General features: G+C 33.3%; 3 protein-coding genes across 3 annotated transcripts; 2 read left to right on the top strand and 1 right to left on the bottom strand.

Moving 5' to 3' along the window:
- Window positions 1-519: 519 nt before the first annotated feature.
- Window positions 520-3,423, bottom strand: LOC123922425. Its single transcript, XM_045975143.1, has 2 exons — window positions 3,236-3,423; window positions 520-975 (listed from the first exon to the last, which is right to left on the bottom strand). Exons 1-2 carry the CDS (start codon window positions 3,306-3,308, stop codon window positions 758-760), a joined length of 291 nt encoding a protein of 96 aa, XP_045831099.1. The 5' UTR covers window positions 3,309-3,423; the 3' UTR covers window positions 520-757.
- Window positions 3,424-5,270: 1,847 nt separating this feature from the next.
- LOC123922417 (probable pterin-4-alpha-carbinolamine dehydratase, chloroplastic) lies at window positions 5,271-8,854 on the top strand. The gene is made up of 3 exons (XM_045975139.1): window positions 5,271-5,738; window positions 7,598-7,790; window positions 8,525-8,854. Exons 1-3 carry the CDS (start codon window positions 5,391-5,393, stop codon window positions 8,614-8,616), a joined length of 633 nt encoding a protein of 210 aa, XP_045831095.1. The 5' UTR covers window positions 5,271-5,390; the 3' UTR covers window positions 8,617-8,854.
- A 1,860-nt stretch (window positions 8,855-10,714) lies between these two features.
- LOC123902683 (superoxide dismutase [Fe], chloroplastic-like) lies at window positions 10,715-14,300 on the top strand. Its single transcript, XM_045952466.1, has 8 exons — window positions 10,715-10,947; window positions 11,781-11,855; window positions 12,656-12,844; window positions 12,925-13,096; window positions 13,192-13,313; window positions 13,608-13,634; window positions 13,741-13,764; window positions 13,874-14,300. Exons 1-8 carry the CDS (start codon window positions 10,837-10,839, stop codon window positions 14,075-14,077), a joined length of 924 nt encoding a protein of 307 aa, XP_045808422.1. The 5' UTR covers window positions 10,715-10,836; the 3' UTR covers window positions 14,078-14,300.
- The last annotated feature ends 46,648 nt before the right edge of the window (window positions 14,301-60,948 follow it).

Genomic DNA, 60,948 nt, shown 5'->3' with positions numbered 1-60,948 from the left:
TGCCAACTCAGCAAGCTGATGTGTGCCCAAAAAAATGTCACGTCAGCTTTTTTGTTAAGTTAACTGCCAAACTTAACAGCAGAGACTAAACTGACTAACAGAATGCAGATTCAGGGACTATTTAATAATTTTTCCTCAATGAGGGACCAAAATGACAGCGAGTTACACATTGAGAGACCAAAATGACTATTTTTCCTAAACATATTTGAACTTAATTACTGACATTAATTTTATGTGCCTGCTTAGGAAAACTTATGAATACGACCTGTGACAATTTTCGTAAGGTTTTTTCGACTTATTTTCATAAGTTCTTCAATATAGCTTATGAAAATAGCTCGGAGGATATAAAAAAAAACAATTCATATTTATTTTATCTTTTTCTATAAAAATAGCTTATATAAGCTTATACATAATCGCTTATAATGATAAGTTGATTATCCAAACATGCTTATTATACCAAGCAAAAAATGTGAGTTTATTGCAAATTAGTAACAGTGTACTTTTATCAAATCATTGATGAACAGCCTGAAAAAAGAACATTCGAATTCTATACTTCATATTGACATGAAAATGCCCAAGCACAAGTATTTGGCAGTACTGAGAAATTGATTATTACCAGAGATATATGGAAAATCCATATGGAAAATTAAACATGAACAAAGTTCAAAATAATACGACAACAATCACCAAAACCAATATTCTAGTCTAGGATCCCCAAATCCACATCATTATTGTTGCAAATGGAGTATAATATGAATCAGCCAGATGCTGTCTTCTTTTGCTGGAAAATGACTGCATAGACGGGAACTGCAACACCAATGCTGAAAGCAGTGAACACAGCGAGAGACATTTTCAACCCCTGATGCTTCATCTTGTCCAAGTTGTACATGTGATATGCATGCATATATTCTGGCTCGCTATGGCCATGTCCGCCTCCCATCCTCTTCACGCCAGTTGAATGAAAACCTCTGCTCACTGTCATAACATAACAATGTATTCTAGTTATAAACTTGAAAACTGATGGAAACAATTACTTTGCTAGACATCTTAAAATAGGAGACATATATCTAGTGAGAATAACTTTTTTATGTCAGAGCAAAAGAGGTTCCTGTTATCGATTGGATTTAAATAGGCGGAGAATTTTAATAACGTCACGCGCCAATAATTTCTCTGCCAAATCTAGAACTGTGTAATTGTTTACCGCTCAATGTTTTCCAGACAATGCCACCCTATCGATATGGCAATGTTGTTTTGAACCCTCACAACTGTAGTTGGAGAGGAACCCTGTTTGCTCACTTAATGGGGATTTAATAAATACAAGTCAAAGTGCCGCCAAAAATGACGATACCACCACAATCAACTATGCCCCCAACGAAAATGCCAAGCATATAACTCTCTCGCACGTTCTCATCTTTGGTTTAATTTATTTGAAAGAAAATAAAATCCTAGAATTTTAGCTTATATAACCCTCCACCATTGATTCATCTTTCTCTCACTCTCTGACTTCTACCCTTTCAGGAATTTCATGCTGCATCAATTAAATATGTGTTTATGTTATGTTGTTTACAAAACAAAATACAATAATTATTATTTATAAATACTTGAAACTGAAGGTTGATTTTTGCAAACTATCCAAGGATGGGGGGTTCGGTATGTTTATGGGATTGCGAGAGGTATTTTGAACATTTTGATCCAAGGTTGGGTCTTGAGAAGTATGCAAAGATGGTGATCATTTGGGTATTTTGATCCATATTGGGAATGAAAACAATAGGTAAAAAAATTGTGAAGATGAAAGTTTCACGAGGCTACTAAAATGACCTTTTAATCTAAGCCATTAATTGTTAATCCAATGACCAACAAGAATCCCTCTAACTCTCACTTAGAAAGTCATTCCCACTAAATATGTCCTTTGTAATAGGAAAAACTAGAGATCAATGAATATTATAAATTATGCTCTAGTATAACACCAAATACAAAACTAATTAAATTATGCTCTAGTATAACACCAAATACAAAACTAATGAAGCCTTATCTAACTATTGGTAAGTTGACAACCATATCCGAAAATCAGTGAGAGAAAAGAGATATGCATATGCTCAAATGTCAGACAACGAAAGCAAAAAAATGAAACTCAAATTGTAACATTTAAAATACAGTGAAAACATGGGCAGCAACTGAACTAAGAAACAGTAGGCAAAACCAAAATCGGTGTTAACTTGGAAAACATGCACCAACAATATGAAAAACCTAACTCAAACTCACAACAGTAAGTAAAACCTTCATATCCGTTTGATACCTTTTTTTCCCACACCAAACACACTAAAACAAAAGGCCTATAAAGTCGGTGTTGAATTGAAACTAAGAACCTAAGTTTTACAATAAAAACAGCTGGAAAGGAAGTACAGCAATTCACAATAACAAAAGGAAGTACCCATACCCTTTTCATGAATTAAGATTAAAAACTACTATCCCTAGACATCAAATTTGGTTTTAATTACGATAGACAACCGTAATTGCAGTTGCAAATATCAATATTTTAGATGTATCTGCTGGCTGCAGCCGCATTATGATCGAAATTGCAATTATACCAGCCACGGGCTACATAACACATATATCTGCAATTGTCAATAATTTCATGAATCGCAATATAACCGCAACCACAACTGAATCGCAATTTAAAACAGCATTAGATTTAAGACCTCAGACAACACATTTGTTTTAAGTTATGATTCAAAACCCTAAATGCAGCTGCAAGATCACAATTTTAAACGTATCTACAGCCACATCATAATCGAAATTGCAATTACATCGGCCACATACTACATAACACATTTATCTACAATTGTCCATAATTTCAAGGAAGTATCACAATATAACCACAACCACGACCAAATGGCAATTTAAAACATCATCAGATTTAACTCTGCCATTCCATTTATTAACAAATCAAATTTCTTCAACATTTCCACCACTTATTTAAAAGAATAAAAATTATGAATACAAATCATTTACCCCAAATAATCAACTTTGAATTCACATTCATAAAAAAAACTAAAAACTAACAGAAAACAAAAAACCTAATAAAATTGAAAAAAAATAATATTAAAATAGAAAATCTTCGACTTACAGAATCCGCCTTAACCCTAATCGAATTCAACACGAAAGAAACTATAAGAAACGACGCCGTTTAATAAGATTGAAGTGATGTGAAAGAGAGAAAAGGAATGGATTTGACCTGATTTAGAGATGGAGGATTCAGAAGAAGCGATTAGCTTCGCAGCAGATCTGAGTCCATTGTTCAATGCCATTGCTGATGCAAATTCGATTCGATTTCGTCGGCTTCTGAATTTTTTGTATGTTTCTCTCTTCTCAAAATGAAAACTATTTCTTTCGTTTGATGAAAAGTAAACAACCCTAGCTTCGCCTTAATTTAATTATTTATAATTAAAAATAAAATTATCTCTATTTTTTTATTACAAAAAAAGGAAAAAGCTTGAAAAAAATTTCTGAATAAAATAATTGAAGTAAATATTGAATTAATGTAAAAGACATTAAATAACTTTGAATTTAATTTATACACATTATCAGTTTGGTGTAACGTTATTTTAGAGATGACTCCAATAATATACTATGTGACGTGTTTTAAAATAACTTGACTACTTCATCGTCCCATTTTATAAGATCTCATTTGATTAAATGCACTATTTATATACTTGTTTTGACCATATTTTTCTAAAAATATATAAAGTTAAATATCATCATATAAGATATTGTTTGATTTGTTTCAATGAATATTTTCAAAATATCAAATTTTTATAATTTTTACTGATAGACAATTAAAAATATTCGTAATCAAAATTATGTATTGGTATACGTGCAGTGACCAATGAGTTCTTATATTTTGGGATAGAGGGAGTACATGTTTTTGGTAAAAAAATGTAAATATAAAGATGTCCTTTATGCCAGAGCGAGTTAAGCTGACCTAACTCATTTGACAACTCTCCATGCTAGAACAAATTCGAGATTAATATATTGGGTTTTTTTTCTTCACCATGCACAAAGTGAAATAGAGGACTAAAGTCCGAAGAAAGGAAACTAAAATACTAAGCGGCTATTTTTAGGCATGCAAGCCCCAGATATATCACTAAAGAGCAATCTATGGAGTTTACTATGCGTAGACTCCACATTAGTACAAATTAAGGAGTCTAAAGAGAGACTATAATTAGATAACCAATCAACACAACAATTGCATTCTCTCTAAGTATGAAGAACTTGGACCTGTGAATTCAAAGCCAAAAGATTACGTATGTGACGTATCAAAGTGAGAACTGACCTGCTATATTGCAATTATTTGTAACCATATTATTAACACATATTAAAAAGAATTTTAAAGTCACTTTCCACAATCAAATGAGAAAATCGCTCCCGCCAAGTCATCTTCAACCCGAGGTAAAAGCCTCACATTTCAGCTTGGAGGGCGTCACACTCCAATCTTCTTAATATAGCCTTTGATTCATCTTCCTTCCGAATTGCGAATAAGACCACCACAACCTACAAGCTGTCCGCATCTCTTGCAAGCACCGTCACTATTTAGTTTTATCCAACCATCAGGAGGCGAATCCACCCTACATAGATTGTTTCCTTGAGATGCGGATCACGATGAAAATGTTGGGAAACAAATGTGTCCTTCCCTCGTGTAAAATTTTGGATATGTCACATTAGATCTTATTTGATCTAATAATCTTATTGATCTAAAAATAAAAACAAATTTATGTATGGTAAAAAACTTAATTATTCCACTTGTGCATTATGACTTCACCTATAAATATCACACATAAGAAGAAAAAAAAGGAGGCTTTAACTTAAACCCTACCGGTTCATCATAAAGTTAGGTTTTTTTTTCTTCTTTTCTTTAAGACTCGATATCCGATTTAAACTTTCATCCCAAATTTCACCGCCCACTTGGTAGGTGTCCATTTAGCGCTAATTTTTTTCTATGTATAGACTGCTCCAACACAAAAAATAACAAATTTTAAAAAGAGCAAACTTTAAAGACCAAATCCTACACCGATCACCGTCTGGCCAACCATGTGTGTTACCATACAATTTTATTTATTTTTTTTACAATAGGGCTACCATACAGTTAGTTAATTAGTTATTAGTTTTTTCTTACAATAATTAATTAGTTATTTATGAAAACAAACATAAAACAAAGAGTGAAATTAAAATTTCCTCCACCACTACTAGTACTATCACTATAGGCTATTGTTGACCACCAAACAAAACCAATCCATACAACACAAAACCCCCCATACAACTTAACAATCTATCCAACCCAACAAACAAACACAAAAGAAGTAGCATACACTTTCCACTACTTCATAAAATCAATGGCTACAACCAAGCTTGTATTATTATTCCCTCTAGTACAGTTAAACTCCACCACCAAAATCAACCCTTCATTCAATTTTCTGCAGCAACATAGTACTACTAGAAATGGGTTCTCCCCACTTCGTTCATTGGCCAATGATTTCTTGGGGGATTTTGGAGCAAGAGACCCTTTCCCAGCTGAGTTAGAAAGTAAATTTGGTGAGAAAGTTTTGGGTACTTATAACACTGAACACAAAATTCTTATCCCCAATATCTCTGCTCTTTCTCTTTCTCAGCAGGATTGTCTTCCTATTTCACCTTTACAGTCTCCTCTTTCTCAAGATGATGCTAATCAGCTTATAAGAAAGGTAGCTAACAATAATCTCTCTCTAATCAACTATAGACACACTGATACGTAGACACCGGTAATAATTTGAAAAATGAATGATTGAATGTAACTAAATGTGTCGGAGTTGCACACTTACTTACATGTGTGAGACACTAGACATGTCTTTGATTTTGGTTAAGTTTTGATTAAGTTATAGTAATAATTTGAAATATGAATAATTGAATGTAACTAAACGTGTTAGAGTTGCACACTTATGTGTCAGACACTAGACATGTCTTTGATTTGATATGTTGGTGCAATTTAAGTGCAAATATTTTGGCTAAGTTTTGATTAATTTATACTCCGACACAATTATGTAGGTTTACAATTATGTATAAAAAAGCTAAATTAGCGAACTTAGGTGAAGACAAATTATGATGGAGAAACTAATTTCAATTTATATTAGGAAGAAACATGTTTTCATGAGAAGGATTAATAATAATGTATATTAGAATTATAAATGAGCTATAGATATTATATTTCAGTAATATTGACCATTTCTTTGTACAGTTGTATGTGGAGAGTGAGGTGTGTTGAAGTTCACATGTTTGATGATTAAAAATTATTCTCTGCCCATGGTAATCTATGATGCTCAAGTGTTTAAAACTTGAGGGTATGTTTAATTTGAACTTACTCGCGGTTTTTCACATTTTAGCTTTTGAAAATGTAGGTTGTTTATGGATCTTTCATATACGAAAAGGCTTAGGTTCACCTTAATGTTTTCTAAAGTTAAGAACATGTTCCAAGAAATACACAAAATATTGAACTCAGGGGATGCAGTAATTTACTCTGGTGTTATGTCATATATTTATGAATGAAGAAGTGTGAATCAGGTTTTGATTTACTATGAGAATATGCTGCACATATATAATTACATTCTACAAGTTGAAAGATAGGCTTTGTCTAACATGCATGTCTTGCACCATGCATAAGTTGCATAATAGCTTTAGGATTTAATGATTTTTAATTCAATGGCCAAGATTTAGTCTTGATTATTTTTATTTATTCAAAATATAAAATCTAAGAGTTAAAAGGAGGGTATCGTGCAAGACATGAGTAGCTATTGCATGTTAGAAGCCGCCTGAAAGATAATATATCAGGAGCTTAAAACCACCAAGGTTGCTTGAGCTGGTAAAAGGATCACAGCACTTGGCATATACTAAGTTATAAAGTTTAGGTCCCTGAAGGATTAGTCCAGTAGTATGGATTGAGACACTGATACTCTGATAGAGTACAATGTACGAGGTCTAAGATTCGATCAATGCTGATAATGATTCCCCCTCTTTGTTACAAATTAACCGCTAACATTTGTCTATAAAAAAAGGTATAAGGCGTAGGTTCAATTCTCGCTGTGAGCAATCCCTTTGTAAGTAATCTGTGAGTACACTTGTAAGCGCCTTCCAAATCCACGAATTTGGTTGGAATGGATTCACTTCCTTTCATCCAAAACTTTATTTTACCAAAGAGAAAATGCCAAGCTTAAAATCTACCACAACACATACCTCCTGAATTTGTGCCTCAGATGCACATTTGAATCTTTGATTATCAGTTTTGGTTGTTTATTAACTTGAAAAGTAACCTTTTTATAATTGCAAAAATATTGCTTTCAGGCTGTGTATCCATAGTTAAACCTGTATTTTTATCGTGGTGTATAATTGTTCCGAATATTTCTTTTTACTCTTAGCGATTTCATATAAAGTCTGTTCGATGAAGGATACTCCTGCTTTTCTCACATAATTTGTTGGTTGTGTAGATAATTTCACTTGATAGTAAGCTATAACTAAAAGAAGCTATTTATCTTGTCTAGCTTCTGAAACAATTTGCTCTTCGTTTTTGTAGGTTTTGGGTTGGAGAATTGTGAATGAGGACGGTGTACTTAAAATTCGATGCTTGTGGAAATTGAGAGATTTTAAATGCGGAGTTGAACTCATTAACAGGATCTCTAAGGTTGTAGAGTCTGCAGGGCATTTCCCCAATATTCACATAGAACAACCAAATCAAGTCAGAGCAGAACTATGGACGGCATCAATCGGTAGGCCTTAAACCAGTACTCTTCTTATGTACTCCTTTCTTTCATTCTTAATTGTGATCTTTTAGAAAGGGTTTGTTACCGTTTATTTATCGTTTTCAAATTTCAAGACAACATTAACTATTTTTATAATTATACTCTTACTATCATTATTAGTTAACTTACGTCATACTCCCTCCTTTCTTACATTCAATTATTAATGAACCATATTATGAACCAGATACATTAATAAAGAGAGTGTAACTGCATAAATAGAGCGCAACTGCACAAATAGTGACTGAGACAATGGATAATTGAAAATTTGTTGATCAGCAAACTATTTCTTGATTTGTGCAAAATAACCTACTTTCTTTTATACACAACCTTAAAAAACACTGTTTAACGTTAAAAGACGCCTGTATAACCAACATTATGTTGGTTTGAGTGGAGCTTGACTTGAATCCTTAAGTAAGGTCTCAAGTTCAAACCTTGCGGATGGAAAAACCCAGTTGGGAGGGAAGTCTAGGTTTCCAGTGGAGATTAGTCATCTCTGTAGCACCGACACTTCTGATCGAAGGCGTGTCGACAATGTCAATGTCTAACACGACACCGACACATATGATTACATTCAATCATGTTACGTTTTCAAATTATTACTGGTGTCGACGTGTCATAGCTCGTTTCATTGGTTGCTATTCTAGATCCTAAATATAGATTCTCATCGTACAGCATGATGACAAGGGTTCCTAATTTTGCAGGTGGATTAAGTATGAATGATTTCATTGTAGCTGCAAAGATTGATCAAATAAAGACATCAGATCTTGTCCCAAGGAAAAGAGTTTGGGCTTAAAGCTCCATGAGCTCCATAAAACATTTTGCTATCAAATTTTCTTCAACACAGAATTACCAATAATTTTAGTGTTCTACTTCTTCCTTTTGAAGTTTGTATACATGTTTGATGCTTTTTATTATTTTGTTTGATAAGTGTAATGATTCTCAGTGTCAGAAAAATATTGTGGCCAAACACTTTTGAGTTTGAGGGTTCAACCAAGAGTTATACATTATGATTTTTTTTATTTGTGTGAAAATGGTTCGTGTTTCTGAATATACTAACACTACCTTAATATGCAAGATCACTTTCATTTATGTGCTGATGATTTTAGAGGTGTTGCTGCAGCTCGTTTAGCGTCCTTGCAATAATTTTACATTTATGTGTTTATATTACACCTACTTTTACATGAACTAAGAGGATGTTTGGATAAACAAGTTATAAAAATAGGTTATATTTTCTCTCATGTTTTTTTATGTGTTCTTAATCTCAGCCTTAAACACTTTTCTCTAGTTTTTTATTTGATATGTAATTTTTATTCAATGGTCTAGGTTGACTATTTCTCTCATGTCAATGAATCCATTTCCCACACAAAATTTGAGCTTGAAGATGAAATCATGGAGTTGTGAGTGCGAGTTTCTCGTGGTGGCCGGTGATTATTAGGGATGACAACGGGCGCCCATGGGTGCGGGTTTGACAATTACCAAACCCACACCCGAAATCATCACCCAAACCCAAAGGTTGTTCGGGTGGCAAAACAACACCCACGCCCACACCCATTGGGTTCGGGTTTTTTCCACCCAAACCCAAATCCGCAACACATTTGAAAATAATTTACAAATTTAAGAAATTAAATTCCAACATAGACTTTGAATTAAATTACAACTAAAATTAAGGTCTTCCAAGAAAATTCAAACATAGACTTTCAAGAAATTACAACATAGACTTTCAAGAAATTAAATTACAACTAAAATGAAGGTCTTCCAAGGAAATTGAGGGAGACTATGACGGTAATTAGGTAATTATAAAATATTTCGGGTGGGTGTATGAGTTTCGGGTGTGGGTTTGACTGATACCAAACCCACACCCATATTATCGGGTGTCACCCAAACCCAGTCAAATCGAATTTCGCCCGTTGACTTGAGTTTGGGTTCGGGTGGATCTCTCGGGTTTGGGTTTTTTTGCCATCCCTAGTGATTATCACTTCATTTACCAAAAAATAAAATACAACCAAATGTTAACCTATTTGATAATGTGTAGAATATGCGGTTTGTTATAATATAGCTTATTTTAGAAAAAAAATCATTTTTTTTTATGAAAATAATCACTTTTAATTGTGTTGTATCTGTTTGTTATAGATTTTTAAAATAATCCAAAACTAAAAATAATCAGAAAACAGCTAAAAATGATAAGCTACTAAGAATAACTTATAAAATAATAGATTTTTTTTAGAGGAGAAAGAAAATAAATGTTAAAAGAAAAAAAGTTATTTGTAATTAAAAAAATCACTTTAATAAGTTGTATTCAAACAAACTAAATATTATTTTATTTACATCAAAGTAAATTACTTTTCTAATAATCTCTAAAAACTAATCTCTAAATTATTTTACATCAAAATTACTATTTTTAAACTAATCTCTAAATTATTTTACATCAAAATTACTATTTTTTTAATCTGTAACAAACAGACATCTAAATTAATACTAAAATAAATTAAGAAGGAGGAGATAGATAGAGTATGAGTACTCTAAGCATGAGATATACTCCATATCATTTTGTGTAACTTTTTGGTTCTCAGGATAATGAACCCGACTAATATTGAGTTCCATCATGTAAATAAAATCTGGTCTAAAGTTGTAATGGTTTAATGACATAATAGTAGTGTACTAATTTTTTTTTTTTACCATAGCAAGTAGTCTAATGGCTAAAAAATTTCATCATTCTCAAATATACTACCGTAAAAAGTTGGTCCATAAATAAAAAATTAAGAGCAAATATATTAATTTTTGTTGATGAAATTTTGATTTATATCTAGGACTATGATATACTATTTAAAATTGTTTTAAAAATATAAAAGAAAAGTGTTTAAATAACGCAACAAAAAATGGAAATAAAAACTCCCAGCTACACACTCAAGTACAGTAATGATGTGCGGAAGGTGATAACATTGTTAGCTACACAGTATAAATAATACTTTGAACCTCCGCTCCGCTCACTGTCACTCCCAAGTAGAAGAAAAGAATGTTATCAGCTTCCGCTTTTGTTCCCACCTCCCACTCCAATGGTTGTTTTGCAGGGTTCCTAAATCTTCCTTCTTCTTCTGCTTCTACATTCCAATTTTCTAAAAAACAGGTTTTTGCTTCTCCATCTCAATTTCCCTCATTTCTACTCTCTGTCTTATTTGCTGTATGTATCTCAATTTTCTTTTAACAAATTCTGTTTTTTTTTTTTGTTTTACAAATTAAAATCATTAAAACCAAAATTGCTTATTATTATAATATCATTTGCCAGTTGTTGTTATAGGTAGTGTGTACTTTTTGTTTGACCTTAGGTTGATTCATGATAATTAGTAGATTGTTGAAACTCATCTGGTTTAAGCTAAGGATTATAGGAGTGGGAGGTTCAGGGTTCAACCTTCATTATTATGCCACTACCTGCGGGGCGGGGTGAGTTGGGTAGCTCAACTAGTTTAAGCTAAGGGTTAAAAGAGTGGGAGGTCGAGGGTTCAACCTTCATTATTATGCACTACGTGCAGGGTGAGTTGGGGGGTAGCTCAACTGATTTAAGCTAAGGGTTAAAAGAGTGGGAGGTCCGGGGTTCAACCTTCATTATTATGCACTAGCTGCGGGGTGAGTTGGGAAGCTCAATTGGTTTAAGCTAAGGGTGTTTAAAAAAAATACTAATCTAACAACTAATTACTAACTTTGGCTATTTGTTTTCAAAAAAAAAAAAAAAACTTTGGCTATTTAAAAAAATGAAAACTAAAAAATTCTGCACAACCTGCATTCATAAAGGATGTTATAAAATTGATATTAATATGAATGGTGGAGGAGAACGATGATGATTCGTTTTTCATTTTTACAACATCAACGTTAATCTAGCAACATATGTGACCTAGCCACTTGTTGTATCATATTATACTTTTCACTTTGTTTTACAAGTTTGCCTACTGAATGAAATTGCAGGGAAGTTGGATAAGGAAAGCCGGGGACACTGAAATCACTGCAAAGTTTGAGCTGAAGCCACCGCCATATCCGCTGGTAACATCTATATTCTGCCCAACACTCTGTTACAATTAGTTGATCTATGCTTCTTATGAAACATGCCCATGGAACTCGGTTACAGTTAGTTGACCTATGCTTCTTAGAGAAAGTTAGAAATTAAAGTATTGAAGAACTCAAGCATCTTAGTTTGTTAGAGTTATTATGAAGACAAAGCCTTGTAAATTAAAAAACATGTGTCATTGTTAAAACATACATGAGGTAACTAAGAGTTGTATACAGTTATACTATATTTTGGAGCTGCTTATTGCAGATGGGCATTGTCTGCAGCATGTCTCATATTTTTCCCAACTTGTGTTGAACTTAAATACTTGCCCAATTTTATTTTACACGGCTAGTGCCCTGAAGTCTTGATCTGAGCCATCTTAATAGCTTTGAAGTGGTTTGTGATTATAATGAGCAGTGTTGTCAAATAGTGGCTATAGCAATGATTTGAACAAATAGCAATTGTTCTGAGATATGCTATTCTGTATGAAGTGTTGTCAAATAGCTGCCATTGTCATCAGACATTATCACATTGTATCAGGGAATTGTGTGCAAGGAGTGATCTGTTGTTTGAGAGTAGATTGCTTGCTTCTGGTTTACCTCAATCATTAATTACTCTGGCCATTTACATTATTTTTATGCATCATATCTATTACACTGATCTGATTAAACAAGAATGAATCATAATCATTTAGTTAGTGAAATGACCTAAACATGTATCATCCACATGCTGTTATTTTGGCGTTCGACTGATAATACATAAATAACCAATATTCAATAATGAAAATTCTCAGGATGCTTTGGAGCCAATTATGAGCCAGGAAACATTTGAGTACCATTGGGGAAAGCACCACCGAGCTTATGTAGATAACTTGAACAAGCAAATTGAAGGAACAGATCTAGATGGGAAGTCACTGGAGGAAACCATAATTATGGCATACAATAATGGCGACATTCTTCCAGCTTTCAACAATGCAGCACAGGCATGTGCATACTTATAACCATAGAAGTCTAATTCATGTTTCTGAACCACAGCTTAGTAATCTTGTTCAATTTATTTCAGGTATGGAACCATGATTTCTTCTGGGAGTCCATGAAACCTGGTGGTGGTGGAAAACCATCTGGGGAACTTCTAAAACTGATTGAAAGAGACTTTGGTTCCTTTGAAAAATTCGTTGATCAGTTCAAGCTTGTTGCTTCAACACAATTTGGTTCAGGATGGGCATGGCTTGCATGTGAGTAAATTACCTTTTCAACCATATACTTATTTTTTGGCGTTCATTTTTTTCTTTGGTATATTTAACCTTTTCTTGTTGTCTATGAAATACAGATAAAGAAAGCAGGCTTGATGTTGGAAACGCGGTAAATCCTCTTGCAACTGAGGAAGATAAAAAGCTAGTTGTGCTGAAGAGTCCTAATGCTGTGAACCCCCTTGTTTGGAACCATCATCATGTAAGTATTAAGGACTAGTTATATTGTTACACAATTAATAAACTCAATTCGATACAAAAATAAACTCAATTGATACTAATGTCTAGTGTGCATCTATTTTGGAAATAAATTTCATTTTGAATCCCGATTCATTATGAATAATCCAAATAAGATTTCACAATTAATCATCATCATTATTATTTCACTTGTTTTCACTTGATGTCATAATATTATTTGTAATGTAACTTACAACTCAAATAAGATTTGATTTGCGATTTGGTAAATTTCTGATGACATTCCATATCGATTTTGCAGCCACTCCTTACCATTGATGTATGGGAGGTATATTAATCAAACTTTTCTGTTAGTGATTCAATGACTTTAAAATTATTATTTCATCGATACCAAATTACTGACTTTGTGATATGTACATTTCACTCTTATACAGCATGCTTACTACCTTGACTATCAGGTGAGATTTACTTCACACAATTGTACAGCGATCACATATCTGTTGGTTCTGTTTAACTTTAATCAACAAATATATAAATATAACTAAGACTATGCTATTATCTTTGCAGAACCGGCGCCTTGATTATATATCAGTTTTCATCGATAAGCTCGTGTCTTGGGATGCTGTCAGCTCAAGGCTTGAGAAAGCTAAGGCTGTAATTGCAGAGAGGGAGAGAGAGGATGATAGGAAAAGAAGAGGAGAAGGGAAATCAACTACCGGCAAAGAAGCTACGCCTACTCCTGAGATACTAGCAGATATTGATACTAACTAGGATACAGAAAGCGTGAGTTCGTTCTTTGGTCTAGAGTAGAGAGTTCAAAATGGCCTATATTTTGCAACAGTTAGGTGTGTATAAGATTTTGATGTTACCAGGAAAAATTTAAAAGTTGTATTTCCTTTTATTTATGCTGCTAACTCATACAGGTTTAGTGGCTTCAAGCTTCAAATTTTGCTCTCTATGGTCATTATATTTAATGAACGATTCAAATTTCATACCTGCAATGCAAGTCTTATATAAACTAGGGTCTTTAACCCCTTTTCAATTTCATACAGGTTTATGTGACATTAATGTTATATACTTAAATTCTCGTTTGCACTATATCTACTCAGCGTACAAACATTCTTGGAAGGAACCAATATCTATGTGGCGACATCCATTCTATCATAGAACTTATTATGGATGTGGCCACCTAGATTTTAAATCATAAGTGTTTTACACACGAACACAACATTAGTTTATTCCAAGAAAGTTTACACCTTAGCAAAGACATGTAGTACAAACTAGAACTTAAGCATATAACACTAGTGCGAAAATTAATAGAGAGACTAAATATATTTATATAGATTGTTTGATACATACCTTTATTTAAACATAGCAGAAATGAAATTAGCAGAAATGAAATGAATAGAGAAAAATAAATAAATTAACATCATACATTTCTGAAATTCCTGGCACACAGTGGACAGGTGTTGCTCAAGGTGTGGCAACACTTGTCTGTTGTAGACAGATGTTGTTACTAGTGCGCCAACACTTGTCTATAAACAGAGCAAATAACATAAAACAATACAAACAGTAAAGTAAATAACACACGAGAGTTGTTAACCCAGTTCAGCCTAAAGCCTACTCTGGGGGATACCAATCCAGGAATGAAGTCCACTATCAGCAGTATTACTTCGAAGCTAAACTCACCCGTTTACAACTTCTCACTTAATCACTACCCAATGACCCTTCTACCTAGGAACTCCTAGATATGAGACCCCGTCCCAATTCCCACCTTAGCAACACAGACAGCGCTGCTATTCAACTCAGACGATTACAACGGTTGGAGACACACTCCTAAAAACTAGGATTCACTCTTGCTTAAAAGCTTGCGAGTAAACCACACAACACAATAGAACAATCTCCGTACTTCAAAGCTTAGGAGAAGTTCACAGTTACAACTCAATAACACTCAGGTCCTAAGCTTGCATCAATGAGACACAAGATAGGCTCACAATTAACACTCTAAAATCCCTAAAAACACACGCTTTGTAATACACGATTTTAGATGCTTGAAACCATATGCTTGCCTTCGTATTTATAGTAGTAGAACGACTTGGGCTTCAAGACAAAATTAGGGCTTCTAGAATTGCGGCAGCAGTGATATATTTTTGAAAACAATAGTTATATTTTTGAAACCGCAAAAATATATTTTCCAAAAATATAATTCTTTTGGAAAATAAAACTAGGGTTTAGCTGCCTCATGAAACACATTAAACACGTGCGCCTTCTTCTGTAAGAAACCTTGACATAATTCTTCAAACAGATCTTCAAAAGATTGAGTAGAAAATAATAACATCCAGCTGGCGCGCGCAGAACAGAGTCAGGTGTTGTTCCAAAGTGTCACAACATTTGTCACAACACTTGGGGTCAGCACACTTGTCTCAACACTTGGCTAAAATATGTTTTTGCAAAATGTAGCCAATATACAAAAACCCAACAATCTCCCCCTTTGGCAAATTTTGGCTAAAACAATATTAGACCAGTATATAGAGAGATACCGTATTACATTTCCTTCGAGTCAACATGATCACACAACTAGGAAAGAAAGTAACACACAATAAAAACTACTTCCAAGATAGTCAAGTAGCATCAGAGGCAATGCAACAGCGGAATAAAACATCTAGCCTCATGGAACAACACAAGGGAGAAATAAACTCCCATAGTAGATGCTAAGAAGTAGGAGAAATAAACTCCTAATAGTTTAAGGCGCATCCATTCATCATAAGAACAACAGGGAAAAATAAATTCCCATAAGCATCTGAGAAAAATAAATTCTCAGTCATAATGGATAGTGGACTCAATAGTCAGGTGCCATAACACTTGGCACAACATTTGTCATTAAACATATTCAGGCGATCAAGAGATAATATCACTCACACTCCCCCTGAATTCATGCATACACACATCAGATAGAGAAAGAATATTCACTACTCCCCCTCAGTACATGCATATTACTCACACTCCCCCTCAATACGAGCATACGAACAATTCATGCAAAAACAGTCAACAGTCACCAGATGTGAGAACATCTGACCACACACTTGGCACACACACACACTACTCCCCCTTTTTAGCCACAATTTAGACAAACATTATGAATAGGGAATCATAGTGTACCAGAGCATAGAGAATATCAGTGTGCAGTTATTACAGACCATAGAGCACACATAGGTGCTAGAAATTCAGGGCCTTGCCCAAAAAGGAACAACAAAAGAAACACCAAAAGTACATCAGAAACAAATATAAGGAAAACATCAGAAATTATATTGAAGAACTTTCATCAGAGTCCTCCATCACATCCTCAGAACCATCCTCAGACTCACTAGCCTCTTTTCCTTCTTGTCCATTTGGCTCACCCTCAGCCATCTCAGCAGCTTCCTCAGCCTTGAGTGCCTCAATCACACGGTCTATTTTCAGCTTCCTGGCCTCAAGAGCTCTGCTGGTCTCAGTCAAGTCTGCAATCATTTGCTTCCTTGAAAGTACACCACCCTGGACAGATGTGCCAACACCTGCTGCAGCATTTGTCCCATCCAGCAGTCTCTGCTCAATAACCAACACCCCTTTCCTTTTACAAGGAACATCAGTACTTCTCAAAATATCTGGGTGTTGCTCAAGAATGATATTGCATAGCAGAGTAGGGAGAGCAACTGGCTTCTCAACAGCATAAGTCAGGGCATGGCTTAAAGTTTCTTGAAAGAAATAAGATCCATAATCAAACTTGGCCTTGGTACCCACAGCATAGATGAACCTACCCAATCCTTTTGCCACATCTCCTGAGTGAGTTGTAGGCACCCAATTATGGGCAGCAATCCTATTTAAAACAGCATAAAATGGAGAGAGGGAAGTTGCAGACAACTTAGCCTTGCTTGGCCATGCTTTAATTCTTCCTCCAGTGAGGACTTTACAGACCTCATTATCTGTGGCTTTTAGAGGAGCCACTTCATCAGAACTTCTTTGCAGATATTGATTAATCACAATTGGTGAGAAATTCACACACTTTCCACGAACAAACACTTGCCTGTATTCAGGACTTGCTGGGTCATTACAGTCTGCAGCCACATTGATCAAGAATTCCTTGACAAGCCTGTCATAGCACTTGTCCAACCCAACCACAGTTTTCATCAAACCTGCATACTCAAGAGCTTCTACAACACTAGGACATTCAAGAATATCAGCTTTCAAATTTCTTTCCAGAGCTAACCTTCTATGATACACAAACTTCCACCTTGCAGACCCATTTTCCAGATGAAATGAAATATTGTCTAAAGGAGCATAGGGAACTGTTTGAGGGATCTTTTTCCTTCCTATACTCTTCCTAGATGTGCTACCAGATGCAGCAACATCTGTCTCAGGTTCAAAGTCAGAATCACTAGTTGGAGTTTCATTTTCATTAACAATTATTACCTCAGGAGTTTCATTCACAACTTTATCAGAACCAGCTTCTTTATCAGTATCCTTAGGTGGGGGACTCTCATCAGACTCAGAATAGTCCACAAGGTTCTCTTGTGCCAAAGATGTGGTAACATCTGGCACCACATTTGGCGCAGCGCCATGTGTTGCAACATTCGGCGCAACATGAGTCTCAGGAGCAGTTTTCTTAATGGACTCATTAGCAACAGGATTATTGGTCTCAGTAGAAGCACCAATATTAGCATCATCAGCAACAGGGGAGTTAGGAACACTTTTCCCCAAATTTTCAGACACAGTAGGTTTCTCTAAACCTAGGTTTTCAACAGAATTTGGAGCATCAGAGTTTTGATTAAGTGAGTTCTTACCAGATGTGTCAACTTTAACCTCTGCAGCTTTTACGACAGGAGTAGCAACACCATTCGATGGAAGTGGATCAACATGCAGTTCAGACATTGTAAAACTTCTTCTTGATTCAGACTTCGATTTCTTGCTCTTACGCTTTGAAACTTTAATCGAAGCGGAGGGAGATGAAGGATTTGTACTTGTTCGAGATGATTTATCCTTCTTTGCAACAGATTTTCTCCTCATCGTTGGACTTGTGGAAGGTATGGTGGTTAGAGGAACAGCATCGATTACCACATTTTGTAGTGATGGAGTAGCATCTGACTTTGTTGGTGAGGATTTGGCAGAGTTAGACATGATTTGGAATTGAGATTTTCTGAGAAATGTAAAGATTGGAGAAATGTTGATGAGGAAGTTGGAGAGGTTTTTAGCGTGAGAGAGAAGATGGATGAAAAGTAATGATTGTGGTTGATAGAAGTTATGGGAAGTTGAATGAAAACTTCCTTGATTAGCGTGTAACTTTAAGTGAAGAGAGGTAGTTACACGCATTACATGCTGTAACTGCTATTTGTCTTCAAAAAGGCAAATTCCAAGTTTGCCTCTTAAATTTTCAAATTGACTTGCATCCAACGCTTTAGTAAAAATGTCTGCTAGTTGTTCTTCCGATGCAATGTGCTCAAGTGTAACAATTTTTTCTTCTACAAGCTCTCTTATAAAATGATGACGTATATCAATATGCTTAGTCCTACTATGTTGAATAGGATTTTTAGAAATGTTTATAGCACTAAGATTGTCACAATAGAGTGTCATGACATCTTGCTCCACACTATACTCCTTCAACATTTGTCTCATCCATAACAATTGAGAACAACTACTTCCAGCTGCTATATATTCTGCCTCAGCTGTTGATAGAGACACGCTATTTTGCTTCTTACTAAACCAAGATACTAGGTTGTTTCCCAAGAAGAAACATGCACCAGAGGTGCTCTTTCTATCATCAGCACTTCCAGCCCAATCTGCATCACAATATCCAATTAAGGTAGAATCATTACCATGAGAGTATAGAATTCCATAGCCACATGTGCCATTGACATATTTGAAGATCCTCTTTACTTGAGTCAGATGACTCATCTTGGGTTCAGATTGGTATCTAGCACAAACTCCAACTGCAAACATGATATCAGGCCTGCTAGCTGTGAGATATAGTAAGCTCCCAATCATACTTCTATAGAGACTTTGATCCACATCAACCCCTTTCTCATCTTTGGTAAGTTTCAAGTGTGTAGGTGCAGGTGTCCTTTTGTGACTACCACCTTCCATACCAAATTTCTTCACAATGTTTCTTGCATATTTTTCTTGAGAGATAAATATGGTGTCTTCCATTTGTTTGACCTGAAGACCTAAAAAATAAGTTAGCTCACCTACAAGACTCATTTCAAATTCAGATTGCATTTGATGCACAAAGTGTTCCACCATTTGTCGCGACATTCCACCAAATACAATATCATCCACATATATCTGAGCTATCATTAGCTTCCCTTTCTCTTCTCTTACAAACAAGGTTTTATCATTTCCACCCTTCTTGTATCCATGGCTGACAAGAAATTCAGTCAACCTTTCATACCATGCTCTAGGGGCTTGTTTCAATCCATAAAGTGCTTTCTTTAGTTTGTAAACATGGTTAGGAAAGCTTGGATCTACAAACCCTTTTGGTTGCTCAACATATACCTCTTCATTTAGATAGCCATTTAGGAATGCACTTTTTACATCCATTTGATATAGCTTGAATTTCAAAATGCATGCCACAGCCAAGAGTAATCTTATGGATTCCAAGCGAGCAACTGGAGCAAAAGTCTCATCAAAATCTACTCCTTCTATCTGGGTGTATCCTTGTGCTACAAGTCTGGCTTTATTTCTAGTAATATCACCATTTTCATCAGTTTTGTTCTTGTACACCCACTTTGTACCAATAACATTTATACCACCTGGTCTAGGCACTAGATCCCATACCTCACTTCTTTTGAACTGAGTTAGTTCCTCCTGCATAGCATTGATCCAGTATTCATCAGTCAAAGCTTCTTTAACATTCTTTGGTTCAATCTTTGATATGAAACATGAATTGGAGATTGCTTCTTTTGATCTTCTTGTTGCAATTCCTTGATTTGGATTTCCAATGACAAGTTCCAGAGGATGATTCTTCTGTGTTCTAGTAGATGGTCCCTTGTTTGGTCTAGGAACCTCTGTAGTAGACTCAGAATGTTGATCAGGTTCAGGTTCAGTTTGATCATCATCAGGTGTTGGGACAGGTGTTATGACATCTGTCTCTTCAGCTGGATCTGCACTTGTTGTATCACTGTCATCAACAACAACATTAATTGATTCCATCATAGTTCTTGTTCTGGAGTTAAAAACCCTGTACGCTCTGCTGTTGGTTGAGTAACCTAAAAATATCCCCTCATCACTTTTGGGATCCAATTTTCTCCTAGGTTCTCTATCTGCTAAAATATAACATTTTGACCCAAACACATGGAAGTACTTCACAGTAGGCTTCCTATTCTTCCATAGTTCATACAATGTTGTAGCAGTACCTTTCCTCAATGTTACTCTATTGTGAATGTAACATGCTGTATTCATGGCTTCAGCCCAGAACTTGTAAGGAACATTTTTGGCATGCAACATTACTCTAGCAGATTCCTGTAAGGTTCTATTCTTTCTTTCAACCACACCATTTTGTTGAGGTGTAATTGGTGAAGAGAATTCATGAATTATTCCTTCAGCAGCACAAAAATCAGCAAATTTAGAGTTTTCAAATTCCTTACCATGGTCACTTCTGATTCTTACAATACCACAGTCTTTCTCTTTTTGAAGTTGTACACACAGATTTTTGAATTCTTCAAAAGTCTCAGATTTTTCCCTAATGAAATTCACCCAAGTATACCTAGAGAAGTCATCAACAATAACAAGAACATATTTCTTACCTCCAAGACTCTCAACTTGTATGGGCCCCATCAGATCCATATGTAGTAACTCAAGAACTCTAGAGGTGGACAAGTGTTGCAACTTTTGGTGCGACACTTTGGTTTGCTTCCCAATCTGACATTCACCACAGATATTGCCTTCCTGTATCTGTAAGATTGGTAGTCCTCTGACAGCTTCTTCTGATATGACTCTCTTCATGCTCTTCAGGTTAAGGTGTCCTAATTTTTGATGCCACAGCTTAACCTCTTCATTTTTAGTTAAGAGACATGTAGATACATTACCTTCTTCAAAAGGGATCCACAAGTAGCAGTTGTCTTTTGATCTAACACCCCTCATAAGGATGTCTCCTTCATTATTGCTGACCAGACATTCATTTTTTGTAAAGTTGACTTTCATGCCTTGATCACATAGTTGGCTTATACTGATTAGATTGGCAGTTAGTCCTTTTACAAGGAGAACATTTTCAAGTTTTGGTAGACCATGGTCAATAAGTCTTCCAATACCTTTGATTTCCCCCTTTGCTCCATCTCCAAATGTCACAAAACTTGTGGCATAAGATTTTACTTCCTTTAAATATTTTTCAACACCAGTCATGTGTCTGGAACAGCCACTATCAAAGTACCAATCTTCTTTTGATGATGCTCTGAGAGATGTATGGGCAATCAGACTTTTCCCACTGCTTTCAGCTGTATACTCCTTGGTATTGGTTGCATCATCTTTTTGCTTCCATTCCATCTTTGTTTTAGTGATGGATTGATCAGATTCTTGTGGAATTTCACTTGGATAACCATATAGTTTGTAGCAATAAGGCCTTATGTGCCCCTTCCTTCCACAGTGATGACATCTCCATGAATGGTACCTGCTTCTTGGTCTAGGTATAAACCTAGGTCTCTGCCATCTTTGCTGATGTGGTGCCACATGTGGCAACACTTGTCTCTGCTGTCTAGGAGACAGGTGTGACGACATCCTGTCATGCATTTTTGGAGATGGTTGTTTACTCAACTCAGGCAAAAATTTCCCTTCTTTGTTGTAATCCAAAATCCTATTAATATTTTTGTATTCATACCCAATGCCTGTTTTGGATCTACTAGGGGCAGGCAAAGTTTCTAGGATTTCATCTAGATCACTTCCTTTGAATAGCCTAAGAACATGCTTCTTTAAATTCTCAAGATGAGAGTTTAATTCAGTTACCTCTTCATTCAGATGGGCTATCTCAGTCAGTTGTTTGATCTTGTCAGCTTCTAAGTTGATGATAGTTGCCTTCTGTTGCTCAATGATCTTTAAACTATCTTCCCATTTAGTACTAAATTCAGAGATTCTTGACATATTAGCAGCTCTCTCCGTTTCCAACTTAGTGATTGTTTCTTTTTGTTCTTCAGAGACTCTGCAGACTTCTGCACTCTTCAGACACAGCTTTTTATATGATTCAGCCAGTTCATCAAAGGTCAGTTCTTCTTCACAGGATTCAGTGTCAGATGTGCAAACACTTGTCAATACATGTATAGCCTTTGCAGTATCAGTTTCTCCTTCAGAATCTTCATCTGACCAAGTTACAGTTAACCCCTTCTTTTGTTTCTTCAGAAAGGTACCACATTCACTTCTAATGTGACCAAACCCCTCACATTCATGGCATTGAACACCTTTATTTGGAGCTGATTTTTCATCTGTTACAGGTTTTCTGAAGTTCCTGTAAGTGTTGCGCCCAATGTCAGCTGCACCTGTCTTAGGGCGTTTGTCCATTCTCTTCAGTACTTTATTAAATTGTTTTCCCAAAAGAACCATTGCATCAGAGATGCTTTGTTCAGACTCTGTGTCACTCAGTTGATCTTCTTCCTCAGCATTTGAAACAAAGGCAATACTTTTGTTTTTCTTATCCATCTTTTCATTTGCAGCTACCTCATAGGTTTGTAGTGAACCAACCAATTCATCTAGCTTCATATCTGTGATATCCTTTGCTTCTTCTATAGCTGTGACTTTCATGTCAAACTTCTTAGGTAGAGACCTGAGCATTTTTCTTACCAGCTTTTCTTCAGGTATCTTTTCACCCAAGGCATCAAATTGATTGTCAAAGTCAAGTATGGTCATGTGAAAATCCTGAATGGTTTCATCATCATTCATTCTAAGATTCTCAAACTTAGTTGTTAGGAGTTGTAGCTTAGACAACTTCACTTTAGAGGTACCTTCATGAACAGTCTCAAGAATTGTCCAAGCTTCCTTAGCACAAACACACTTTTTGATGAGTCTGAATATGTGTTTGTCAACACCATTATATAGTGCATATAATGCTTTTGAGTTTGCAAGAGCAAGCTCATCCTCTTCTTTGGACCATTCTTCAGCAGATTTCAGCTCAAGAGTTGGTTTGCCATCTTTGTCCATCTTCACAGGTGGAGTCCACCCTCTCAGAACTGCCTTCCAAGTCTTGCTATCAATTTGTTTTAGAAAGGCCATCATGCGGGACTTCCAATAGTCATAGTTTGAAGCACCAACCAGAAGAGGTGGTCTGGTAACAAAACCTCCTTCTTTGTCCATCCTTGCCAGAAAAAATTTCCCTGGAGCTCACCCTAAAAATTCAGAACAGGGTGCCTGCTCTGATGCCAATTGAAATTCCTGGCACACAGTGGACAGGTGTTGCTCAAGGTGTGGCAACACTTGTCTGTTGTAGACAGATGTTGTTACTAGTGCGCCAACACTTGTCTATAAACAGAGCAAATAACATAAAACAATACAAACAGTAAAGTAAATAACACACGAGAGTTGTTAACCCAGTTCAGCCTAAAGCCTACTCTGGGGGATACCAATCCAGGAATGAAGTCCACTATCAGCAGTATTACTTCGAAGCTAAACTCACCCGTTTACAACTTCTCACTTAATCACTACCCAATGACCCTTCTACCTAGGAACTCCTAGATATGAGACCCCGTCCCAATTCCCACCTTAGCAACACAGACAGCGCTGCTATTCAACTCAGACGATTACAACGGTTGGAGACACACTCCTAAAAACTAGGATTCACTCTTGCTTAAAAGCTTGCGAGTAAACCACACAACACAATAGAACAATCTCCGTACTTCAAAGCTTAGGAGAAGTTCACAGTTACAACTCAATAACACTCAGGTCCTAAGCTTGCATCAATGAGACACAAGATAGGCTCACAATTAACACTCTAAAATCCCTAAAAACACACGCTTTGTAATACACGATTTTAGATGCTTGAAACCATATGCTTGCCTTCGTATTTATAGTAGTAGAACGACTTGGGCTTCAAGACAAAATTAGGGCTTCTAGAATTGCGGCAGCAGTGATATATTTTTGAAAACAATAGTTATATTTTTGAAACCGCAAAAATATATTTTCCAAAAATATAATTCTTTTGGAAAATAAAACTAGGGTTTAGCTGCCTCATGAAACACATTAAACACGTGCGCCTTCTTCTGTAAGAAACCTTGACATAATTCTTCAAACAGATCTTCAAAAGATTGAGTAGAAAATAATAACATCCAGCTGGCGCGCGCAGAACAGAGTCAGGTGTTGTTCCAAAGTGTCACAACATTTGTCACAACACTTGGGGTCAGCACACTTGTCTCAACACTTGGCTAAAATATGTTTTTGCAAAATGTAGCCAATATACAAAAACCCAACAATTTCCAACGTAGATAAACTTAAAAGCTACTTACTTCCTTACAACCGAACTTACAGATGAACTAAATGCACTTTCAAATTATAATTACGAATAAAAATATTATTTAACATGAAGATATATTTATCTTTATGTTTTTTTTATTGTAAAATAACATAAAGATATTTATATTGTTCTTAAATGCTTAAAATATGTTCCCTCCAGTCCGTAATATAAGAGAATGTTTATTTTTTAAATTCATTGAGTTTCTAGCGTATCTAATCTATAATATAGACTAAATACGTTAGAAACTCAATGAATCTAAAAAATAAATTTTCTTTTATATTAAGGATATGAAAAAATAATATATATTTAATAAACAACGTAAAATAAATGATCATTAATTACCTTAGAAAAAAAGGTCTAATCGACCATTAACTTGGTCCAGGGACGGACCTGGAGGGGGGCAAGCAGCGGCCAATGCCCCCTCCCCCTCATTTACATACATACATACAGTATATTATAATATATCATATACGATTAGTATATTATATCTATTATTTATCATTTACATTATATAAATAAGAATTTAATTTATATGTATTTATGGTGTAAAAATATTTATATTGTCGAACAATTATAAATGTTGAATTAGTAAAAATATAGCCTTTTAATTAACAAAAAATTAGTTGTTTTAAGTGGTAAAAGTTTTAGGTTTCTTAAGTAAGTGGTCAAAAGTTTGATATTTGGCTCTTGCGTATGAACAAAATTTGTTTGAGGGGAATAACTCATTTTTTGTGCCCCACATATTTCCTGGAGACGATTAGTCATCAGTCACTATTAAACAATAAAAAAACCTATTTAATTATCAATATATCAAATTATCACTATATAACTTCTTACAATTATCATAAAAAAAACCTTCTTACAAATTATGGCTACCAAATCCATAAAAAATTTATACGGAATACTCTTCTTTTTTACTCTTCATGTTGCATTGTATAACTATTTACATACTCAATAGTGTTCTAATGCAAAATCTAAAATAAATAATTTGTTTGTTTCACTAATAAAAAATTTATACTACTTTTTTTTACTTTTCATATGATGATGATGTGGCACACCTCAAAAAAAATTTCATGCAAAATTTAAAATAATTAAATGTAATTTTTTTTATTTGTTCAATTATTTTATATTTATTTATTGTTTGAAATTATAACATTTTATAAATTTATTTTCAACTATTTATTTATTTTGTTTATTATGATCTACAACACAATTTCCTTTTCTGAACTATTTTTTTTTCCTACTATTGAGTTCTTTAATTATTATGATGATCTAAAAGATTATTTTTTTCTATTATTGAATTCTTTTTTGTTGACAATGAAAGATATATAACATTTTGGTGGTCCGTATAACAACATATCAATTGTGGCTCTTTTGTCTTTCTCTCATCTACTTTATTATGTAACTCCCACTTAATCATTCCCCCATTTACTTTATCATGTAACTCCAAGTAATTAATATTTGTAACCAATGCATGTGTGACTCTCTATAGCCAAACTCTTCGTATTTTTTTTTGGGTCACATCCTAACACTCTTCCTATATTCTTTTTTTGAACAAGCCTAACTCTTCCTATATTCATAACATACATTAATTGGTTCCTATATAAATGTGTCCATTCCTCCTATACTCATCACCTTTCACACCCAAGAAATATTTTAATTACACAACTAAGAGAGTTACCACATCATGTCTGCTTCTCAAAGTAATGCCAATAAGTAAGCATATTGTTCTTACATTTCATACACCTATGCTCTTCACATGCAATATTTCCACTTACATAAGACTTAACCCTTTATACATATACAATCTTGGTTTGTTTTCCTTACAGGCCAACAGGAGCTGGAGATCAATAACCTCGACAATGCGACAAATGAAAGTAGTATAAAAGTGTGCATTGCTAGAATGTGGGACAATCTGCAGATTCAACAAATATTTAAGGCTTCCTATTTTAGCGATATGGTATAATTTGTTGGTCTAATTTTTAAGCATCCTTTCTTATTTACTTATATCGATATCGATTAATATGAATATGACTATTTTTTCATGTGAAGGAAACAAACAGGATGTGTATTTAACTCTGATGGCAGTCATGTAACCATCCACAAGAAATTTGATTTTGGGCAACGTCTGTTTTTTGTTACAAGTCGTTGGCAAAACTACATTTCTTCTAGAAAGACAGTCTTTGCCAACGACCTGTAACAAAAACAGGCGCTGCAAAAAAACAAATTTCTTGTATTTTTTATTGATATATAATGTTTGTTACTAGAAAAATCTTCTTTTTTGTGTATTATTTTATTAGTCTAATGTTTTAGCTTATTTGTTTCTTATATTCTTATGTTGATTAATGAGAATATATTTAATTTTTCATGTGAATAAGTTGAAGAGGATAAAAGAGACTTCTATTTATTGATTTTGTAGTGCCTTAAAATTTATATAGACTGAGGGTATGTATATTGATGTTGGAGACATTCAATCAAAGGAGGGCAATCCAAATAATTTAGAAATATAAATATGTGTTTCAATTCATTTTTAAATACTATATTGTCTACAATGTGTAGGTGATATATCTCAAGAGAAATACAGAAAGATGAAGTAGTATTTCAATTTGATATATCTCAATCTATGGTGATATATTGTTTCACTAATTTTCTTGTTGTGAGATTCATATATTGGCATGATGCTTTATTTTGTATTTTGTTCTGACTTTTGCATACTTGTATTGCGCATGACACAGAGGGATAAATATCCATATGAAGGGTACGAAAAAAGAGCTTCATCGGAGGATTCTGAAAATTCCTTACACTTGGATTGCTCTCAGTCTCGCGTCAATGTTTCCGATGGTGATTTAGATGCTAATATCTGTCATAAAAAAGGCACAGTTTGGGACCTAATTCCTGAAGTGAGAGAAACTTTGTATCCTCATCAACAGGAAGGCTTTGAAGTCATTTGGAAAAACTCGGCAGGAAGCATCAGTCTTAAAAAGTTGAAGAAAATGACTTCAAAGTCTTCCTGCCAAGTTTTTAAGACTGATGCTTCCTGCCAAGTTTTTCCAAATGACTTCAAAGCCTTCCTGTTGATGAGGATACAAAGTTTCTCCCACTTCAGGAATTAGGTCCCAAACTGTTCCTTTTTTATGACAGATATTAGCATCTAAATTACCATCGGAAACATTGACGCGAGACTGAGAGCAATCCAAGTGTAAGGAATTTTCAGAATCCTCCGATGAAGCTCTTTTTTCGTACCCTTCATATGGATATTTATCCCTCTGTGTCATGCGCAATACAAGTATGCAAAAGTCAGAACAAAATACAAAATAAAGCATGATGCCAATATATGAATCTCACAACAAGAAAATTAGTGAAACAATCATATAATATTGTCTACAATTTGAAGTAGTATTTCAATTTCAATTAAAAGATGAAGAATACTAATTTGTTTATGGATGACCATAGATTTCAATAAATATGAGAAACCTTAAATTACATAGAGGAGTAAAGTTAATAGTTCCGTCAAGTTGTGCGTAATTTTACTAGAAAGACCAAAGGATGAAAGACAAAAACCACCAAAGATGAATCATAAATCAATGTTGGAGATTTATTTAATTTCACTCACTCTTTTTTATATCCAATAATCAATATTTTTTTTTTGTTTCTTTCTCTCATTTCTATTTTGGAGTACTTTGAAAGTCATTATTGAAAGTTCTTAAACCAAACTAAAAACAAATTCGCAATTAAATATTATTAAATGATTAAAAGACCAACTAAACAACAAGAAAAACGAGGGACATAATTAAACAAAAGAAAAAAATCTAAACAAAAAAAGAAAAAAAGAATTAAGAAAATTACTAAAAAAAACCTCTAAAAGAAGTCGATATATCAACACAAGAACTAAAATTTAGTTAAATATGAAAGATCTTGAATTGCATAGAGGAGAGTAAGAAGCTATGCTATTTGGTATGTACTTTCAAGGAATGAGATCAAAAGATGAAAAAGATAAAACTAACATATATGAATCACATTTTATAACATGAGCTTATTTCAACATTTCTCATGACTAATATTAAATTTAATTATATGTATTTATACTTATCGTAGTTATTATATTTTATTTAAAAAAATATTTTAAACGTGCTTTTTAATCAAACCCGTGCAACGCACGGGTTGCACGAGTTTATTTAATTAAAAAGAATACGGAAAATCAATCTACCCACACCTTTTGAAATGAATACATAAGGTCAATAAATATAATTAGGGAAGTTATTATGCTACGTGACTCAAAGAATTCCAAGAATAAACATATACGTTCATAAAATTAAGAAACCATAGACATAGTAAGTATATATAGATACTAGCTAGCATGGAGATTTTATCATATATATATATTGAGACTTTTGCAAGAAGAGTCATACATGTTTTGGTATTCAACTATTCATATTGTAGGTTTTATTTTGGTGTGTTTTCAAGTTTAAAGCTTATTCTATTTTTAATATCCATGTCCATTTTTCTTACTTTGTTAAGGTTCAAATTGTTCAAAGATAACAATGGAACAGATAAATCTGTTGATTTGGAATCACCAGATGGGTAGGTGTCAAAAATGATGAATTGATTTCTTACCTATGTAACTAAAGTTTTATTTTTGTTCGTATGTAATCATGGATTCATGAATCCATTATTTTCAATTGTATCTTTCAAGTGGTATTTTTTGCTTATTTTCCTTTTTTTTTTATCTCAAAAACATGTTCAGAATGTGAGGAAGATTTGAAGGAGAACTTAAGTGAGTTTTGTCAATCCCTTGAATAATTTCCTAACTTATCAGCTACACTTAAAACAATGTCAACAAGTAAGTAGATCACCTTTTACCAACTTTTTATCCATTGTGTTTTTAAATTTACATATTTGTTATTTTTATATATGAACACATAGATGAAGACATATGATTTTATGGACAACCTCACCATTAACACTAATATTCATTGCAATTTCATGATTTTCAATTGTTACCAGTGTTATGAAGAATGATATGTTGCTGATTGGAAAATGGTGTATGTATTGGTGCAAGTCGTAAGTTACAAACTATTTTTATTTTATTAAAATATCAATTATTTACACTTTTTTATTAATAGTATAGGAAAAAAGTAGTTGAAAAATTGCACAAATGAAAAAAAATGATCAAAAAAAAAATTTAGAATAAATTTTAATAATAAATAAAACTCAGCTCAACAAAGTCAATATATCAGCACAAGGCAAGCATGACTACATCTAATATACAAAAGTAAAAAAACAACGGTAAGAAAAAAAAAAGTAAGAAAGCAAAGCAAGTTGCGACTATACTACCACGATTCATAAAAAGAAAATTAAGTTCTCATGCTATTACACACTATTAGAATAAAATATAATGCACATCTTCAAACTTATGAATATTAACAGATATTCACTAAAAATTATATTAATTGTCCTTAATATACACAAATCTACAATGTAGGTTAATATTAAACAAATTTTTTTTTAAATAACCTTCTTATGTTTAAATCCGAATAGTAAAAAAACCTCATAGTAAAAAAAAAACAAACAATAGACAAAAAAAATCGAGACTAATAAAATCGGGATAAAATTTCACTAAGTGAATAATTGATAAGAACGAGAGGGAGGTAAGTAGATAAGTTATTTGACATCTTAAATTGTATAGAAGGGAGTAAGCAGTAATGTTGCTATTTGATAGATAATTTTCAGAACACGAGATCACGTGATAAAAAATGTCAAAACCACCATACTTCTTAGTTCAACATCACTCATGAGCAATATTTTCACCAAGTATAAGTATGTATGACCTCCAACTCTTATTAAAAATAAATAAATAAATAAGGGATACATTAAAAATAAAAAAGCAAAGTGATTTGTGACTAAAATTGCAACTCATATAATGAAAACTAAGATTTTATACGATGACACAAATTAAAATACAATATGATACATCATTTCAATAAAAATTATTTTAATTTTGATAAAAACTTTTTTTATTTTTAAACATATATAATATTGAATATAACCATATCGTAAAAAATATTTAACAATATATTTTAATCGAATGTGTGATTATACTTATCACAATTATTATTTTTAATTTATAAAAATATTTTAATTATGTATTTTAATCGAACCCGTGCAACGCACGAGTTTACCCCTAGTAATAATATAAAACCACATGCAATACTATAATATAATAGATTGTGTGTTGTTCCAAATGAGATCACATCAAGGAAAATATCTAAGCCAAATAAACAATACCACAATCCAAGAATAAATAATAGCTTGATATAAATCTATATAATAACATGAATTAAGTGAGAAAAAAGAAAAAGATTTAAGCAACTAGATTGTGATTGTCTGGCGGTGAAAAATTTGAGTAGTATGTTTAGGTGTCGGGTTCCATCTTCAAAATCAATTGTAAATTTTTTTTAAAAAAAGCCTATACTTGTACACTTATAAATGAAATGAAAATGAAAACAAGGTAATATTTTTTGTCAAACAAAATTTATCCTTATGTTCAATAGATCTTGGTCCCATACGATAAAATGAAAAACAACAACCCACGTAAAAAAAAACTCAACATTGATGATACAAACATCAAAATTGAAAATAAGAAACACAAACCTTTTTCTCACCCACCTTCCCATCTCCATTTGCTCCTTAGACAATCAAGTGTTTGCAGCAGCGCATAATTGATACTATAAAGATCATGTAGAAATAAAAAAAATTAAAAGATATCGATAATTAAATAACTACATGTTAAAATATATCTAAATATTATACTCATCTCTTTCATTACACTGTAAGTGTAACTCAATGAACCATCATCTCTCCTCACTCTGTCGACACCACCCTCTCCCCTGTTTGTCTCAAGTAGGCTATCACAATCTCAAATCCAATTAAAAACTACTCCGTTCGGTCCTATATATAAAAGAAAAATATTTTTCAGATTCACTATAGAATGAATGCATCTAATTTATATAGTCTAGGTACATCCATTTATTAACAAACAAAATCTTTGACCGATTAGTCAAAAAAAACTTTGACCAATTACTAAAAAAAAACTTTGACCAAATCTTTTTTGACCAATTAGTAAAAAAAACTTTGACCGATTAATCAAGAAAAACTTTAATAAATTACTTTATTATTATTATTATTCTTTTTTTTGATAGAATTATAAAATGACTAAGTTAATTTTAACATCATATTTTTTTTTGAAGAAACTAAATTAGTCCACCCAAATTGGCGCCAGAGAGAATCGAACCTCATACCTCAAGAGGAGCACACTCCCAGGTCCTCAAGAGGAGCACACTCTCAGGTCCCAAGTCAATACCAATGCACCAACCCAAGTGGGTAACATCATATGTTTTAATAAATTAATTTCTAATTTTTTCTTAAAAAATTAATATTTTTAAACTTTTTTTATTTAAAATTAGTGGATTTTGTATATTATGCACAAGTGTTACTAACACATTTACAATTTTTATTTAATCTTTTATATTATAAGCTTGTATACATAAGCAAATTCTAAACCCTAATTTGTTTTTCTCATTTTCCCTCCATTTTATAATGCAATTTTTATTAAAAAATAATACAATTTGGTCTTGACTAGGATTCGAACCCGCAATCCTTCAATGCAATGCAATATTTCTAACCACTATGACAAGTATACCAATTGTGATTAAAATTATGTGCAATAATTGATAAGCACCATCAATTTTAAAAGTATATCATATCAAAATTATTGTTGACTATATTATTCATCACGAAATATTTTTATGTCTTTCCTGATCAATGATTTTTTTTCTACTGGATCATAAATTTAGAGAATAATTATCATGTGAGATTTGAAAAGTTATTATCACGTGTGATTTGAAAAGTTATATATATATTCTCATACTATAACACCTTCAACAATATTTAAATCTATTAAAAAAAAACCATCTTTCACATTTCAATGTCTCATGTAACCTTACTTATATCACTTTTTAAATTATTTATTATGCAGTTTATTAAATTGTAGTTTTTTAAAATTGGAAAAAGAATTTTGTCAAAAAAGATTAATGGAAAAAGAATTGATATTTTTTATAAATACCCTTTATTTTTACGTTAATGTATCCAAACATAAATCAATTCTGTTTAACTCACTTTTAACCAAAATCAAATCTATCAAACTCAATTCTGCTAAATCAATTTTTTTGCAATACAACCAAACACAATCATAGTCATGTCACTAATCACATTCATTATTTTGATTTTAACATTGCAGATTTAATATTAACCGATGATCAATTGATACAAATGCACTAAGAGATATTGAGATGATGTTACGTAGTTGTGGGAAGAGTTTAAAAGATTATCCTCCAATGCCTAGAGCAGACACATCATTAGTTCCTGATATACAAAATAGTTTAATACACGGCGAATTGAATTATAACAAACAATCATTAGCTGAGGAACATGTTAGATTGATGTCAACTATGACTTCAAAGCAACATAAAGTATATGACACAATCATGACAAGATTTAACGAAAACAAACATGGTGTGTTTTTTCTTTGTGGTTATGGCGGTACAAGGAAGACATTTATTTGGAGGGTCATGTCAGTCGCATTACGCTCAAAAGGTGAGATAGTTTTAACAGTTGCCTCAAGTGGGATCGCTACATTGCTTATACCTGGCGGTAGAACAACACATTCAAGATTTTGTATTCCTCTAAATGTTGACGAGTTTTCAACATGTATCATAGTTCCTAAAAACCCTTTGGCGCTATTAATACAAAAAGCAAACCTCATTATATGGGATGAAGCACCAATGATGCACAAACACTGTTTCGAAGCTGTTGATCGAACTTTAAAAGATATTCTCAAGTCTGTTGATAAAAAACAATAAACACATTCCCTTCGGTTGAAAAGTTGTTTTTGGCAGAGATTTTAGACAAATTCTACCAGTAATACCCAAAGGTACAAGGCCAGAAGTTGTTCATGCTACTATTAATTCTTCGGTTCTTAAAATTTTTTTGTGAAGTTTTAACATTAAGTAAAAACATGAGGCTTCTCGGTGGTATTTCGAGTGCAGACGTTGAACAAAGAAAATTGTTTTCTGAATGGGTTTTGGGTGTTGGCGATGGGGAAATTGGAGATGAAAACGACGATGATTTAGAACTTGACATTCCATCAGATTTATTGATTCCAAATTCAGGTGATCCTCTTGCTTCTATCGTTGAAAGCACATATCCCAAATTTTTACAAAACATGAACGATATAACGTATTTCCAAAATAGAGCTATACTAGCTCCTAAAAATTCAATAGTCGACACAATAAATGATTATATGTTGGATTTAATTTCTGGTGAAGAAAAAACATACTTGAGTTATGATACTACACTCACACAAAATGTAGACGGTCAAACAGTGGATGATGTTCATACTCCCGATTTTTTTAACACGATTTCTATGTCGGGACTTCTAAATCACAAGTTGAGACTTAAAGTTGGAGTTCCAGTTATGTTATTAAGGAATTTGAATTAAAAATTAGGATTATGCAATGGAACAATATTTATTATTACGAGATTGGGAAAACGTGCTCTTGAATGAAAATTTATTTCAAGAAGTAATATTGGTAATCAGGTTTTCATACCTAGATTTTCTCTGACACCATCTGACGTGATAATTCCTTTTAAATTTCAACGGAGACAATTTCCTATAATGATTTCTTTTGCGATGACTATTAATAAGAGTCAGAGGCAATCTTTAAAGCATGTTGGGATATATCTTTCATCGCCAGTGTTTTCACATGGTCAGTTGTATGTTGCAATTTCAAGAGTTACTTCTAGAAAATGATTAAAAATATTGATCATCGATGACGACGGTGAAGATACGACTAAGACTTCGAATGTGGTCTATAAGGAAGTCTTTCGTAATATAACATAATTTTCTTTGTATGAATATTTATCCAAAATTATTATTGAACTATCGTTTAATGTTACTCAACTTTTTTCATATACCTTACATTATTGGAATTATCATATATTATTTAATCATTATATTTCTTACAGCTAATTAGACCCGTGCACCGCACGGGTCGATGTTCTAGTATAACTATATGATGACTTTAGTCTCCTATCCACAATTGTGTTTTTTTAACATAATTTGTTTCCATAGTCTTGTTTATATTAAAAAAATTAACAAACAAAAAATTTGATTTTTTTATTATTTTAAAATTTAAAATAATTTAAACTTTATGGGTTGTGTCCTCTTTGATTTTAGTTATATGAAAAAAGGAAAACTATTGTCCTCTCATTTCTCTTTAATCATATTTTTAGTCAACAAAAATCTTAGACTTATAAATCGAATTTTGAGTTTTTTTGAAGAACGTTTTATAATTTTCTAAACATATCTTTAAAACAATCATTCAAAAATATACATTATAGTTTAACGGCCGAAACTAAAACTACGTGCGAAATCTTGACCAAAAAAAAATTATGTCCATAATAATTAGACCAAATGCATTCATGATTCCATTAAGTTTTGCATTTGTAACAATTAAGTTATTTAAGTTTTTTAACTAACAAATCGGTCCTTTAATTTTCTAACTTGTTCCAGGTTTTTTAAGTTTCTAACTTGCAGCACTGTTACCCTTCTTCCAGTTATCCTCTCTTTTAGTTGGATCTCAATTGTAGCCTTAAATTCATCATGGTTAACATCAAATTAACGATCACATTATTGTTTTTGTAAGCGTCAGATAACTGGAACAGTAACAGTGCAACAAGTTAGAAACTTAAATGACCTATTTGTTACCTGAAAAATTTAAAGGACCCACGAATACATTTGGCGTAATAATTATGTAGGGACCAAAACAGTGGCGGAGAGAGGATTATCATAGAGCCTGAACAAAATTTCACATATAACATAATATATAAATAGTTCAACAAAAAATTCAGTTTTGCCTTAAACTTTCATTAAACAATGCCATTTTTTTTTATTAAAATCAAATTGAAGAATGAAGATAAGAAAGAAAGACCGGAAAGCCGCTCAATATGCTCTAATTAAGGCCCCTCATTCTTCATCTTTCTAGATTTATTGAATATTTAATGTATTTGATCTATACTGATCAGATGTATTATGTATTCAATGAATCTATAAAGGTGAATGTTTCTTATAAAAAAGCACGGAAGGAGTATACTATATATTAATGTGAAAAGTATCAGAGAGAGAGAGAGAGAGTAAATACATTTACACAAATTGTCTGATACTTACCTTTATTTTCCGACCATGAAGTTTTTTTTTTTAAAACGCTAAAATACTTTTATTAGATAAAAAGTACAAGAAGTACTTAAGTATGTACAAGGGGTCAATAAGCCCAACCGGCCAAACACAGTAGCCATACACACAAACACACCAAAGGGGTTGCAACATCATCACACAGCACACCTAGCTTAAAACCAGAACAGAAAGAAAAAAAAAACGCAGCAACAAGCTTGAAGCTACTGTCATAGCTAAATTAAAAGATGGGCATTTTTAGCTAAAACATGGTTGACTCAATTCTCTATAAGAAGCCTCTTGGTTAATCTCTCATTTATCATTGTGTCCTTCAACTTAATTGTGCATGTTAATCTTGTTGGTCTATTTTAACATCTGAAATTCATATTGTTCAATATTCCCTTATCTTATTTAATACCAAAAGTAAATTTTGAGAAATAAATAAATCTTAAAGACAAGTACATCTCTACATCTTTTAGTATCTGTCTCCATATCTAGAAGGCATGATTTCAAAATGAGATCACAGTGAGCAAAATATCTAAGCCAAATAAACAATACCACAATACAAGAATAAATAATAGGTTGATATAAATCTATAAAATAACAGGAATATGGAGTAACAAATTTAAAAGAAAATGCACTTATAAATGAATAGAAAATGAAAACTAGCTAGGTAATGTTTTTATTCAAACCAAATTTATTCTAATTTTTAATAGATCTTGGTTCCATATGACAAAATGAAAATATAACATTAAGGAAGGGAAAGCCCTAAAATTGAAAAAACTAAAAAGAAACACACACTTCTTCCTCATCCACCATCCCGTCTCCATTTTCTCCTCGAACAATTAAGTTTTTTTTTTCTTTTTCTTGCAGCCGCCAAATAAGCTACAATGAATTTTATTTCCCTCGGGGCATAAGATATGCATATGATCGGTTTTGATGGATTAATTCTTTAACGATAATTTTGTTTGTGCATGCATGTTATGACTGATCCGGATGCACCACCAAGCCCAAGTGAGCCAAGCATGCGGGAGCTCATACACTGGTCAATCATCATTTTTTTATTTTTATCATTATGTTCTTTCTTTTTCAACTCGATTTACGCTTCTTTTCTTTTTTATTTTGATTTTGATATTTAATTACTGATTTTCATGTTTTATTTTTCAGGATTATGGTTGACATTTCTTGGGAACAAACCCAAAGCGAGCTATAATTATAAAATAACCCATCTGTAGTGTGCATGCTTCGAATTATAAAATAGTGTGAACCATGCAGATTCCAGATGGTTTCTTTTATAATTATATCTCGTTTTGTGTTAGTTCCCAAGGGATATTAATCACATTTTAGAAAAATAAATACATGAAGATGAGTAACTACATATCAAAATCAAAATATAAAAGAAAAGAAGCGTAGATCAAAATGGAAAAGAACGAAAATAATAACAAAAATAAAAAATGATGACTGACCAATGTATGTGCTCACGCATGCTTGGCTCACTGGGGCTTGGTGCATCAAGATCAGTCATAACCTGCATGCACAAACAAAATCGTTGAAAAAATCCATAAAAATCGATCATATGCATAGAGAATTTTATCGTGCCGAAAAGACGACAGTGAAAAAACCAAACTTCTTTGCTCTTAAAATAAATTTGTGGGTTTCGTCAAGGAAATAAAGGGAAACACATATATGATATTTGTTTGCTAGATTTGCGTCGTGGTGACCAGAAATAATCTTTGAAGGCGGCAGATCTCCGATGATAATGGTAGTAGTTTGACGATCCATTTTGTGAAGGAGATAGAGCTTGACGAGAGAGGGGGGATGGTGGTGGTGGCACGTAAATGGAGGGAAACACATATCTGATATTTGTTTGCTAGATCTGGCGTCTTGGTGACCAAAAATAATATTTGAAGGCAGCGGATCTATGATGATAATGGTGGTAGTTTGACGATCCATTTGGTGAAGGAGACGGGAGAGGAGGGAAGGTGGTGGGGGCACGCAAATTGAGGGAAACACATATCTGATATTTGTTTACTAGATATGGCACCGTGGTGACCAGAAATAATCTTTGAAGGTGGCAGATCTCCGATCATAATGGTGGTAGTTTGACGATCCATTTGGTGAAGGAGATAGAGTGTGACGAGAGAGCGGGGTGGTGGTGGTGCCACGTAAATGAAGGGAAACACATATATGATATTTAATTTGTTTGCTAGATCTGGCGTCGTGGTGATAAAAAATAATTGTTGAAGGCGGCAGATCTCCTATGATAATAGTGATAGTTTGACAAACCATTTGGTGAACGTGATAGAGCTTGACGGGAGAGGGGGGATGGTGGTGGTAACACATTCATCGGTGGCCGTACGGCGGAGGGGCGTTGCCGAAAAGGGTAGGGCGACTTTGGCTTTTGTGACTGTGTTAGGGGAAGATGGAAAAGAACTTGGTGTGGTGGGTATATATATAATTAGATTGGGTGGGAATTCTTTATCTAATGGTAAACAGTTGGGCATGGTGAAAGATCTATCAAGGTGTTGCACATTATCAAATAACCGATTATCCCAAAACCTTAAGGTGTTAGGATAGAGCCATATCAATGGTTTTATATTATTTCTAACACGCCCCCTCACGCAAGAGCCCACTTGGGCTTGAAGCGTGGATAATGCATAGGGCCACCTACCATATGCTCTGATACCATATTAGTTTTGGGTCTAACTCATCCTCACAAAACCGGCTTGTAAGGTGAGGATTGCCTCTTACTTATAAACACTTGTCTAGGCCATCTCACAACCGATGTGGGACTTCTCTTAACACACCCCCTCACGCTCAGCACTATTGGGCTTGGTGCGTGGATATAAACGGTGGGTGGCCCGATAACGGGTGACCCAATGGATCTCGGAGAGGCTCTGATACCATCTTAGAAATGAGTATTGGGCCATATCAATGGTTTTATATTATTTCTAACAGACAAAGTCATACAAGACTATCGGTCCTAGTTACTAATGTGAATAACTAACCAAAGCATAGACTAACGACTAAAAATTAAAGCAAATCTCATCATAAAGGCCATGACATGAACTCCTATAATCAGTCCAAGATCTTGAGTTGAACTTCATAGTGGACAATTAAGTGTTTACAGCTGCACGAGTAAATGCAAAAATAAATTAAAAAACCCTATAATTGAATAACTCCATGTTAAAATATATCTGAAATACTATACCTATCTCTCTAATTGACGTTGTAAGTGTAAACCAGCTAACCATCTTCCCACTCTCTCGACACCATCCCTTCCCCTATCTCTCCAAAGTAGGGGCTATCATGATCTTAAATCCAAATCAAAATTAGTATTTATTCACAAACAAAATCTTTGACCGATTGTTAGTAAAAAAAAAAACTTTAACATATTAGTAAAAATAAAATCTTTGACTAAATCTTTGCAGGAAATTAAATGTTTTCTAATAATATATTTTTTATTTAGTATAAATATCTCCACAATTTACATAAATTTATTTTAATCCTATCCACTAAGGGCCCGATTAGTTCGAGGTAGATGGAGGGGAGGGGGGTAATATTGACAAAAAAGATTTCTTTTTATTAAATCATTTTTTCAAAAAAAAAAAATTTATTCTTGAAAAAAAGAAACAAAATTTAAGAACAAAATTTTTAAAAATGTTCCCTCACAATTTAAAATGTTCTATGATTTTAAATATTCATTATGCCAAATTTAAAACGTTTTTTTAACCAATCAAATCTCTCTAATAATTGAGATTTTTTGTTTTTAATTTTTTTTCAAGAATAAAAAAGGTTTTTTTGTCAAGATTATCCCCCTCACCTCCCCTTCCCTCCCCTCCATCTACCTCGAACCAATCGGACCCTAAATATTTCATTTAATTTTTTCATTAATTTCTAATTCCTTTTTTTCAACAAATTTCTATTTTGTTTGTTTTAATTCTCAATATTTTAAATATTTTCTATTTTCAAAACTGATATATTTTATTTGAAATAGATATTTCAACAACTACATAGTATATTATTTTTATCATATCCATTAATATTTTATTAACTGTTTTAATTAATTTCTAATAATATTATTATCTTTTTAATAAAGCGAAGAGCATCTAGACATCAGGGGATAAAACATATTTTGTCACATACTTTACTTATATTTCTTTATTATATTAAAAAAAGGAAAAAAGAAATAGATACAAAAACTGAGGGGACATAAACTAATAAGATCATGAGTTTATTAAACATGTGGAAGGAAACTTATAAAGAATGTACAAAAAATATTTTGGATGAAGATGCTTTGAGTCCAACTTGAAGCCTAATTCACATGATAAAAAACATCCTTGGGCTGATTTGTGGTATAATAATTTTTGACTAAATAAAAAATAATTAAGTCCAATTTTCTTTATCTTTATTATAATTCTCGCTTTTGGTATCATGGGGGTTTTTAGATGACCTTTAGTTGCACCCTAGGCTCTCTAGATGTTTCCTAGTGGTGCACTGAGTCATTATAGTGGCTAGTGGGAATTTATAAGCATGTTAGTGAGGATTTTCTAGGTCTTATGTTGAATGTATGGTAGCAGACAATAAATCCTACTATGTAATGATAGACTATAAATAAGGCTCTCATGTACTTCTCAAAGAACAACTTAAATATAATCAAATTTGAGAGTTTCTCTTTGTTTTTGTGATAAGAATTTTGTTCTTGAGATAAAAACTTTATAGTGTTTGAAATTCCTGGCACACAGTAGACATGTGTTGAGCAAAGTGTGTCAACACTTGTCTGCACACAGAACACAAATAAATATGACAAGAAAATAAATAACACAAGAGAGTTGTTAACCCAGTTCAGTGCAACGTACCTACTATGGGGATACCAATCCAGGAATGAATCCACTATAATAGTTATAGTTCAAAGCCATCAATTCCCTCTAACAACACAGACAACATTGTTATCAATACAAACAGATCAATGGTGGAGACACCCTCCTATGAAACTAGACCTCACTCTCGCTTAAAAGCTCTCGAGTGAGTCAAACACAAACTAACTCCGTACTTAGAAGCTTAGGAGCAATTCACAGTTACAACTCACTAAACCCAGTCCTAAGCTTGCATCAATGAGATACAAGAAAGGCTCACAATTAACAATTAACACTCTAAAACCCTAAACACGGACTTTGTAGTAAGACACGGTTTTAGATACACAGAACCATATACTTGTCTTCGTATTTATAGCTGTGAAATAGCCTGGCCTTCAAGTCAGAATTAGGTCTTCAAAAATTGCGGCTACAGCTGATATATTTTTAAATCAAATATTATATTTTCTAAAGTTATTTCATTCCTTTAGAAAATAGAACTAGACTTCGGCTGCCTTCAGAAGCTAATAAACTACGTGCGCCTTGTTGCATAAGTTAGCACGAAACAATTCTTCAAGCAAATCTTCAAAAGATTGAATACAAAAATATAACGTCTTCTAGCGCACAGTCAGCCTACACAAGTGTCGTTCCACATGTATACACATCTGTCTCAACACTTGGCTAAATAATGTTTTTGCAAAATGTAGCCAACATACAAAAACCCAACATTGTTGATTCTACCGGCAGGTCGCGGTTAGGGTCGCACTTTTCTTGATAACTTTGGTTCTACCGGCAGATCGCGATTAGGGTCAAGTTCCTCCATTGCTTGATAATTTTGGTTCTACCGGCAGGTCGCGGTGAGGGTCAAGTTCCTATTCCTGTTTTTCAAGACGATCCCAAGCATTCTCTTATCATAAACGTAACATAGTGAGTCCACATAAAAGCGCATAGGGCAATAAAATAAACCAACTTCTAGTTAATCATAAGACAAAATATAAGTGCCTGAAATTTGAGGCGAATGAATCGACTTTCAACACGGAACGACCAACGTACCCACTACTCCAGTGTTTTAAAAACCGGTTGTTGGACCGGTTCGAGATAGTTTAATACTTATACATTTTGTTATAGACACCGATTTATTCAACCGGGTTATTTGGTTTAATTATGCGGTTCGTCCAGTGACTCGGCGGTTCGATCAATGAACCAGTGACCCGATACCCTTAACGGTTTGATGACCGGTTCGGTTTTTAAAACACCGCACTACTCGCGATGATGGCGTTTTCAAACTAAACAGGCTGAAATCAAGGAATGGTATGGATATGAGATAGACCCGACAAAGTGAGACTATTGTATCAACCTCTGACAAATCAAATCTTGTTAAAGCAACGGTGAACCAATCGAAAGCCAAATCGATGGATGGTCAGTTAACGGGGCCGAGTCCCACGACCATAGGAAATACCAAAAACACAAACGATAACTACCGTCAACATAGAGTATCTACGCACCTAGCCCTTGGAGAACCTAATGATACAACTGAATCTGTGATTTCCTTAGCATAAGGGGTACTCATGCTAGGATAATGGTTTATATTATAGAATAATACTAGAAAATTTAACTATTAAAAAGGTCACATATGTTTTTTTTTTTATAAGCAAAAAATGAATTATAAGGAGTATAAGGGGTACTCAACCCTTACAATTCAGAATAGATCACTTTAGATGCGTTGAAAACAATCTAAAGGATTATTACGCCATTCAGAAAAAACTAAATTAACATTGTTCCTTGTTCGGCCTATAAACCAAAACCAAGAAAAATAAACAATTTGCTCCACTAAAGATGATATGTTGACACAGTCTCCTCTAAAAATAATGTTATTACGCGTACGCCAAATACTCCATGTCGTCGCCAGCCAAATTATATGACGATCACGACGTAGGGCTCTGTGTATAATTAGGTTTTGGTGTTGTTTTATTTTTTTTGTAAAGTATGTATGGATGTGAGGGTGCAGTTTGTTTTTAAGGAAGAAAGAGGTTTATGACACGCGTGGTTGTGAATACTTAGGAAAGGGTTATAATTTTTTTTGAAGAAGCTAAATTAGCCCACCCAAATTGGCGCTAGAGAGAATCGAACCTCAGACTTCAAGAGGAGCACACTCCCAGGTCCCAAGCCAATACCAATACACCAACCCAAGCGGGTTTTCTAAGGGTTATAATTGAATGCTTTCATCTCTCATTTTAAGAATCCTCTTATTTGAAAGTAACTTTTAAAAGACGATTAAGTGGTCTACTATATATATTATCCTATGTGCAACCAATTCATAAATATGGGAATTCAGTTATGTGCAACATTAATGTCTATTAGGGTTCTGAAGTCATTTTGTAAAAAAAAAAAAGTTTCTGAAGTCATGTTTTTAAACCGCAAACTGCACCTTTGTGTGTGCATTTACCCGGCAAACGTCATTTCTTCTTGCTCTAACCAAAAGATGTGAAAATGTTGAGTTACTCAACATTGGTGTCAATCTAAATCCATTATAGGCATAATGAGTTTGAACTTTATGCTAGAAAAATATTTTCACTATAGATCGGTGCTCCACATACAAACATTCCTATAGAATGAACCAGTATCGTGAGAGAAACACTTATATTTTAAGATCTAAGAGGTGACATCCATTTTATCCTAGACATTGTTATGAATGTGGCCATCTAGATATTAAAATATGTGTTTTACACAGGACATTGGTTCATTTCAGAAATGTTTATATATATGATATGATTGGCAAAGACATGTAGTGCAAACTAGAATTTAAATATATACTTCTAATTTGATAACTAACAAAGAGATTAAATGTATTTAACAAATTTTCTGATACATACTTTTATTTTTCGACATGAATTTCAGACTCCTTAAACAATAGCGCTTTTGGAGTTCCATCAACGTTAAATAACTCAATATATTCACATTCTATGGGTAGAATAAATTCATTTGTCAGAATAGTGACATGATAAACAAATGTCGTCTAACAATTTCAATCATGTGAGATTGTGAAAGAGTGACTTTTCTAACAAATGAATTTAGTCTACCCAAAGAATGTGAAAATGTTGGGTTCCTCAACATGGATGTCATTCCAAATGCATTATTGCTCAACGAGCCTGAGCTTCACAATTGAAAATATTTTTCGATTGTCAAGCTCAGACTCATTATGCGGTAATGCCTTTGAAGTGATATCAATATTGAGGAATTCAACATTTTCACATTCTTTGGGTAGACAAATTCATTTGTCTGAATAGTCAATAGTTCACAATCTCACATGATCAAAAATGTTGTCTAACAATTTTAGTCATATGTGATTGTGAAAGAGTGACTATTCCGACAAATGAATTTAGTCTACCAAAAGGAAGTGAAAATGTTGAATTACTAAACTTTGATGCCACGTACTTTAAGGGCACTATTGCTTAACGTACTTTATATATTAACTTCTAGTTTGCACTATAAGTTTATGCTGAGCGTACAAACATTCCTAGAACGAATCAATCGTGGATGAAGCACTTATGTTTTAATATCTATGTAGTGACATCCATTGTATCCTAGACCTTTTTATGGATGTCGCCACCTAGATTTTTTTAAAATATAAGTGCTTCTACCCACGATATTGGTTCTTTCCAGAAATGTTTATACGCTTAGCAAAGAAATGTAGTGTAAAACAAGAATTTAAGTATATACTCTCTCTAGTCCGTTTTTTATAAGATACCTTTCACCTTTCTAGATTCATTAAATATTTAATTTATCTGGTCTATATTGATCAAATACTTTACTTATTCAATGAATCTAAAAAGACAAAATGTCTCTTATAAAAAATATCGAAAAAGTATAATACTAGTAGGAAAACAAACAGAGACTAAATACATTTAAATAGATTGTCGTCTGATACATACTTTTATTTTCTGACCATGAAGTTCATACTTATTAAAAAATAGTGTCTTTTGCATGCCATCAATATTGAAGAACTCAACATATTATGGGTAGAATAAATATTGTCATTAATTCATATGTGATTGTTGAAAGCAAAAAAATATTTGAAAAAGGTGAAACGTGCCTTTCCTAACGAGAGACACATATATCGGGAATTTTTAGTACTCTTTGTAGAATTTTGATACCGAAGAATTGACTTAGAACATTTCAAAGCAAGGGTAGCGGTGATGTTTCAAGACCATAGAGAGCTAATTCCAGGATTCAACTACTTTTTGCCGGAAGGACATGAAATATAATGACACTTCCATTGGATGATGAACAACAAGGTGATGATAAGTCAACATCCAAAAATGATTAGGGTGGAAAAAAAACTCATCGTGTTGAATCATTGCTTATACTCTTGTTGTGTACTCTAATTGTTTGTTCTTTCTCTTTTCTTGCAACTTATTTCTTGATCAACATTTATGTTTTGCATGGTTGTCTACTGTTCTTAATTGTGAAACACTTAATTGTGATTGTTTCACAATTTTTCACAATTAAGAACGGTAGACAACCATGCAAAACATAAATGTTTGATTAAGAAATAAGTTGCAAGAAAAGAGAAAGAACAAACAATGAGAGTCCACAACAAAAGTACAAGTAATGATTCAATATGATGGGTTTTTCTTCTACACTAATCATCTTTGGATGCTCATTGGAAGTGCCATTATATTTCATTTCCTTCTAGCAAAAAGTATTTGAATCCTGGAATTAACTCTCTATTGTCATGAAACATCACTGCTACCCTCGCTTTAAAATATACTAAGTAAATTCTTCGGTATCCGAATTTTACAAAGAGTGAGTACTAAAAATTCCGGTATATGTGCCTCTCTTTGCGAAAGGCACATTTCACCTTTTTCACTCTTTCACTACGGTCTAACAATTTATCTTGTTGGTCTATTTTATCATGTGAAATTATAGACTCTACTTAAATGTATATCTGATTATCGAATTGAATTATGTTCGAAATTCATATCGTTCAATCCCTTATCTTTTTTAATACCAAAAGTAATCTATCTCTATATCTAGAAGGCATGATTTCAAAATGAGATTAGAGTGAGGAAAATATCTAAGCCAAATAAACAATGCCATAATCAAAGAATAAATAATAGGTTGATATAAATCTATAAAATAACATGAATGGAGTAACAAATTTAAAAGAAAATACGCTTATGAATGAATAGAAAATGAAAACTAGCTTGATAATGTTTTTTGTCAAACCAAATTTATTCTAATTTTCAATATATAGATCATGTCATCGTCGTTCCATATGATAAAATGAAAATAACATTAAGGAAGGGAAAGCATTAAAATTGAAAAGAAGAAATACACACCTCTTCCTCATCCACCATTCCATCTCCATTTGCTCCATTTTCACAATTGAGTAAATGCATAAATAAAAAAAGAAGAGATTAAAAAAAAAAATCCACAATTTAATAACTCCATGTTAAAATATATTAAAATACTATACCCGTCTTTCTAATTGACGCTAGCAATTAGCAAAGTAGAGGCTATCATGATCTAAAATCCAAATCAAAACTAGTATTTATTCACAAACAAAATCTTTGACTGATTATTAGTCAAAATAAAATCTTTGACTGATTAGTAAAAAAACAAAAAACTTTGACCAAATCTTTGAAGAAAATTAAATATTTTCTAGTAATAATATTTTTTATTTAGAATATATATTTCAACAATTTAGATATGTTTATTTTGATCCTATCCACTAAATATTTTATTTAATTTTTTCAATAATTTCTAATTCCTTTTTGTTTCAACAAATTTCTTTTATTTTTTTTATTTTAGTTATCAATATTTTAAATATTTTATATTTTCTAAAACTCATATCTTTTTTTTCTTTTCGATAAACGAAGAGCATCTATACATCGGAAGACAAAGCATATTTCACTTAATCCTTTGTCTATATCTCTTAAAAAACTGGTTGATATTTTAAATAAAAATATTATGATTTTTTTGTTAATAAATTAACAGTATCTAAGCATAAAGAAACAAATAGACGTCCCAACAAAGTTGACACACCTAAACACTACCATCATATACCTATATCTCGTATTATTATAAATAAAAAAAAAATGTACATTGGGGCTAGACCTTACCCCAAAAGTAGCTAGAATAAAGTAGTGCAAAACAACCACCCCTGCGAGGGGAATTAACAAAGAGCTCTAACTAATGTTCCTCTCATTTCATAGGGACGTGTCAGTATCACCCTTAGAATGAGTGTTATATGGTTGCCCGACATTTCTAGCCAATTGTTTTATCTTCTTCTTTTGACTTTTAAACTTTTAGAAATAAAAGTTTTGAAAGACTTCTCTCCTTTCTCCATAGCGGCCACGTAGGGTGCTTAATAAGTGTCACGTAGGGTGTAACACTCTAATTCCCATTGATTTTATTTATAAAAATTTTAGTTAAATTATTTCAAAAAGGGTGTCACATATGCTCAACGAAACGAATTAACAAATATTTAAAATCGTGCAGCGGAATTTAAAAGATGAACGACAAAATCAATTAAGGTCTTTATTCAACAATATTTAAAGGAATTTAACATAGTTCGGCATAATCTTTGGAAACGCGTGTTTATGTGGTTTAGCGTTTGAGTCAGTTGATCACTTATGTGATTCTTGCAACCTGGCGGTGGTTCTGCAAGTGCACATAATCGCTACCAAGTAATAAAGTGATAAGTTTATCATTCTCCACAGGGATTGGGCCAAAATTACTAGTTTCGCTTAGGAATATAGATAGTTTGCATTCACTTTGGTGTTTAGAGATAGTTGTGCGGATAAAAGTAAATTGCAGAAAATTAAAGACAGCAATTAAATGACAGAAAATAAATATTGTGTGTGTGACCACACGAGGTGGTTAAGTGTGGTCGGATCCCTCCCTTACTCCTGCTTGGTGGTTATTCCCTTGTTTCCCTCTATCAGGAATTAGACTATTAAAAATAGGTTCAGAAGCACTCGTTCCCAATTTCTATTACAAATTGTTCAGAGCCTAGTTAGTGGTTATCCTTAGTCTATTTAAGCATCATCGCCCCAGATTCCACTTTTTTGTTATAAACGTTGGTATCATTACCTTATTGACTCCGTGTGTCATAAGCCATCACGTGTGCCTCTAACTAGTCCTAACTCTGTCTCGGGTAGAAATTATCGTTCGTTCTAATCCTATACTAATACCTCAGATACTGAATTTAATGGTCTCATGTTGGCCCTAGCACACCGTCCTTCGTTCGGGATAACTAGCTTCGTTTCCTCGATTTTCACTAGGTCCTTAGATTTTATTCTAATGTGATCAATATTAAAATAAATATAAAACCAGACAATAAAAGAGTTTGAAAGTAGAAACAATTGAATTTATACCCAAATTGTACAAAATAAAAAACCAAGCATTCGCAAGGGAGTTCCTCGACTCCACCGAACCTAGAAAAAATAAATTACAAAGACAGAAAGAAAAGAACCTTGTTGGCCTTGGAGTTTTTTGGCCTCCTCCTTAGAGTTCTCCTAACTCTAGAGTGAATATTCAATGTCTCTGAATATTTCTGAATGAATAATAGTGGAGGAAGGAAGCTCTATTTATAGATTTTCAGTTGGGTTTGGGTTTTTTCTGCCCATCCATCGCACCTATCGTGACCACGATGGCGTGTATTTTCGCCTCATCGTGGCCACGATGGATCATATCGTGCTGCGATGGAAGATTTCTGCAGGATTTTCTGCGTGTTTTTTAAGTCATCATCGTGCCACGATGACAAGCCATCGTGGTACGATGGAAAAGATTTGTTGCAAATTTTCTTCAATTTAACCGCCTTCTCATCGCTCCACGCCAGACCTCATCGTAGGTACGATGGTTGCGCTATTTTTTTACATTTTTGCCCTTTTTTGCTGCTTTTTCCACTTTTCTCTCTTCTGAGCCAAGTAACATCACTTTTCCAGGTATTTGCTTGCTTTTGGGCTTCAATTGCTATTAAAACTACTCTAATTTACTGCTAAAACAACATATAATTGATTGTCATCACAACCAAATTTCACCTATCTTGTATGCTATCCTTAGCTAGTTGGGTGTTGAGTGGGTGTCTCCTCGCGGTATCCTAGGGTGTTTTGAGGTTTTCATGGGCATGGGTATGAATAGGAAACAAATTGGGGTGGATCTTAGTTTGACAAACTATTGTGTGAACTATTTAGAACTCCCAAAATGACGTTTTCTTTTCGAAAGGAACTTTTTTTGTTGAGTGTCTGGTCGGTAGGGTGAAACTTTCATCTTGGAAATGGTTCTTGGTAAAAACCCTGACTCCCCTTGCTCCTTTTACGAGTGGGGTATGCACCCTATTTTTTGTTGGAACCGGTAGAGTCTATTGGGGTGTTGTGTTGGGTTTTCTTGAGGTCTTTGTTTGATTGGAGGCCTCTCGTGCTTGTCATTCTTGGTTGTTGATCCTTGCCCCTCTCTCTAGGGGTTATCAGATCTTCTTGTTGTTGTGAGTTAGAAGTGTTCAGCTTTTGGTATGCGTTCTTGTAGGGCTATGTGTGTATTTTAGAGTTTGTTAGGTGTTGGCAGGGTTTACTTTTGATATCCCTTTGTATTCTGAATTTTCTCTTATTCTTTTTACTTATTATATAATATTATTTGTCATTCAAAAATAAAAATAAATAAATAACATATCAAATGCATGAGATGAGGTCTTAGACTCTATATACATGTGGTACCAATTTTTGGAAGTCAAAGTTATGTTATTGAACATTCTCATCGTCATTAACATTGTTATTTTGTGTTGGAACAAAATTGGTTCTAAAATCCCTAGCCTTAGATAAAAAGTTTTGATGATAACAAAAGTATTAAATGTACAATTGGAATTACTAATATTTACTATGAAGTATGCAGGATTTTAAAGATTAAAATTATTATTACAAAAGTTATTTATTTGAAGATAAGTTCTGAATGAATCTCAAAAGCAAGATAAGCAATAACAAGTTCTCAAGTTTATCAGAAGCATTTACTTTTAGAAGCTAGAGTTGATCAGAAGCTAGAAGATTTCAGAAGCCGGTTATCAGAATATGAAGATTGTCTTACATGTTAGAAATATTCAGAATGCGTCAGTCAATGATTGAAGAATTATTCTCGGATGAATTGTATGTACAAATGATTGAAGAATAATCATAGTACATCATCCTTATCCTTTAAGAAATGAGCGTATGACTAATTGTACTATTTTACTCTAAATTCTGAGTATTCATACTTTCTAAGAACACTCATAATTCTATTTCAATTCTTTGTTTAGAATTAAGTGTTCTAATCTTAGGTGATTTGTATTATCATCTATCTATCTTAAATTTACTTTAAGTTAGAAGTCTCTTGCTTAGTACTTGAGCATTTGGAAGTCTCTAGTTATTTGTAACTTGAGCATTATGTAGAAAGTCTCTTGATTTGTGCTTGAGCATTTGTAATCTTTTATGATTGTTTTAATGAAACTTCCTTGAAAGTACAAGGGGACTGGAGTATTCTCGATTTGTGAGGGGAACCAATATAAAATCTATTGTGCTCATCTCTCCTTCCCTAGCTCTTTTTATTGTGTTTTAACGTGTTCATATCCGATGCACGCCTGCACACAACCACTTAAACACTATTCAGAAGTAAAAGTTTAAGAATTTTTTAAAACACAATTCAACCCCCCCCCCCCCCTTCTTGTGTTTTTCGCACCTTCAATTGGTATCAGAGCTTGGTTACGATCCAGAGACCTGTGGATTATGGGCCCACCACGCTTCCGTTGCGCACGAGTACATCGGCATTTAACATCGTAATTTTAAACAAACACATAAATGAATGAGACACCAAAACATCGTCATAATTAAAAATCATCGTCGTAAGGGGTATGAGATAAATTACACAATTCATGTTAGAATCTAAAAGCTATGTAATAGTTTTTCCATCAATTCTAACTAAAATTATATATAGCCCAAAAAGAGACTCGCGCCTTTTACTGTGGTGCATCCTGCAAGTATAATCATCATAGACAGGCAACGGACACTACTTCCCTTGTGTCACTAAATTATTATGGATATCAGTTGAGAGTGATTTGTATCACTTTATATTTGTCATATATATGAAATTTTGTGGTTGATGTGATTTATTTTTTTTAAAAAAAAGAAAAATTTATTAAAGAGTGAATTAGGCACAAGGAGTGCTAAAATCACTACTCAAGACCAAAGTCTGTTACATAGCAGGGACCAGTAACAAACACTATAGTCCTCCAATTCAACATAAAGCTTAGTACACCAACCTATAGAAAATACTAAACTATGCTACCAGGATCCAAGCACCAAAGTTACAGGTTAGAAAATGCAATACTCAGAACAATAAGAACTAGTGTATATCAGACCAAGTTAAACCAGCATAAAAATCATCACTGTCGGTATTGCTAGTGATACTCTCCCAAATTGAAGGACCAAGCCAACTCCACCCGATAATTAAGCTCAGCAGAGGGCTATAATACCAACAAAATGTCAACCCTTAATATCTAAGATTTAACAGCACCGCTGATGCTACAATACCCAACAGCATGTGACCTTTCAAAATACATTTGAGCAAAACGGCGATATTCACTAGCCAAAGATGCAACCCACAAGGATCTCGCGCCAAAGTGTGCATGTTGTTGATGTGCTTACATTTCTAAATGATGAATACCATATGTTCTGAACTTGAATTTTTTATTAAATAATCCTAACAGTGTGAGAAACAGTGTTACTACTATGTGAAAATGAGGCAATGCAAGTTTTGTGCAACTTATAAATTCCATCATCGTCACAGTAGTTCCTCAAGTTTCACCTCTGCCTATGCTAGTACCTTCATCTATATATCAACAAACTGTAAGGCCTCAATCTGGTCTTTCACAACAATATAATATTGTGTACTGTTTGCGAGGCCACCTCTTCTACATGGCTCATTATTCCAGGGTCCATACTACATGAAGGACCAGTTGAGGAATCAGAAGATTGATAATTTCCAGTATAGGCAGTTGTTGGTGAAGGTAGTTGGGTTATCACATAAATCTACCTTCACCAACAACTGCCTATACTGAACATTATCAATCGGCTAATTCCTCAATGGTCCTTCAAGTAGTATGGACGTTGGAATAACGAGTAGTGTAGAATAGGTGGCCTCACAACTAGTACAATATATTGTTATGAAAAACCGGATGGAGGCTTTACAGTTTGATAAATTGGTGAAGGTACTAGCATAAGCAAACGTGAAACTTGACGAACTAATGACGGTGCTATCATTTAGACACCCACAGGATGTGGATGATGGAATTTACAAGTTGCACAAAACATTGCCTGCTGTAGACAGCACATGGTTTCACGTTATTTTGAATCTCGGCGTCAATTTGGTCGGGCATCTCAAATTAAATACAGAAAAAACAACCACTAAAAGAACTGATTCGTCAATTCTTATTAGACGGTCTAGGTGCATTAATGCGTCATGCAGTAACTGCACCAAATCCGATTCCGTAAGAACACTGTTTCTCACACTGTTATGCTTATTTAACAAAACAAATGTAAGTTCAATACAAAAGGTCATGATATAGAAATGTAATTAACCACAACAACCACAAAATTTCATGATATAGTGTTAGTTTCCTGTCTAGGATGGCGATACTTGGAGAATGCACTATGCAGTATGCAGTATCTATGTACATATGTACAAAACATTATTTCCGAGCCTTCAAAAGAGAAATGTGGCATAAGAAATTAAACAAATACCTAATTATATTAATACGTCCAACGTGAAATTATATTAATGCTTGGAGTCAAAATTTTCCAAATGCTAGATTGGAATGTTTGACGGCTGCTTCCTCAAACCATTATCCTTTCTGACTTGCTTGTGATTCTGTTTGGTCAACAACTTATGTGCCTAATCAATTTAAATTTGAGATGGTTTGGTTGGTTATCCCAATTTTGATGACTTTGTTCGACGTAGTTGGGGTACTAGCAGTGCAAATGATATAATGAACAAGTTGAATTCATGTGCTTCAGATTAAACTCGTTGGAGCAAAGACAACATCCATAATTTACGCAGATAAATTGATTCCTATCATAAGAAGCTGAAGCGTGTTCGTTACAATGTTGATGCTTTGAAACGACGGTTGACAGTCCTTCTTAATCAAGAGGATCAATTTTGGAGACAAAGAGCAAAGACTCTTTAGTACAAGGACGGAGATTTGAATCCAACTAACATTATCTTAATCCCTAAAAGTGATTATGGCTGGAAGATCCCATTCTAGATAACTTTATGGCTGCTATTGAACTAGTGCACTATATGAAGGCGAAGACCAAAGGCAAACAAGGCGAAGTCGATTGTCGACTTAAAACTCGATATTAGCAAAGCCTGTGACATAATAAATTTAGACTACCTTAGATAAACTCATATGATCCTCATAAATCAATTCTTTTAAATTTTGCATGATCCTCTTGCTGCTTGCATAGGACTACTTGCATGTGCATGTATTTGATACCTTGAGAGAGTATTGATGTCTTACTATCACACATCTAATGCATGTTGAATATCTTTTTCTCGGAAATTGTAATTTCATTATAATTTGTTCAATCTTCAACTGAATATTTTGATTTCTCAACATATAACATAAGGTTCAAAATTGTGATTTAGGTTGACTATGCATGTACCGCTGAAATTGTTAGACGGCATTTTCAATCATGTGGGATAGTGAATAGAGTCACTATTCTGACGAATGAATTTAGTCTTCCGAAAGGCTGTGCGTATGTTGAGTTCTTCAAGATTGATGTTGTTCCCAAAGCACTTCTACTGAATGAATCTGAGCTGCACGGGCGAAAAATAAAGGTATGCATCAGACAATTTGTGTAAAACTGTAAATACATTTAGTCTCTCTGTTAGTTTTAAAATTAGTGATATATACCTAAATTCTAGTTTGCATTTCAGGTCTGTGCTAAGCGTACCAATATACCCGGAATGGAGGTGGTCTTCTGGATCTTAACACCCAAGTATATCTCCCAGAATATTGGTTCATTCGGAGTATATTCGTACACTTAGCACAGACCTGTGATGCAAACTAGAATTTACGTATATAACACTAATTTGAAAACTAACATAGGACAATGTATTTACAGTTTTACACAAATTGTCTGATACATATACCTTTATTTTTCGTCCGTGCAGCTCAGACTCATTGAGCAGAAGTGCTTTGGGAACATCATCAATCTTGAGGAACTCAACATACGCACAATCTTTCGGTAGACTAAATTCATTCGTCAGAATAATGACTCTATTCACTATCCCACATAATTGAAAATGCCGTCTAACAATTTCAGCGGTACATGCATAGTCAACCTAAATCACAATTTTGAACCTTATGTTATATGTTGACAAATCAAAATATTCAGTTCAAGATTTAACAAATTATAATGAAATTACAATTTCCGAGAAAAAGAAATTCAATATGCAAGTAGTCCTATGCAAGCAGCAAGGGGATCATGCAAAATTTAAAGAGGATCATGTGAAATTATCTACTGCAATGTATACAGTATCTCGTAATTGAATTGCTTTATGTTGGAAATTCATATTGTTCATTTTCCTTATCTTATTTAATACCAAAATTGATTTTTGAAAATAAATCAATCATAAAGAAAAGTACCTCTTTACAACTCAATCCCAATCTAAAGAGAGATCACACTGAGGAAAATATCTAAATCTAAATTTATTCTAAAGACAAGAATATTAAACAAATCTATAAAATAACAGGAATGGAGTAACAAATTTAAAAGAAAATACACTTATAAATGAATATAAAATTAAATAGATATAGTTATAAAAGAAATAATCTACAATCTGCATGTTTCTAATTATAAAATAGTGTGAACCATGCAGATTCCAGATGGTTTTTTTTATAATTATATCTCGTTTTGGATAATTTGTTTCCCAGGGATATCAACCACATTTCAGAAAAACAAATCCAACAAGATGAGTAACTACATATCAAAATCAAAATAAAAAAGAAAAGAAGCGTAGATCGAATTGGAAAAGAACGAAGATAATAATAAAAATAAAAAATGTTGATTGACCAGTCAGTCTGTCAGTGTATGAGCTCAAACATGTTTGGCTCACTGGGGCTTGGTGCATCAGGATCAGTCATAACCTTTGAAGGCGGCAGATCTGCATTGTGGTGACCAGAAATAATCTTTGAAGGCGGCAGATCTCCGATGATAATGATAGTAGTTTGACGATTCATTTGGTGAAGGAGATAGAGCTTGACGAGAGAGGGGGGATGGTGGTGGTGGCACGTAAATGGAGGGAAACACATATCTGATATTTGTTTGCTAGATTTGGCATCTTGGTGACCAGAAATAATATTTGAAGGCAGCAGATCTATGATGATAATGGTGGTAGTTTGACGATCCATTTAGTGAAGGAGACGGTAGAGGAGGGAAGGTGGTGGGGGCACACAAATCGAGGGAAATACATATATCTGATATTTGTTTGCTTGATATGGCGCCGTGGTGACCGAAAATAATCTTTGAAGGTGGCAGATCTCCGATCATAATGGTGGTAGTTTGACTATCCATTTGGTGAAGGAAATAGAGTGTGACGAGAGAGCGGGGTGGTGGTGGTGCTACGTAAATGAAGGGAAACACATATATGATATTTAATTTGTTTGCTAGATCTGGCGTCGTGGTGATAAAAAATAATCATTGAAGGCGGCAGATCTCCTATGATAATGGTGATAGTTTGACAAACCATTTGGTGAACGTGATAGAGCTTGACGAGAGAGGGGGAATGGTGGTGGTAGCACGTACATCGGTGGCCTTACGACGGAGGGGCATTGCCGAAAAGGGTAGGGGCGACTTTGGCTTTTGTGAATATCACTTTATGGCTGTGAAATCCTACCTTAATTATAAGCAAATATCACTTTTTAGATACATTGAATAACTAATGTATCTAGTCTAAAAAGTGGACTAGATACATTAGTTTTTCAATGTATCTAAAAAGTAACATTTGCTTATAATTAAGGCCGGAGTAGTATACGTTTAGCAAAGAAATGTAGTGCAAACAAGAATTTAAGTATATACTCTCTCTAGTCCGTTTTTTTAATATACCTTTCACCTTTCTAGATTCATTGAATAATTAATGTATCTGGTCTATATTGACCAAATACTTTATTTATTCAATGAATCCAAAAAGACAAAATGTCTCTTATAAAAAATATTAAAAAAATATAATACTAATAGGAAAACAAACAGAGACTAAATACATTTAAAGTTAAAGAGATTGTCGTCTGATACATACTTTTATTTTCTGACCATGATGTTCATACTTATTAAAAAATAGTGTCTTTTGCATGCCATCAATATTGAAGAACTCAACATATTTTGAGTAGAATAAATATTGTCAGAAATTCATATGATTGTTGAAAGAAAAAAATATCTGAAAAAGTGAAATGTGACTTTCGTAACGAAAGGCACATATACCGGGAATTTTTAGTACTCTTTGTAAAATTCAGATACTGAAAAATTGACTTAGAACATTTCAAAGCAAGGGTAGCCAGTAGCGGAGCTAGGGGTGGCCAGGCTGGGCCTTGGCCCACCCCAAAAAATAGGAAATGACTATAATACCCATAGTGTATTAATAAAATTACAAGTATATTATATGTATATTTGTTTGCGCGTAACTATATTAATTCAATCAGATAGCCCAGTTGGTTGCAAGGTGCTTGTAGTTGTTGTGTTTGGGGCTGTGGGTTCAACACCTACTACTTCAACCTTTTGCATATTTTTTTTTGTTTTATTTTTCTTAAAAGAAAGAATCTCAACATTCCATTTACATCTTTTGTTATTTTTTATAATTGCAAATAAATATCTTTAGAAAACATTGTTTTTCATATCTATATACTTTTAAATTACTACATTATAATTTATTTAAAAAAAAATCAAATTCATCTTCTATAGTTTTTAAATTAATAATTAGTTATTGTAATTTTTTAAATGATATAAATTTATATCTAAGAATACTCATTTACCTGATAATTTAAAAATCTAACGTAAAGATAAATTCAAAAGCTTATTTTTGTGGGAATAAAACAACTTTTTTATCAACAAAAAAATTCACAATTTCCATTTTTTTTATAAAAAAATCTCAACTATTTTTTTTTTGGGTGCATAATTACAACTATTTTCAATTAAGAACAATCATTCTTCTTTTAATATACATGTAATATAAAACATTTAATTTTTTATTATCAACTTTTTGCAAGTATTATAACTTAAATTTTTTGCATGCAATATAATTTTTAGTGGCCCATCCGATTATTTTTTCCTGGCTCCGCCACTGGGTAGCAGTAATGTTTCAAGACCATAGAGAGCTAATTCCGGGATTCAACTTCTTTTTGCCAAAAGGACTTGAAATATAATGTCACTTTTTCCATTATATGATGAACAACAAGGTATGATAAGTCAGCATCCAATGATTCAACACGATGGGTTTTTCTTCCAACTAATCATCTTTGGATGCTCACTTATCAAGTTATCATCACTTTGTTGTTCACCATCCAATGGAAGTGTCATTATATTTTATGTCCTTCTGGCAAAAAGTAATTGAATCTCAAAGTTAGCTCTCTATGGTCTTGAAACATCACTACTACCCTTGCTTTGAAATGTTCTAAGTCAATTTTTCGGTATCCGAATTCTACAAAGAGTACTAAAAATTTCCGGTATATGTGCCTCTCGTTATGAAAGGCACGTTTCAACTTTTTCACTCTTTCACTACAATCTAACAATTTATCTTGTTTATCACGTGAAATTATGGTCTCTATTTAATTGAATTATGTTGGAAATTCATATCGTTCAATCCCTTATCTTTTTTAATACCAAAAGTAATCTATCTCTATATCTAGAAGGCATGATTTCAAAATGAGATTAGTGTGAGGAAAATATCTAAGCCAAATAAACAATGCCATAATCAAAGAATAAATAATAGGTTGATATAAATCTATAAAATAACATGAATGGAGTAACAAATTTAAAAGAAAATACACTTATGAATGAATAGAAAATGAATAAACTAGCTTGATAATGTTTTTTGTCAAACCAAATTTATTCTAATTTTCAATATATAGATCATGTCATCGTCGTTCCATATGATAAAATGAAATTAACATTAAGGAAGGGAAAGCATTAAAATTGAAAAGAAGAAATACACACCTCTTCCTCATCCACCATCCCATCTCCATTTGCTCCATTTTCACAATTGAGTAAATGCATAAAAAAAAAAAAAAAAAAAAAAGAGATTAAAAAAGAAATTTATCTCCATTTCCATGTTAAAATATATTCAAATACTATACCTGTCTTTCTAATTGACGCTAGCAATTAGTGAACCACCCCTCCCCTTGTCTACCCAAAGTAGAGGCTATCATGATCTTAAATCCAAATCAAAACTAGTATTTATTCACAAACAAAATCTTTGACTGATTATTAGTCAAAATAAAATCTTTGACTGATTAGTAAAAAAACAAAAAACTTTGACCAAATCTTTGAAGAAAATTAAATATTTTCTAGTAATAATATTTTTTATTTAGAATATATATTTCAACAATTTAGATATGTTTATTTTGATCCTATCCACTAAATATTTTATTTAATTTTTTCAATAATTTCTAATTCCTTTTTGTTTCAACAAATTTCTTGTTTTTTTTTTTTATTTTAGTTATCAATATTTTAAATATTTTATATTTTCTAAAACTCATATCTTTTTTTTTCTTTTCGATAAACAAAGGGCATCTAGACATCGGAAGACAAAACAGATTTCACTCAATCCTTTGCCTATATCTCTTAAAAAACTGGTTGATATTTTAAATAAAAATATTATGATTTTTTTGTTAATAAATTAACACTATCTAAGCATCAGGAAACAAATAGACGTCCCAACAAAGTTGACACACCTAAACACTACCATCATATACCTATATCTCATATCATTATAAATAAAAATAGAAAAAAAAAATGTACATTTGGACTGGACCTTACCCCAAAAGTAGATAGAATAACGTAGTGCAAAACAACCACCCCTGCGAGGGTAATTAACAAAGAGCTCTAACTAATGTTCCTCTTATTTCATAGGGACGGGTCAGTATCACTCTTAAAACAAGTGTTATATGGTTGCCCGACATTCCTAGCCAATTGTTTTATCTTCTTCTTTTAACTTTTAAACTTTTAGAAATAAAAGGGGTGAAAGACTTCTCTCCTTTCTCCATAACGGACACGTAGGGTGATTAATAAGTGTCACGTAGGGTGTAACACTCTAATTCCAATTGATTTTATTTATAAAAATTTTAGTTAAATTATTTCAAAAAGGGTGTCACATATGCTCAACGAAACGAATTAACAAATATTTAAAATCGTGCAGCTGAATTTAAAAGATGAACGACAAAATTAATTAAGGTCTTTATTCAACAATATTTAAAGGAATTTAACATAGTTCGGCATAATCTTTGGAAACGGTGTGTTTATGTGGTTTAGCGTTTGAGTTAGTTGATCACTTGTTTGATTCTTGCAACCTGACGGTGGTTCTACAAGTGCACAGAATCGCTACCAAGTAATAAAGTGATAAGTTTATCGTTCTCCACAGGGATTGTGCCAAAATTCCTAGTTTTGCTTAGGAATATAGATAGTTTGCATTCACTTTGGTGATTAGAGATAGTTGTGCGGGTAAAAGTAAATTGCAGGAAATTAAAGACAGAAATTAAATGACAGAAAATAAATATTGTGTGTGTGATCACACGGGGTGGTTAAGTGTGGCCGGATCTCTCCCTTACTCCTGCTTGGTGGTTATTCCCTTGTTTCCCTCTATCAGGAATTAGACTTTAAAAATAAGTTCAGAAGCACTCGTTCCTTATTTTTATTACAAACTGTTCAGAGCCTAGTTAGTGTTCACATGCTTTATTACATTTTTGCCCTTTTTTTTATGCTTTTTCCACTTTTCTTGCTTCTGGGCCAAGTAACTTCACTTTTCCAGGTATTTGCTTGTTTTTGGGCTTCAATTGCTATTAAAACTACTCTAATTTACTACTAAAAACAACATATAATTGATTGTCATCACAACCAAATTTCACCTATCTGGTATGCTATCCTTAGCTAGTTGGGTGTTGAGTGAGTGTCTCCTCGTGGTATCCTAGGGTGTTTTGAGGTTTTCATGGGCATGGGTATGAATAGGAAACAGATTGAGGTGGATCTTAGTTTGACAAACTATTGTGTGAATTATTTAGAACTCCCAAAATGACGTTTTCTTATCGAAAGGAACTTTTTCTACTGAGTGTCTGGTCGGTAGGGTGAAACTTTCATCTTGAAAATGGTTCTTGGCAAAAACCCTGGCTCCCCTTGCTCGTTTTACGAGTGGGGTATGCACCCTATTTTTTGTTGGAACCGGTAGAGTCTATTGGGGTGTGTTGTGTTGGGTTTTCTTGAGGTCTCTGTTTGATTGGAAGCCTCTCATGCTTGTTCTTCTTGGTTGTTGATCATTGCCTCTCTCTCTAGGGGTCATCAGATCTTCTTGTTGTGGTGAGTTAGAAGTGTTCAGCTTTTGGTATGCCTTCTTGTAGGGCTATGTGTGTATTTTAGAGTTTGTTAGGTGTTGGCAGGGTTTACTTTTGATATCCCTTTGTATTCTGAATTTTCTCTTATTATTTTTACTTATTATATAATATTATTTGTCATTCAAAAATAAAAATAAATAAACAACATATCAAATGCATGAGATGAGGTCTTAGACTCAATATACAAGTGGTATCAATTTTTGGAAGTCAAAGTTATGTTATTGAACATTCTCGTCGTCATTAACATTGTTATTTTGTGTCGGAACAAAATTGGTTCAAAAATCCCTAGCCATAGATAAAAAGTTTTGATGATAACAAAAGTATTAAATGTACAATTGGAATTACTAATATTTACTATGAAGTATGCAGGATTTTAAAGATTAAAATTATTATTACAAAAGTTATTTATTTAAAGATAAGTTC

Source organism: Trifolium pratense, linkage group LG1, assembly GCF_020283565.1.
Source record: "Trifolium pratense cultivar HEN17-A07 linkage group LG1, ARS_RC_1.1, whole genome shotgun sequence".
NCBI classification, from domain to species: domain Eukaryota; kingdom Viridiplantae; phylum Streptophyta; class Magnoliopsida; order Fabales; family Fabaceae; genus Trifolium; species Trifolium pratense.
This window is presented reverse-complemented; position numbering and strand designations above follow the sequence as displayed.

Coding starts and splice junctions, on each gene's coding strand:
- LOC123922425 (XM_045975143.1), bottom strand. CDS start 3,308: ATGGCATTGAACAATGGACTCAGATCTGCTGCGAAGCTAATCGCTTCT. Junction 976..3,235: donor ATCCTCCATCTCTAAATCAG/GTCAAATCCATT, acceptor ATGTTATGACAG/TGAGCAGAGGTTTTCATTCA.
- LOC123922417 (XM_045975139.1), top strand. CDS start 5,391: ATGGCTACAACCAAGCTTGTATTATTATTCCCTCTAGTACAGTTAAAC. Junction 5,739..7,597: donor CTAATCAGCTTATAAGAAAG/GTAGCTAACAAT, acceptor TCGTTTTTGTAG/GTTTTGGGTTGGAGAATTGT. Junction 7,791..8,524: donor ACTATGGACGGCATCAATCG/GTAGGCCTTAAA, acceptor CTAATTTTGCAG/GTGGATTAAGTATGAATGAT.
- LOC123902683 (XM_045952466.1), top strand. CDS start 10,837: ATGTTATCAGCTTCCGCTTTTGTTCCCACCTCCCACTCCAATGGTTGT. Junction 12,845..12,924: donor CTTTCAACAATGCAGCACAG/GCATGTGCATAC, acceptor AATTTATTTCAG/GTATGGAACCATGATTTCTT. Junction 13,765..13,873: donor CTTACTACCTTGACTATCAG/GTGAGATTTACT, acceptor TTATCTTTGCAG/AACCGGCGCCTTGATTATAT.